The 72,089-nt window shown below is 37.7% G+C and overlaps 1 pseudogene; it reads left to right on the top strand.

Annotated features, from left to right (window-relative positions):
* The first annotated feature begins 18,230 nt into the window (after nt 1-18,230).
* On the top strand, nt 18,231-66,396 carry LOC143435429 (glyceraldehyde-3-phosphate dehydrogenase pseudogene; annotated as a pseudogene).
* Nucleotides 66,397-72,089: the final 5,693 nt, after the last annotated feature.

Below are 72,089 nucleotides of genomic sequence, written 5' to 3'. Positions count from 1 at the left end.
GAATAGGTGTACATAAAATAATATTTATGAGCACAGCCTCAGACAACCAGCTTTGACTCTTACAAACAAATGACAATTTTCCCTGAGAAAATTTTAATTTTCTAATCTATGACAAGGAGACAATGATAATCACCCTCATATTAAATAGTACCATTTATATAGAGTACCTTAGTATGTGAGTCATACTGTTTTAAATAAATGTTAGCAATTATTTTGCTTGAGGCTTTTAATCTTATATGAGTGGTAATTTTTAAAGCAACTCTAAATACAAAGATAAATAGATTAGTGTAGAACATATTTCTCTTTATATTGTAAATGTACACCGACAACGTTTTTTCCATTAGAAAATTCTCATTTCACTTACTGTAGGTGTTAGGATTCTATCTAAACTCCACCTCCACAGTTACCTGGCAACAGCCAGGTATGCTCCTCCCCACAATTACCTGGCAAAAGCCAGGTAGGCCTGGCCCACTGTAAAAGGGGCTGCTTGCCCCCTCCTCTCTTTCTTAATCTCTTGCTCTCTTGCCTCTAGCTTCTCTGTCCCCTCGCCCCTGCCCCCTTCTCTTTCCCCTGTCTCCACATGGTCATGGCTGTCTCTCTCTCTCTCTCTCTCTCTCTCTCTCTCTCTCTCTCTCTCTCTCTCTGCTCTGCTACTACTACCCTCCTGGTTCCCCTCCCCATGCCCTGAATAAACTCTATTCTATACTATACTGGTGGTGTGTGACCGGTCTCTCAGGGGGAAGAGATGCCTCTGCATTGGCCCACTGAGACATCCCCTTCCCCATACCTCTCCACACACCCACAGAACATACTGTCTTTATCTCTTTATCTTTTTATAAACACTTCAGTAGGTAACAGGACTTTATGAGTAAATGCAATCTAACACAGGAACACATTTTCATAGTAAAAATTTTCCAACCATTTTCCATGCATTGCAACTCAAAAACAACATAGGAAAACATTACATTTTAGCCCAATCTTTTCCAAATAAAATTTACTAAATAAATAAATAAATAAATAAGAATATAGAATGTAAATAAATGGGCTGGAAAGATGGCTCTGTGGTTAAGAGCACTGACTGCTCTTCCAGAGGTCCTGAGTTCAATTCCCAGCAAACACATGATGGTTCACAACCAACTGTAATGGGGTCTGATGCCCTCTTCTGATGTGTCTGAAGAGACCGATGGTGTTCTCATATACATAAAATAAATAAATAAATCTTTAAAAAAAAGTAAAATAAAAATCACAAGCACTCAAAATATACTCCTTACTATATTGTGTCCTCAGAACACAACATTTGCAGAGCTGTTACAAAATTATCTAAAAGAAAATACTATTCAAAAACAAAATAAGTTTAGGTAAATCAAAGATATTATTTATACATATGTGTATATACATATGTGTGTGTGCGTGTGTGTTAAATACACTTTGTGCATTTTTATAATATGATGCATACATATGTAAAAATTAGCTAGAGAGAATAAAAATAAAAAACAAAGTTTTGATGTTAAAACAAATTTAGTACATTTTTTGTGGTGCATCTTATGCTTATTATTTGTTTTGTGTTTTTGTTGGTTTTTTTATTTGTTATTTTTGTTTTGTTTGATTTGTTTTTCGCATATGTACTTTAGTCAAGATGTTAAACTTCTTCAATTTGAAGTTTTTTGTTCTGTGTTTTGTTTGTCGGGGGTTTGAGGATTTGGGTGCATGTGCATAGAGGGGGATGATGGTGGGAGTAAGTTATGAACATGAAAGAGGTCCACATGACAAGAATACTTATTCTTTTAATTAAAATAGAATTACATCACTTTCCCCCTTCCTGTCCACGCTCCAGTACCTTCCTGGTACCCTTAACCTTTTCATGTCCTCCCCCCCATCTCAAGTTGATAGCTTCTTTTTCTTTGATTATTATTGATACATATATTTTATACATATTATAATATATAACATATACTATAATATGTGCATGTATATATGCACAAATATATAAAAACATCATGCTGACTCTGATTTTGTTGTTTGCATGTATCTAGTTTCCAGCCTGACAACTCTGCATTGGACAACCAGTAAGAGATCACTAAGTCCCAGGAAAGGAGGAATTTTAAGGAGAAAAGAAAGTAATAAAATTTATTTGACAGAAGGACAAAGGAAAATTGTGGAAACGAGGAGAGAATTAATAAAAGGGAGTAAAGGAACAGAGGGAAGTAGAAGAGAAACATCAAAAATGTCACAGCATATATAAAATACATAAAAAGAAAGAAAGAAAAAAGAAGGAAGGAAGGAAAAAGAAAAATAAAGAAAAAGTTTACTTTGTTTTCAGTCTATTGATAAATCACAGGGATTATTTGGAAAATTTAATTTAGCAAAGTGAATGTTTCAATCCTTTTCAAAGCCCCTTTTTCTGAGAAACGTCTTTCTGTACTCAGGTTTGATTTCTCTAACTGAAACACTGTCTCTACTCCCATCCTGGTCACATTGATATTACATGACTTTAGTCTAACATAGAATATCTAACTTTAATTCAAGCAAATCTTTATCTTGAATTATTGAAAATTATTTTAGCATTTTCTTCTGCCTCTTTCTCCCACGTAGTGCACTGGCCAGTGTGTCTTCGGGCTGTAGTTTCTGGTGAGCCAGCAGCAGAGCTAAGTGAAATTCAGTGTTAGAACTTGGCAAACTGAAAACTGACTGCATTCTTAAAGCATTTTCTTATGCATTCTCATTAAGCGGTATTCATTTCTATGTGTTCTTCTAGAGGACTTTATAGAGAGTTATTCATTTGATCATTGTGGTACTGTCTTATAATGGCAGAAGAAATTTGCATCACAAATGTTAACAGACATTTTATTCTGCATTTACATTACATAAAGCAATAAACATCTGTTGGTCATGTTGCTAACTGAGAGCTGGAAACATGCCATTTCTGCTTACACCAAAAGAAGCTATGGTATCCTGGGGAAGAGAGTGGGTTTGTTTTCTGAATACCTGGGATTTAATCTAGATTGTGTTCTTTATTGCGTTGGAACTCTATGAAACTTCCCTTTTTATGTAAAATGGACAAATTCAGCAAGATGTCTACAGAATTTCTTTCTGCTCTAAAATTCTAATTACACCCCCAATCACATCACTAATTTTCAACTTCTTCCAAACTTTTATGTTATAGTGATTATTTTATTACCTGTAAAATATACTTTACCAGATAGCTTTCTGTATATATGAAGGATTGCACTGGAGAAAGGCTTAAAATCACAAGAAAACCTTGCAGTGGGCTCCTAGCTCTGCCTGGGTAAGGAATGAGTCGAAGTTCAGGTGTCAATTGATCTTCCTCTATAACCTCTACATTAATCACTACTTCTGTTTTTAAATGATGTAAAACATCATTTAAGGGGGAACTTTATGTTTAATATTTATTGTGTGAGAGCTTAAATATATTCAAGATGTTATTAATTTTTGTCTTTATTGATACATCATCTGCAAAACTCAGGCTGCCTTAGTTGTATCTTGATATTATAATATTAAAGTTCTATATCATAGGCAATTGAAGAAAACTATGATTTTTTTATTGTATTCAATTATTTATTTATTTACATCCCAAATGTTGCCCCCTCCTACTTCCACACCCAAGAGTTCTTTACCCCATCACCCCTACATTTCGCCTCAGAGAGTGCCCCACTCTGGGGCATCTCTTTTTTTGTGGGCATCAAGTCTCTACAGGATTTGGTTCATCCTGTCTAACTGAGGCCAGGCAAGACAGACCTCTGCTACATATGTGCCAGGGGTCTCGAACCAGGCCGTGTATGCTCTTTGATTGGTGGTTTAGTTTAATGGGAGCTCCCAGGGGTCCAGGTTAGTTGACACTGTGGGACTCCCACTATTAGGAATCCTATGAAAAGATGAAGCTACACAAGAATAACATATATGAAGAGGGTCTAAGTCAGTCCCATGCAGGCACCTGGCTGTCTGTTCTGTCCCTGTGATTCCTTTCAGCTCCTTCAATTTTCCCCCTAACTCTTCCATAGGGGTTACACCTTCAGTCCAATGGTTAGCTGTAAGTATCTGCATTTGTCTTAAACAGCTGCTGGTAGAGGATCTCAGAGGACAGCCATGCTAGGCTCCTCACTGCAAGCACAACATAGTATCAGGAATAGTTTGATGCCTGCCCATGGCATGGATCCCAAGTTGGACCAGTCACTGGTTGCTTATTTCTAAAGTCTCTGCTCGATTTTTGTCCCTGCATTTCTTTTAGACAGGAACAATTTTAGGTCAAAATTTTGAAGATGGGTTGTTGTCCTCATCACTTCACTGGAGGCCGTTTCACTACTGGAGGTGGTCTCTTCAAGTTCCATTTCCCAATTGTTGGGCATTTTGGCTAAGGTCACCCCCATTGAGTCCTGGGAACCTCTAACATCCCAGGTTTCTGGGACTTTATAGAGGTTGCCCCCATCCCCCACCCCCAGCAGCAGCATGTTTCCATTCATTCTCCTAGCTGTCCGTGCTTCTCTTCATTCTTGCCCCATACCTGATCCTGTCCTCTTTTCCCCTCCTGTCCCCTCTCTCATCCAGGTCCCTCCTTCTCTCTGCCTTTTGTGATTAACTTGTTTCCCCTCCTAACTAGGATCTAAGCATCCTCACTTATTCCTTCTTTCTTGTTTAACTTCTTAGGATCTGTGTGGTGTATCATGGGTGTTCTGTACCTTTTGACTAAAATTTAGTGAATTTTAGTCAAAAAGGACATGCATGTCCTTTTGGAACTAGGTTACCTCACTCAGGATGATAATTTCTAGCACCATCCATTAGCCTGCAAAATTCATGATGTTCTTGTTTTTAATAGCTGAATAGGATTCCTTTTTGTAAATGAACCACATTTTCTGTATCCATTCTTCAGTTGAGGGACATTTGGGTTGTTTCCAGTTTCTGGTTATTAAAAATAAAGCTGCTATGAACATACTGGAGCACATGTCTTTGTGGTATGGTGGAACATATTTGGGGTATAATGCCCATGACCAATATATCTGGGTCTTCAGATAGATATTTTTCCAATTTTCAGAGAAACCACTAGATTGATTTCCGGATTGGCTATACAAGTTAGCAGTCTCTTCAATGGCTGTGATGTGTTACTATTGATTGTCAGCCATCTAGTAGGCAGGACTCTGTGTATGGCCACTATGAGAGATTATTTAGATTAGGTTAACTGAGGTGACAAGAGCTACTTTAACTGAAGGCAGCACCATTCCATGGACTGAGGTCCTGAACAGAATTAAAGGGCAAAACAAGTTGATCTCTAGCATTTGTTACTCTGCTTTTTTATTGTGGTTACTATGTGGCCAGTGGCCTTAAGCCTCTGCTTCCATGACCTCCTTCACATGACACTGTGTACTTTAACTGTGAGTCATCATAAAGTCTTTCAAACTAACACTGCTTTGGTTGGCTTATGTTGTCACAGCAGTCACACACGTAACTAGCATGGGGACCCCATACGAGACTGTTCGATTGGACATCTGAGCTATCATTCAGAATGCTGAAGAAAAAAGGAAAGAATTACTACTGAGGAATTTAGAGTCTTGAGAAGCACAAGATAGCAAGTATTACAGTTAGCAATGGTCAACATCAGGTGATAACACAGGAGTAGATACCAGATTCAGTTGTGGAGAGGAAATTTGGGGGTTTGAGAAAGATTAAATGATAGTACTGAAGATAAGCAGTGTTTGGAAACGAAACTGTCCACTTCTGATCCCAAATCTAACGACACCTAATGCACCTGAGTGTATTCTATAATGCACCTGCAGTAATTTTAAGTTTCTCTTTCTGTGAATGAGAGAAATAGTCTGAGCCACACTGTGGATCAGCCATATCATAGTTCTCATCTTCTTACCAAAGAGATTGTGTCTGAGCCCTCATCTACTATCTACTTACCTATATAGTTTATCTCCCTCTGGAAACTATTATCACTGATTATTCAATGTAAAATGATCTTTGGACTCTGTAAGCTCATAGAAAATACAGTGTTTTTAAATTCCAGTTATAATCTATCCTTTCAAGTTATTCCCTTTAGGCTAAAAATCAGTAGTTTTTTTTTTTTTTTTTTTTTTTTTTTTTTTTTTTTTTTTTTTTTTTTTTTTTTCCATGAATGGTAATCCATTTCAAAAGTTAAAATGGAATGCCTGATACTATATCTTCAGATAACTAAAGTTTTTTTGTCCTTCATGATTTCCCCCAATGGATCAGCTTTTAGAAACGCTTCTCTCTTGAGGACTGCTTTTTACACTGAGGCTTGTTCCAGATAAACAAGTTTTAAAATCACAGCTGGAGGTGAATGTTTGCCTTGGCGGTAAACTCATCGGAAGCATATTGTTTTCATCTTTTTCCTCCTTTGGTTTCAAATTTGTCCTCCACTGAATCCCTTTCTTTTGTTTGTTTTGTGGTTTTATAGGACATATTAATAAAACAGATGCATCAACAGTGTAAAGACATACTCGACACACTAAAGCTTCATTTATAAGCCGTTTGTCCTACAACATTGGAACTGCAGTGTCTCTATGCACTCCAAAGTGAAGGCTCTGATTTCCATAACGGACTTTAATAGTTCTGAGCAACATGTGTGGCAGCCAGGACTGTTTTCCTTACCACAGGACTTTATTTCGGCACCTCTGCAAAGAAAATAGCAGGGAACTATAAATTGTAATATTTTTGATTACGTTTAATTTTTACAGTCCAGTGTTAATCCCTCTTGTTTCACCTTCCCACAGTTCCTCATCCCATTCCTCATCCCCCTGACTCCAAAAGGATGCTGCCACCCCCCCCACCCCCCACCCCCACCCTCCGCGCACCAGGCATCCCTACTCCCTGGGGCCTCAAGTCTCTCCAGGGCTAGTCACATCTTCTCTCACAGAGGCTCGACCGGCAGTCCTCTGCTGTATACATGTCAGGGGCCTTGGATCAGCTAGTGTATGCTGTCTTGTTGGTTCCTCAATGTTTGAGAGATCTCAGAGGTCCAGTTTGAGACTTTCCGTGGGGTCACCCTCCTCCTCAGCTTTTTCCAGTCTTTCCCTAATTCAGTAAGTGTCCCCGACTTCAGTCCATTGTTTGAGTGTAAGTATCTGCATCTGGCTCTTTCAGCTGCTTGTTGAAAGGCTCAGAGGGCAGCCAGGCTAGGCTCCTGTCTGTAAGCACACCGATAGCATCAGTAATAGTGTCAGGCCTTGGAGTCTCCCCTTGAGATTGATCCCAAATTGGGCCAATCACTGGCCCTTCTTCCCCTGAGTCTCTTCTCCATATTTTGTCCCTGGAGTTCTTTTAGACAGGAACAATTCTGAGTCAGAGTTTTTACTGTGGAATGGCAATATTTATGAAGGTATTTTCAGAAAAAAAAATGGCTAAGAATATTTGGGAAACTACTATTCTAATTATCTGTGAAATTTTTAATATTTGAATATATTGCTGAAAGTTGCTTTTTCCCCTTTTAAAACATGTAATATCTATTTCAAATATTTAGATAATGCAAATTTATTTTTCAAATAAACTTAAGAAAGCCACTCATTTTGTTAGTGGGGGGTTATTAAAAATAAAGTTGGAGATTAAAGAGGTTGGTAGAATACTAACCATGTTAAGGACACTTTTACACCTGAGTTGATTATATTAATTCTTGGCCAGATGTCTTTAGAACATGAGTAATAAGACAAAAGTTCTTTATGGGAAGAGCAAATGCTTCAGAAATCCAATACACCCTTAACTTCAGGCATACATGTCTTCTACCCGATTAACTATTCATATCTGCATATGCATTATTTAAGATTTATGAAGGTTCTGTGGCCTATACTGAACCATCAGTTCAGCATGGTGTTTAAAACTGCACATTATAGAGTCCAGTGAATTCTCTTCAAATACTAGCTTTGTTCATCCCTGACCAAGTCACCTTGGGAAAGTAAATTAGTTTCTCCAAGTTTTGGGGTTCATGTATAAGAGATAAAGAATATAATAGGTTTGATATGAAAATTAAATAAGGGTAGTTCCATAGAGCTCATAACAAAGAGTCTTACACGTGGGAAGACATTCATTGTCACTGAAAAATCAGTCTGACATTTTGTTCTCTTGCTGCTTAGAAATCTCAGCAGAATGGCTGTGGTCCTTATTCAGTGAAGCTGCCAACAGTGTATGAACATCTTCAAAATTATTGCCAGAGGCATATTAAAATTGAACAGAAAACATGCTATATTAAAAATTCATAGAAACACATGAAGGCTTTATATGGCTTAAATAGCTAATTAATTTATTGAGTAAATTCAAAGTATAAAATTGTTGAATATGAAATACTATTGATCATTTATTTTTAATATCAAGTTTGATGAGATACCGTTCATTGATTTTGAGCTATAAATTAAGACAAAATAGAGTCAAAGAAAAATGTTTCTATTAAACTATAAAAAGAAGAAATAAGAATACATCTTAATTTTCTACATAGCTCATTGTTGACAGCAAATATTTGTTGAATTGACTTATGATATGAAAGAGAAGTGCTATATCGCTAGAATGGACTGACAAGGGAGTAAAGGACAAGTGACAGAGTGCCCCATTTAAAGGTGAGAGTCTCGGGCCTAAGGGCCTGAGTAAATTTCTAGAACCTACAGAGGAAGGACAGAACTACACTTCCCAAGGTTATTCTCTGATGCCCACACATGCATCATGGCTTATTCCACATAGGGTTATAAATAGTAGAATATGTTTCGGAAACTTCAAAACTAGACACATATCAGTCTCTGTCTTGTCAAGAGATTTTATAAAATTTTAATTAACTTTAGTTAAATCTCATTTTTAAATAAACGTAGCTGTTGCAAAGAAGCCAGTTTAGCTGTTAAACAGTTAAATGTGCTGCCTTCAGTCAATGCAATTTAAACTCTCAGTTCCCAAATGGTTCATGTGTACAAAGATGATAGCAATAATGACCTGGGATGCTATGAACACTCTGAACATACTGGGTTTCTCAAAGCCTCAACAAGACCGCTTCCCATCTCTCATTCAAAAAAATACTGAAAGGCTGGACTATGGGAAACAATAGATTTTAGAATATAGTAACTGACAGATGAAAATGGGAGTTGCTTGTTGGCATAAATCAAGATTAATAAAGGCAATAAAGCCAGAATTTAGAGATGGAATGATTTTGAAACATTGAAATACGCAATGACTTAAGCTTTATTTAAATGGAATAAAAACACAGAGTATGTGATATAGTAGAGTGCATTGTTATTTAGTCCTCAAAGAATTGAGTAAAAACAAACAAGAAATAATGTTTCCTCAAATGATTAACATATCAAAGACATAAAAATCTATGCTTATTCTTCAGGTCTGTCAATTCCAAACATTTATACTTTGTCACAAGGACTTCATTCATAATTTTCAAAAACATAAAATGCACAAAGTTTGTAGCTTGACATTGTAGGCACTTTACATATTTTAATAAAGTTAATAATTATGCAGACATGATACTTTCTTCATATTATATGTTTCCATTCCTAGAACACATAATTAACGGGAAATGTACTTTCTTTACCCAGCATCCCCTTTGAATGTGCACAAATGAGTGAAATTCTGTTTGAATCAATTTTATTTGGCTATTTGTCTGCCTTTTAGAATAAAATTGAAATGGCTCTCTCTCACACACACGCACACAAATATCTATTATATAGAAAAAGAAGCCAAAGATATGAGAGAAAAGTAATTGAGAAAAGAATTCATTTCAAAACACAGTTTCTAGACGTTTTAAAAATGTCAAGCCAGATTAACATTCTGGAATTTTCAATAGTAAATTGTATAAATAATAAGTACCCAAATATATCTCGATTTTTTTCTGTGCAGACCAGAACATGTTATTGTTGCTGGTTCAGCTCCTAATATGGTAAGTAAGAATTCATTTAGCCAAGGCCATGAATAGTTCCCAATAGTACTGCACAGTTTTTATTGAGTCTTACTACTTTTGAGCAAAGCACACTGGGGAAGGGACTTGAAAATAGAAAAACGACACATCACAAGATTATATGAGATAGATAAACAGGAACATTTACTGCTTTTGGAGGACCTCAATTCCATTCTTGCACTCATATTGGGCAGCTCACAACTGCCTGTAGCTTCAGCTCCTGGAGATCTAATATCTATTCTGGCCTTCTACACTCACAGACATATACATGCCTGTGAACAAAAAAAAAGTGTAAAATAAATATTTTAACATTTACATTAAAGTGTTGAATTAAGCAAGATTTTTTTTTTTCTAGTGGTAACTATAGTGTTTCAAAAGAGAAATGGTTTATTTTTAGAACGTTAATGTATGCACCTGTTTAACAAAGAAACACTTGTTGTAACTTCCTTTTGATGTTGAAATGGACTCAACAACAAGTTAGAGCCTGAAGAGGAGCCTTTCCTGAGTTTTTGTTTCATTAGTGTTTGTGCCAATTCTACTTCCCAAAATCCTGCTCAGTTTATGAGTCTTGGGTTGAAATCCGCTTTGTTCCTCAGTTTATAAACTAGTTGTAAGCATAGTTATATGCTCCTATGTCAGGAAGTGAAACAAAAAACCAAAACAACTGAATTCTCAGTACACCAAACGTTGTAGGCCTAATTTTATCTAAAATAAAGTTCTGGTCAAGTTCACGTTAGAAGACATCTAATTCTAGTGTAGATTTTCTTCCTACCACTAGTCTCACATATAACTGTGACCATGTATTCATGCTTATGTCCATCCATTACAGTTCATCACTTCATGCAAAAATAGCACCATTTGGGCAGAGGAAGAATGTTTCTAAAGACTAGTCTGTGTTCTTTACGTGGAACCTCTGAAGCACTCCATACAGGCAACTGATTTCCTGAATCATACTCCCTTAGAGTTGCATTTGTTTATTCTCTGAATTCTTGGAGAACTTCATGCAATGTATTTTGATCATAAAAATTCCATCTCCCAAATCATCCCAGAATCACTTTCCCTTCCATACCCACCCAACCCTATATCCTCTTAGCATTTTTTTAACTCACCAAGTTTTATTTATTCCATCCATATATGCTGGATATGTGACCTTCCACTAGAGCTTACCAAGGACTATATTTTTAACTTACCAAGGACTATATTTTTTAATATATATATATATATTCTACTTCTCCCAACAGCAATTGCTACTGGTTCCTTAGCTAGTGATAGATCTCCCTGAATATTTCCTCTCTGTAATAAGATTTTGTCTGCCTTGAATGTTCATAGGTTAGATGAATGCTGCCACAACCGCTCTGAGTTCATTTGTGCAACTGCCTTTCTATGTTTGGAAAATATTTTTTCCTTGTAGTCACCGACCACCTCTGGCTCTTACAATCTTACTGCCCCATTTTCTATGGATTATTTGTGATAATTCACATCATTTAACTATGCAAACAATTTTATGTTATTCTGTGGGATGAAAGGCAGTAAAACGTTATCAGTGTCCAAAAGTTTCAAACCTTCATGCCTATAGGCAATGGTAAAATTATTAAGTCTAAACTTGCTATAAGCTATGTTCCTCAGCAGATATTTAATGAATGTGCAAATTTGTCTTTTTTCCTTGTGAAATCAATTACAAAATTTAATCCAATAAAGTGTAAGTATGCAAAAAAAAAAAAAAAAAAAAAAAACCATCTGTGCATACCTGTTCAGAAATACAACAAACTTTGTTCTGTGACTTAGGATCTGGATGAATGATCAATTTTGAGAAATTCTCTTTTTTTGAGTATTTCTTTAATTTTAAGATTATAATATAATTATATTATGTTACCCTTTTCTTTCCCCCAAATCATCCCATATATCCTAACTTGTTTTATTGCCAATTAATGGTCTCCTTTTTCATTGTATGCATATATGTTTATGTAGATAAATAATGTATTAAATAGGATTTCACTGTTGTGAAGAGACACTATGACCAAGGCAACTCTTATAAATGTTATATAAACATTTAGTTGGGGCTGGCTTACAGTTTCAGAGGTTCAGTTCATTGTTATCATAATGGGAAGCATGGCAACATTCAGGCAGACATGGTGCTGGAGGAGCCTAAAGTTCTACATCTTCACCCAATGGCAGTCAGGAGGAGGCTCTCTACTGCACTGGGTACAGCTTGAACTTACATGTGAGACCTCAAAGCTCACCTCCACAGTGACATACTTACTCCAACAAGGCCACACCTCTTAATAGTGCCATTCCCCGAGGTCCAAGCATTCAAACACATGAATCTATGGGGGCCATACCTACCAACCACCACACATTTATTTTCATAAATACATAAATACAACATGATCAGTCTGTATAAAGTTACTTATATTATGTCAGGGCAAACTATTTCTCGTGCTTTTAATATTACTCAGTTACCTGTAGTTCTTTATGTAGCAGTGTTCAGACCTCATGGGATTCCTGACTTGCCCCACCCACCATATTGTTTAGCCTATTTTTTGTTCTTATTCTGCTCATGTTAGGCAGTCATGTTAGTGAGACTTTGAGGGTGTAGCTTCTGACATTTAATATTAATAAACATATTCTAACAACCCACTGATTCTATGGCTTTTAGAAACTTAAAAACTGATCCCTCTCCTGCAATGACTCCTGAGCCTTGGTAAAAGAGTTGTACTGTATATGCATCCTTTGGGACTGGCATCTACAATTCTGCATTTTGAATGCTTGTGGTTTTCTGTAATGGTCTTCATCGATTAAAAGAGTTTCTTTGATAAGTGAGAATTCTACTTATTTGTGGGTATAAATACAAATATTTATAATTCAGTTAGTTACTATGTAGACTTAATAAAGTGGTGGTTGCGGGTTTTCCTTCAAGATCAGGAATTCACTAAGACTGAGTAGTGAAGTGGAAATTTTTTAGTTCTTTGGAAACTCAGTTGTGTCATGTGATGTGTTTTTCTGGAAGATGTCTTATGAGAAGGTATTTTGCTGAAGTGGACACTTGAAAGAATGTTTTGCTGAATCAGATGGTTGAGAGTGTACGTGATGTTTGGAAAGAGTATAAGATGACCCCAGAGACAGTGAAAGAACACTCTTGAATTGCTATGTCTTGCAACGCTTTTCTGGTCTTTGCTGGTTGTCACTTAGTAGATAAAAATGCACCAAAGAACTTCTCATGGTGTTTGGACTGATTTGTGCCAATTTGGTGAAACATTACAATTTCTGCTGGATCAAGCTGGGGCAACTGATTAGTGTTTAGTGTTTGCTGTTGGACTGGATTGCTGGTAGACTTATAATACCAGTTATGATTTTTATGTTAAGCAGGTTTTCAATCCAATTAGAGAACAATTTGACAGTATCTCTAAGTTCATTCTAATTTAGTGATTTCTTTGAAGACAGAACATAAGCTGCTGAGAGGACTGGGCATGGTCACTTTTTATTTTTCTCCTTTTATGAATCTTTAATGTAATTATCAGCAATTCCCTTTCTCCATTAGGCTATTGATAAATTTTTTAAAGACTTCACACAAACACATTTCTTGGTGTCATGATTCTGAAAATGAGAAATCCACTTGGCCAAAAGTTTGGTATTTTTTTCTCACTTCTTTCTTGATATCTTTATAAATACAGACCAGATTATAAGAAATTATAGACTAATTCAAAATTTAAACAACTTTATAAGATAAATAATTTGAACTGAATCTGGCAAAATGTTACACTTGAGTTAGTAAGCAAAAGAAAGTTTATTTTTAGTCTAGTTTATATATTGAATTCAAATATTCAATGTTCATGTAGTAATAACAAACTTGCATTAGATAATTACTTCCAGTGTCTTCTTTAACAATTATTGCTCAGTCATTTTAAAAATAAAATCATGATGCTGCCCATTACTCTATAACTTATTAATAGAAACTTAAATACACAGCATCATGTGCTATAATTACTTCAATATTCTCTTTTTACTACTCCCTTGTGGTCTATACATAACTACAGCAACCAAAAATTTTCATTGATAAGGAGAATATAGCCTGTCTTGAAGATACTTCTTCTCTAGTTCCATTAGTAAGTCAGAGTCATAGAGTATGTTAGGAAAATCTTGAGCAGGTAAAGCCACATCCTTACTAGAGGGTCTAGAGACTGTTTGACCTTGGCTAGGGTGACTGAAAAAATTTTCAGAGTTATCTTTGTCCTTCTTATAGTCACTAACCTCTATGATGACTTAATAGCTTAATGTCAATTAGGGAAAACTCTCAAATATATTTTGAAGCTTACTGGGCCCCTATTATTATTATTATTATTCATTCTTGAAATTAAGAATGGGATAAGGTAACATCTGAAACATTTGCCAAAAATATAACATGACTACCTAAACATGAGCTGAACAAGGACAACAACAATAGATGTGTCAGATAGGTGCAGGAAAGACTATGAGGCCTCAACCTGACACAAAGAACTATAGGCAACTAAGAGATGCTGAGAGTGGGAGAAGTATTCTTTCCCAGGAAAAACAAACCGATTGGCTATCCAATACCAAATGGTCAGTCCTGAAAATATACATAGTAGTAGTAGTAGTAGTAGTGTGTGTGTGTGTGTGTGTGTGCGTGTGCGTGTGTGTGTGTGTGTGTGTGTAATCTAAGCAAATTCTCCAAATAATGTGGGAGACAGGGCCCTAACTGGCTACCTCTTGTCACCAAATACAGCTTCTAGTACTAGAACTGGGTTAAATCTAATTAGAGTTATTAGGCAAAGGGATTCCATGGTTGCCTTCAAATAAACCAGGCTGTTTCCAAGGATATAGAGAGGTCGCTCTTTACAAAGCCCTGCTGATGAAGACAGTGCCGAAACAATTCACAAAGCATGGAGAATTTGAGCCCTAGGACCTTCATGGTGGAAAGAGAGAACCAAGACCTGCAAGCTATCCTCTTCCCTCCATACCTCCCCACCACCCAAATTGAAGCCCTTCACACTAGGTGTGATGACACATACCTACCTGTACAGTCATTTATTCACTCAGAAGGAGACATATGATTTTCAAGAAGTCAAGAACACCCTATGCTACAAAGTAAATTTCAGATTAGACTGAGCTACAAAAAAACTTTTCTAAAAGTGATGAGAAAAACTAATCAAAATTCTCACCTTCTTTTACATATGAATTGTAGTTTATGTTAAAACTTTTTAGTTTAAATAAACTTCCAAAGATCACACAAATATTTCTATGGTGTTATATTGTAAAAATGTACTAATTTGTTTTTTAAGAAATATTTTTACCAAGGGCTGCAAAGTCAGTTCTACAGCATTTTATGAATTTTGTCTTTTATGGTCAACTTGATTAGATTGATAGGAAAAAACACTCTCATAAGCCCACTGGCAGTGGTTATAGATTTGATATGCTATATTTGTCAAATATTCTAATATCTCACACGACTTATTAATATTAGCTCAGGATGTAATACCCCCAGAGAACTGCTTCAGTGACTTTTTTTCACATAAAGATTTTATGAACTTCAAAGTAAGACTGATATATTTTGGCACTTCCTCCACATTTACATATGAATTTATTGGGGGAGATTATTAGCAATCTAGAATATATTATGTTAGATGACTTTGTAAGAGGTGACATCTCTAAATATGAATAGTTGTAATTATTTTTTATTGTCTAAATAATGTTACCTTTAAAATTATGTTGATTTTTTCCATATTACTTATCTACCACCCCTTCATTATTGCTAGGGATCTAAATTGTGAAGTGATTTTCCAAGGTTATGTTTTAACATTCAAGTTAATATTCAAATTAAACAACTGCTGTTTTTTCCAAGCACACCCCTCAGTGTGACTGTAATAAGCACAAATACATTTCCATAGTACATCTAGCACACACAATTTGGCCATCTCTCCAGAGTGTTTTTCTCTGCTAACAAGAAAAGTGAGTGATAATTTCAGTTGTAACATTAATAGCATGCCCCTTAGGGGTTCTTTTTGCCATAGCAGCTCTTAAAATATTATGAGGGAAGACTACAATATCTCAGTTACTGCCTATAGATATTTTATGACATTCTAGGTGAGTGTAAGAAGATCTTAGATAACATTTTGTGCACAAAGTATTTCTTAACAGCTAATGGTCAAGATAGATTTTTAAAACACTAGGATGCATACATTTGCTCTGCTTCTCAAAAAGTTTTATGTTTCACTTTGGTGTAAAATATGTATTTTAAGCTCATAATTGCTGTTCTTATTCATGCAATAATTTCACACTTGAGTAATCAAAATGCAAGTGCTATAACATCTATGAGTGCTCACTATAGTATTTTAAATCATGTGAGAATACTTTAACAAAATCTATCACACAGAATGGTAAAGTGAACTGAAACCATCTAAGCATGGAATTTTATTGTGCAAATACAAATTACTTCACCAGAGGACTGTGATCACCTTCCACTGGGATGACTACCCCTAACTCACTGTTACCACAGCCTCTGACACAAGAGGTAGAGAGAAGTAAGACAGAAACTAGAAATAATCATGGTAGAATGAGAAATGAAAAAAATCAAAAATCACTGAAATGAAGATTTAGTTGTTTGAAAAGATTAACACTGTTGGTAAACTTTTATTCAAATTGAATGAAAAATTAAAAGATAAAACCAAAATTAATAAAATAAGAGTTAGAAAGGGGAATATTATAACAAATACCAATAAAATCCAATACATACTTTCAAAGCCATATTTTTCATGAAATTGGAACATCTAAAAGAGATGGATGAAATTTTTAATGCATATGCCATATACCAATGTTTAACCAAGAAAGATAAACAGATTCAGCTCAAGCAATAAGTCTGAAAGAGCAATAAAGAAATTCCCTAACAATAACAAATAAAATGGTTAGTTCCAATTAGGTTTACTTAAGGATTCTATCAGATATCCATGAAAGACCTAAAATAAATGCTTCTTAAAGTATTCTGTAGAGGAGGAGAGACTGATTCCAAGTTTTTTATATGAAGCCAGCATTATACTTGGTATCTAAACTGGATAAAACATAACAAAAGTGAAAATTGTAGTCCAGTCTCCCTGATAAGCATAGATTCAAATATTCTCAATTAAATAGTTAAAACTGTATTCAAAATCACAAGAAAAAGATCAGCCACCACGGGAGCTCTAAAATAGCTTCAAGTTTAAGAGAATTAGTTGCTCTTGCAGAGGATCCAGGTTCAAATGTCAGCACCAGTATGGTGGGATACAATTACCTGAAACTCCAATCCTAGAAGAATTACTGTCTCCCTCTGACCTGTGCCATCACCTGGAAAACACACACACACACACACACACACACACACACACACAGGCAAAACATTCATACATAAAATTTTAAAAAGTCATCCAACATGATCACATCAGCCTCATTCCAGAGATACAGAGATACTTCAACATATATGTCAATAAATATAATGCATAAGTATGATAAAGGGCAGAATCACCATAATCATTTCACTAGGTGAAGTAAAGGTCTTTGACAAAATACAATACCTCTTTATGGTAAAAGTTCCAGAAGAATGAGGAATTCAGGAGACATATCACAATGAAATAAAAGCAATATACTAGTCCATGCTGAACACGGATGTGATGGATGAAAAAGTCCCACCCTAACTGAGGAGCTATTGACAATTAATACTTATGAGAAAGAAATAGCAAATTTTCATGGACATACAACCACTCTGAGGCTTCCATTCCAACAGTAGATGGTCCTATATCCATGAACATACCGAGAGCTCCAAGTGCATTGAAGAGTGCTTCGTTTTGCAAAACTGGAGTTCATTACCCCAAACCACAACTAATCAAAGTGCATATAGGTGGGGCACAGTCCTAAAGAATACATTTACAATACTTCTCCAGGACCTGGAGAAAAAGATAATTTTGAAAGTGAAAGCAAAGAGATGGAGGTGGGGTGGGGAGGAGAAGAAGGAAAGACTGTGGTCCAGCTGTACTGTATGAAAGAAAAATAAAGAAAAAGGAAAAAATTAAAAATAGGCAGAGAGATTGTCAAAGCCAGAGGATCAAGGAAATTGTGTGTATAGTAATCCCAGAAATTATCTTCATATCTCCACATCACTGCCTAAACAGAAGCTGAACAAGGACAATAGACATCCCAAAGTGAGGGGAGAGAACTGTGGATCCCCAATCCCACACAAAGGACTGCAGACAAGTAAGGAATGACGTGAGCAGAAGAAATAGTCTTCCCCTGTAAAGAGCCCACCAACAGTTTATCCAATCCACAATGGTCAGCTATAAATATGTATGTTCTCTGCTCCTCCCTGTTCCAGAGATCACCGCATCTTCTTGTGGAGTGCCAGCATTGTCCCATAGACAAAATTCTGAAGGTCGGTGTGAATGGATTTGGCCGTATTGGGTGCCTGGTTACCAGGGCTGCCTTCTCCTCTGCATCTGGCAAAGTGGAGACTGTTGCCATCAGTGACCCCTTCATTGACCTCAACTACATGGTGGCACACACCTTTAATCCCAGCACTTGGGAGGCAGGCAGAGGCAGGCAGATTTCTGAGTTCGAGGCCAGCCTGGGCTACAGAGTGAGTTCCAGGACAGCCAGCCCTACACAGAGAAACCCTGTTTTGAAAAACCAAAGAGAGAGAGAGAGAGAGAGAGAGAGAGAGAGAGAGAGAGAGAGAGAGAGAGAGAGAATGGAATTGGAAATAATTTCCTCAGAGACAGAGAGAATGATCTAAATCTAGAAATGCAAAAGAATATTTGGCCAAACTACCATTGGTAATTATATTGGTCAGCTTTCTACAATTTTGACAAGAAATAAACATAAAGGTAGAAAGTTTCATTTTATTTTGGCTCATGTTTTCAGATGTTTTAGCTTTTGGATATTTCTTTAGACCTGTGGTAAGCCAGTGACATTATAGATCCTTATCACAGAAAAGTAGCTCACCTTACACTGCCTAAAGAATAAAACAAGAGAAAAATATGTTGCAATCCAATAAGCTCATGGTGGCTTGAATGAAAAGTGTCCTTCATAGGCTCAAGTATTTGCACATTTAGTTCTCAGTAGGTGCTGTTTGGAGGGTGCTGTAGTACATTTTGAAGGTACAGCCTTGATAGAGGAAGTATGTCATGGGTGGTAAGTACTGAGAGTTCATAATAAGGCCCCACTTTCAGTTTGCTCTGTTTTATATTTATGATTTATCAGGTTCCTGCTTCTGTTGTCCACTACCATTTATTTACTGTCATTATTGACTCTTCTGTTAGATCCATTAATTAAAATAAACTATTCTACAAGCTGTCTTGGTAATCATGTTTTATCATAGCAACATAAAAGTAACCAATGCAATGTTCTACAAGGAGATGCTCCCAATGACCCACTTCTTTGAACTGTTACATACTAAAATAATCACTACCTCCAATAGTACCATCACCTGGAAGCAAGCTTGTAATACATAAGGTTTGAAGAGATGTTTAAGACCCAAACTACAATGAGACTCACATGTATCTGTTTGCCTAATCTTTTGTTCTAGTAAAGATTAATAATATACTGCTAAAAATTTGGAGAGATGATCACTACTTATGAAAGCTGCTTAGAATCTACAAAGCATATTGCACAGTAACTTTGGTCTTGGTGAAAATATCAAAAATGAGGTTATAGATCACAGCTATTAGCACTTAAAACATTATACATTCTTAGGAGCAAACCTGTGTACCCAGAAACTAGGTGCAGGATAGCACCGCATTTGCTATGTTTCATTGTTTGTTAGAACTACTCACACTGATACTGCGTTCTGCTTTTACCTCATTGCCTAGAGTACTAGATTATATAAAATTGGCTTAATGAGCATGAAGTTGGAGCAAAGAGATGACTTCACTGACACCTGATGATGAAGAACACGAAACAGCTGTTGAGATTTGCTCTGTTGCTATGTATTGTTATGCTAAATTCTACATCCCAAGTCTAGTTGCCTCAAGATGAGTGAACCTTATATGTGCCAGCTTTTGTTGGGCAAATATTGCTCCTTAATTTAAAATTATTGGTTGAATAAAGATTCCTTGTGACTTATGCTTGGGTGGAGGAGATGTTGGTTCAGTTCCCAGGCATGGGATCTGAGGCAGAGACCAGGAGTAGAGATAAAAAGATGCCATGGGGTAGGTGGATCATGAGTGTATGGCCATGAGGGCTGGCCATGCAAAACATGACAAGTGATATCTTGAGATTATTCCTGATAGAGAAGTAGACAAAATAGCACATAGAGTTGATATCTGCCCAGCTCTAATGATTTAAGACTTCTTATAAATATAAAGGTTCTGTGTCTTCTGTTTGGGAACTAAATGATCTAATGTGGGGTAGAAATCCCCAAATAATATTTACCAGAAGAAATAGCCTTGACAAGAGGTATACCTTTGCCATGTACAGAGGTGTCAGTTAAATTTAGGGGTGGACCCTCCTCATTTGAGCAGGGTGGCTGTGTTCAGCCACCAAGCCTCTCCATTTCATATCTTTTCAGTTTTCCTAACTTGTTCACTCACTTTCTGAATGACATGTTTCTTTTTTTCTTCAGACTCATTTTGACCTGAGATCCATTATGCAACACTAAGTTACATAATGTCTTTGAATATCTCAGCTTTATTCCATTATGAGAAGATTCATAATTAATTCCCATATGGCAATCTTAATTTTCCTCTTCTCTCTGTTCTTGGAATATAGATTGCCAAACCATTGCAGTCTTATCTCTGCTGTAATAAAATTAGTTTATCATGGAGATAGTTCATTACCATAGTTAAATTTAGAAATGTCATAATTTCTTGGTTTTCTCTGGTTTTATAACAATTTGTTAATTTCAGTTTGCAACCAATTAGTGAGAAGAAAGGTAGTAAGGCTAATTTTTTTTTAAATCTATAGACATATGAAGATGAAGGCAATGGTTTTCTTTAACTTTTATAAGCAACTTATGTAGCAATACTTGCAAGTAACTTGTTAATTAGTACATTTTGTACGAAGTAAATACACAGTACTTTTGACTGTAGTAAAAATCCTGTCCTTCTAATTACCCTGCTTTATAAGAAATAAGCACACACTACTTCTAGCTAGGAGTAATAATACCTTTGAAAAGAAACACAACTGCTTAGACAACCTTGGAGTGTTTCAGTTTCCCCAATTGTAAGGCTTAAATGCTGAGTAAAGTGAAACTGTTCTTTTCTCAGTTTATCATACTACATCATACCAAAATATTATCAGAAACCTATTTTTAACAAATTTAATTTCCATAGAAACTTATTGCTCTTTTCTTTAAGTCACCGATTTTACCAGACAACATGTATTTTTAAAGTTATTTTCTGCAAAGATTTGAAGGAATTTTCTATTTCTTGTAGGTTTAATCTTTTTCTGATCCTTTAAATCTATTCAGATCTTCTTATGCATCGATGATTTCTCTCCTGGATACATAATAAAATACTGTCAAGCAGGAATAATCCTTTGACTGTATTCATGTAAAGGTCACCAAGAAGCCTTATTTCTGATCTTCAACAAGAACATCATTTCCAGCCATGACACAGATCAGTTCTGGACCCATGTATCACCAACATTTCTTGCTCATCTCATTTAATTCTTTTAACCTCTCAGAAATACAGTTGCATGGCAGACCCCATGCTGGCCAAAGGCTTGTTAGTGTAACTAGGGACTCCTCTGTTAATTTTCATTTTCTGCCTCCAGATCTAGGGATGCTTAAATCTTTTTGAACAAGACTTTGTTATCCTGGGGAGGGTAATAAGAAATGACCATCCCACACAATCTTAACTATATGTCTTGCATTAAATAATTATAGGAAAATGGATGTAAAACACTTAGGAAAGGATTGTTAGAATATTTCAAGTAATACTATTTTTAAAATACCATGGTCATGTGTGTGAGAAATTTTATTCACAAGGAAGCAGTTAGACTTCTTGCAGTTCGGATGTCATTTCCCTTCTTTATTTTATGATCAACCATAGATATGAATCTCCTCACAGTTAACTACCTCCATTTTGTCCCCTTCCTTACCCTGGGGTGAACTGCCTCTCTGTGCCCTATATACTTTCTTATCTGCCACTAAGGTTTGGATATCTTTGCATGTTCTCCAAAGGTGGGTGATATTATGGATCAGGTAGTGGTGTTGGAAGATGTGAACTTTGGGGAGGTAAAACCTAGTGGGGACTTTAGGTCATTGATATGATTAAGGCAGTTCCTGTGAAATTCCTCAATCATTCTCTTGACAAGGTTGTAATGAAAGCAGGAGGCTGGCCCCCACCCACCTCTCTGATGCTTTCTGTTTAGAGATGTGACTTGTTCCACATACATATTCACTAAATTGGAAATATTACAACCCAGGGGACTCTCAGAAGAGGTAAGCTTACTCTTATGTAAATGTCACTGAATCACCAAACTTCTGAGCTAAATAAATGTGTTTTCTCTAGGAATTCTGAGTGCATATTTGATAATAGCAAAAAAATAGTGTGCATCTTCATCATATTGATTTTCATATGGATCTTCTAAATGAGAAAATCTTACTTCATTTACTCAAATATTTTGTCTTTTTAGGTCTTTCTATTAGTCTAAGCATATATGCATAGATAGGCTACAAATTATTACTAATCCCCAAGGAAAAAAATTAAAGACGGGCAACATGGTGAACAAAGTTGCAGTGGTACCAAGCATTTAAAATGCACCTGTGTGAGAAGAGGAGGAGGAAGGATTGTAGGAACCAGAGGTGCCAAAGACACCAGGAGAATACAACCATTAGACTCAACTAAGCAAAACTTATATGGGGTTTACAGAGACTGAAGCAGCAACCAAGAAGCTGCTTGGGTCTACACTAGGTCCTCTGCATATAAGTTATGGGTATTTAGTTTGGGGTTTTGGTGGCACTCCTAAGGGTTGGAGTGGGAGTGTCTATGAATCTTTTGATTGCTCTTATGACCCTTTTGCTCCTACTGGATGGCCTTGTCCAGCCTTGATACAAATGTGTGCGCCTAGTTTTATTATGCCATGTTAAGCCATGTTCAGTTAATATCCCTGGGACGCCTGCTCTTTTCTGAAGGAAAATGAAAATGGAGGAGTGATAGACCTGGGGGAGAAGAGAGGTATGTGTGGGGGGGACTGGGAGTAGAGGAGAGAAGGGAGGCTGTGATCAGGATGTACAGAGAGAATAATACAAAATAATAATAATAAAATAAATGCTACACTTTATGTGTTTTTGTGGCCCCAAATGCAACCCATTCTCTCTTTAGTAAGAGATTACCCTAAGTAACCTATCAGACACCAAAGGGATGCTTTTAACTAGAAGCAGTAGCTTTTGTCCAGGGGAAACTTTTGCCTCCAAGGCTCACTTAGGAATTCCTAGAAGGGTTTTTATTGTATCCATGGGTGGAAGACCCATCAGAAAATAAGATTTTGCTGAACAAACTACAATGGAAAAAAGTAGAAAATATTTAATCTGAAATATCAATAATAATGAAGTTAAGAAACTCTGCATTAAAGATTGTTATAGTCTCTGAAATAAGTTACTGTGAATATTTGAAGGAGGAAGTGTTGCTCCTCTGTCCTTGAATACTGATCTTTCTCAAGGGATGACTTGATCCATATTTAAAAGTATCTTTATGTCTAAATATTTGTTTCTTTAACCTTGTGGTATGCAAAAATCATAAGTGACTGAGGTAAACAATTATTTGACAATTCCAAAAGACAATTAGACCAGGAATACTTAAGCTTAACACAACATAAACACAGTACAATCTAATACATACTAATTGGTACTTGGATTTTGTATATACAGAAAAATAAACCAAACCAAAAAAAAAATCTTGTATTCACAATCTATAATAGTCTCAAATATCAGTCAGATAAACAGTTTCAAGTTGTTTTGGTTGATGTTGCACGTGTGGTGTCCAGCAAAGGGCAAAGGGTGCATGTTATATGTCCAGAATCAAGGCTTCCTTGAAGTCATATGACTCATGGGAATGCTACCAGAAACAACTCAGACTCATTATGTGTTGACTATACATTAATTTAGGTTGTTAAGCACTCAAAAATTTCACCTTTTATTGTTGGCAAATGTTTCATAACCACTTCTCAAAATATGATCCTCTTGGGGCTGCGACCCTCCTTAGAACTTGGTACTTAGACTATATCCAGAGGGGAAAAGAGAATCATAATTCAACCCATTTTTTTTTTATTTGAAGTCTAAGGTTCTTTCTCTGTTAAAGGCAATTCACTACAATACAATGAAAATAAAGGAAATTAAAATATATTTCTGTATATAAATAAAAATATTCAGAGACAATAAATGGAAAAACAAACCTGCTTGCATATGAAGACAATTCTCAAAAGTAAAAAATAAGCTGAGATTAAGAAGGATGGTAAAAGTCTTTACTTATTCCCAAGAACATCAACAACAAAAAAACCAACAATGTAATAGAAATAAGCAAGGGATCTGAACAAATATTTCTCTAAAGAAACTGAAAATAAGCACATGAAAAGATATTTAACATTGCTAGTAAATAGGAAAATTCTATCAAATGATTATGAAATGTCCCTCACATCCATTAGCGTAGTTATTATGGAATAAAACAAAACAAAACCTAGCCAACCAAACAAATATTAACAAATGTTGTCAAATGATGCTGAGAAATCAGAACACTTGTGTGTTACTAGTGAGAAAATAAAAGGCTTATCCACTGTAAAACATGATGTTGGCTTCTAGAGGAAAAGTAAATACAGAGCTACTGAGTGATTTCTCTGGATATTCAAATGATAGAATTGAGAGCAATGATTCACGTAACTCTATGTTCATGTTTATAGCAGTGCTATTTATTATACTCAAACATGGATGTAACCGAGGTGTCTATCTGCTAATGTATGCACAAAAACTGTGTTGTTTTACCTTTTTTAAAAGGAAATATGAATATTCACTAGAACATGAATTAACTTTAAAAACACTATGCAAGCTGGGTAAGAATGTTTTAAGATGTTAAATAAGGTGAGCTTACCTCTGTAAGTATCAAAAGTGGTCAAATTCATACAGACAGAGATGAATCCTGGTTGACAAGGCATAGGAGAGTAACAGAGTATATTTTTTTCTTAATAATGTAGTGCTTTAGTTTGAAAACATGGAAAATTTCTGGAGAAGAGTGACTGATTCCACTGCAAAATGACTAATAATGCCACTGAGATATACACTCATAAACAAGTGGCTCGGTATGCCGGCACATGACTAATTTTAGCCCTGAGGAAGCAGACTGGCTTACAAAGTGAAACACTGTCTCATAGAACCAAAACAAGAGGAGGACCAAATAGTATATTTTAAGTTATTTATATTTTACCACAAAAAGTCTCCAGTCCAAATTTGGAAATGAACAAAATAACTTATCAACAGCCAATAATTAAATGTGATACATATGCACACAGGAATACCACATGGCCTCAGTACAACAGCATGAGTAGATTTTATAGAAATAATATTGAGTAGCTAGAGAGCCCATGTTGTAAAATTGCACATAAATCATTGAGGTCAAATGAAACAATATATTGCTCCAGCCTGCAGGGCGGTGAACAGGAGACTGGGGGACTACCTGGAAGAGAATGAGGGCACAAGGGACATGAAGACCAGGCAGCCTGAAAAGGTATCAAATCACATATACATGTTTTAATTTTCTGAAATCAGAAGTGAGTAACATCCACTTGCCATAATTGATTAGGTATAAGTTCTCAAGTATTAACACCATTATGAAAAAGTTGAGGACACTGAAAACAAGTTTATGTAATTTGACTTGTAAATTCTCTAAAAATACCAAATTATTATCTCAAGCTATTATTATTAAACATATGTAACAATCACTAAGCAATAGCACACCCCTTTGGAGCAGATCTCTGTAGATCCACGAAGATGCACTTGTGATAATGCTATAAAGACAAATAGATGATTTCTTAAGTCTTAATGATGATCCTATAAAAATCCTAAAATTATATCAGTGATTATTAAACTCTTTTATAATGGGACTGCTATTAGGCCCTTCTCTGATAGTCAAACCTGCAATGAGAACTCTGCCAATCTTCCAAGTGTCATCAGTTAATTGCTCTTAGATAGTAACCAGACTTTTTTCTACTCAGAGCACATTCTAAGAGGTTGTAAAACAATTAGCCAAAAGTCATTAAAAGGGAACCAAAGATTAACTATAGGTTCTAGAACAGAAGATAAAATATTGCTTGGGCTTATCTACACAAAACTTCACTAATAACTTAGTTATAGTTTTAAAACTGTGGAGCCAGACAGATGGATGTTTAGCCAGATAATTAATTACTCCTAATGGAATCTCTCACAAGACAAAATCCTACCCCCTGCCAATGCTCTTCCCCCTCCACTGCCTCAAGAAGAACAGACAAGAAGAAAGAAGAAAACTCCCCCCACAAGTTGGGGCTGACCCCTGGCAATGTAAAGAGTAAGACTGTATGGCCAATTGTTTCTGTAAGGCCTATAATCTGCTTGGTATATAAATATGCTATGGCATTTTCCTGGGGTCCAGGCAATTCAGTATGAGTGCTTAATGTTTGATAAAGTTAAGGAAAGGTACATGTTTCTTAAATTAAGCTGTATTTGTAAAATTTGAGAATTAGCAATACCTAAATAAGGAACAATTTTAAGTAATTATAAACCATGAGCTATATACTGGCTATGAGTATATAAATTGAAAGCTTGATTTTTCAGCATCTCAAACAATGGCTACAGCATGTAATTCAATTATTTTTGCTGAATCAAGGGAAACTCAAGAGAATGAACATATGATCTATTTACATATACTGTCTTCCCATTAGATGAACTGTCTATAAATACAATAAACACATTTTCTATGGGCTGCATGCGTAAATTTACAAGAAATACAAAAGCATGCATAAAGGAAAACTGTAAAGACTTGTCTTTTGTGTAATGATTATCAAATTTTGTGGGTAGGGTGGCTGGAAATGCTGGAAGTTCCTCCAGGTGGGAAGGTAGGCACAGCAGCGGTGGCTACAGTGGCTCATTAAAGTCCTTCTCCAGTGTTCCCCAATGACACCAGAAAGTACTTGGGTTTCCAAAATGGGCTTTATTGGCATGATGGATGATGGTTGACTCTGGATGTGCACCCCCCCCCCCCCCCCCCCCCGTGAAACTCAAAGCAGACCTGAGTTAAATAGGGAGGGAGAGAGGGGGGAAGGGCTGGGGAAGAATGCTTAATTGTCTCTGTTCTCTGGCCCTCTGGCATCTCATTAGTATGTAAATCTAGGGCCTGAGGCCTGTAGTCATGCCCTCTACCTGTGCTCTTTGGGTGGGGCTGCACTGCCCTGAACATGACTAAACAGTGTAGGTCAATGGAGTTCCATGCCACTTGTTAGGGGCCTGGATTCTGGGGGCCGAATAGATGCCCGTCCCACACAGGCAATGGATACCTGTTGAGTCTCTAGGCTATTTCCAGCCAGCGCTTTGACCAAAACCAAGACCCCTTTTACAGCCCTACAAAATTTGTCTAAAAAGTTGGTCATGTAATAGGCCAAATATCTTTTTTTAATAACCAATTTAATTGTTGTTTGGAATAAGGAATCTTTCATTAAGTTCTTTCTCAAAATACTTTTGTAATCCTGACCTACAATTCTGTATTAACACAGCAACAGTTCAGAACAGGGTGTTAAAACTTTCTTTGGAGATAAATAAATATGAATCCACATTAATGTTCCCTTTTGCCAAAGGACTGCTGTGAAACAGCCAACAACTGACCAGTTAATTGATCCCACACAGTATACATACTCATAGAAGCAGGATATGGGGAAGGGGGTGTCATAGGGTCACTTTGTCTCTGAGGAGCACAGGTGTTCTCAAGAATAGGATGTTGGCTAGGTGAAGAGTTCAGCAGAAAGTACAGAACAAGATGGGTTGCTAGGCACCTGTCCACAAGATCTATAGCTACTTGTTCTCAACTGGGCTACCTGTCCATAAGATCTAAAGCTATTTGTTTTCAACCAGGCTAGCACTTTCCCACAGGGGCCGAGACTTTGTGCCAGTAAGCACGTATGACTGACTAGACAGTTAATGTTTAAGCAAGGTCGCTCCCAACAAACTATTATTATAGTTAAAACCAAAATAATATACACATCAGTAAAATAACGGTAAGGAAGAACCCTTAAGGGGGCTTAAAGGGCCAGATATATGATATATCTCAATCAAAGTATCTATCTACACATATGAAAATTCATAACGATATATCCTTAAATTTCACTATTTTATTGTGTACATTCTATGTAAATTTAAATAGAAAACAAGTCCCCACATGCAAATCTCAGGCCAGTCTAACAAAAACTGATTGTATTCTTTCTTAATATTGGCCAAGTTCTGGCAGAGCCTCTCAGGAGACAGCTATATCAGGCTCCTGTCAGCAAGCACTTATTAGCATCAGAAATAGTGTCTGGGTTTGGTGTCTACATATGGGATGGATTTCTAGGTGGGTAGTCTCTGGATGGCCTTTCCTTCTGTCTCTGTTCCACTCTTTGTCCCTGTTATTTCCTTTAGAAAGGAGCAATTCTGGCTTAAAATCTTGGAGATGGGTGGGTGGCCCCATCCCTGAACCAGATGCTGTGCTTAACCTTTGAATATGGTCTCTAGGTTCTCTCTTCCCTTTGTTGGGTACTTCAACTAATGTCATCCTTACTGGGACTCAGAAGCCTTGTTTTCCTGGCATCTGGGACTTTCTGGTGGCTACCTCCAGTTCCCCATCCCCCATTGCTAAAAATCTCTATTCAATTTCCTGACCCTCTCTATATATCCCTTGTCTCATCTTTTCCCACACATGATCCTGCCGCCTTTTTTCCTTCCCCTTTCTTCTCTTTCTTTAAAGTCCCTCCAATCCTCTACCTCCTGTGATTATTTTCCTCCCCTTCTAAGTAGGATTGAAGCATCCATAAATTGGTCTTCTTCTTCTTGAGCTTCCTATGGTTTGTGAGTTGTATCATGAGTATTCAGAGTTTTTTTTTTTTGTTTGTTTTTTGTTTTTTTTAATCATTGAGTATATATCATGGGTGTTCTTTTGTGACTTGGTTACGTCACTCAGGATGATATTTTCTAGTTCCATCCTTTTGCCTAATTCTGACTGGGTATACCTATATTACTCTCTTCATTCATTTTGGGGCACAGAACGCATAAGTAATTTCTTCTAAGTCACTCAACTATTAAGAGGTAGTTGAGATTCAGTCTTCAGAACTAATAAAACTGCTTTGGGACAGACAGATTCTCTGTTCTCAATGCCAGTGTTCAACCCTGGGTCAAGCAGCCCTACACTTGCTTTACCTCTAGGCATGCAAATTAAGATGCATTCAACATTGATCATTATCAAAGTAACCTGGATCCTGCATTTCTGTCAGTCTTTGTGTCTGTGTGTCTGTCTGTGTGTCTGTCTGTCTGTGTGTCTGTCTGTCTATGTGTCTGTCTGTCTATGTGTCTGTCTGTCTGTCTGAGTAGTACTCCATTGTGTAAATGTACTACATTTTCTGTATCCATTCCTCTGTTGAGGAAAATCTGGATTGTTTCCAGCTCCTAGTTATTATAAATAAGGTTGCTATAAAAATAGTAGAGCAGGTGTCCTTGTTATATTTTGGAGCATCTTTTGGGTTATGCCCAGGAGTGGTATAGCTGGGTTCTCAGGTAGTACTATGTCTAATTTTCTGAAGAACTGCTGGACTGATTTCCAGAGTGGATGTACTAGTTTGCAATCCCACCAACAATGGAGGAGTGTTTCTCTTTCTCCACATCCTCACCAGCATCTACTGTCACCTGAATTTTTGATCCTGGTCATTCTAATTGGTGTGAAGTGGAATATCAGGGTCATTTTGATTTGCATTTTCCTGATGACTAAGGATGTCGAACATTTCTTTAGGTGCTTCTCAGCCATTCAAGATTCCTCGTTGAGAATTCTTTGTTTAGCTCTGTACCCTATTTTTAATAGGATTATTTGGCTTTTTGGAGTCTAACTTCTTGAGTTCTTTGTATATATTGGAAAGATCTTTTCCACATATGTAGGTTGCATTTTTGTCCTGAAGGCAGTGGCCTTTGCCTTACAGAGCTTTTCAATTTCATTTAATCTCATTTGTCTAAAGTTATCTTAGAGCCTGGGCCATTGGTTCAGGAAATTTTTTTCTGTGCCAATGTGTTCGAGGCTCTTTCCCATTTTCTCCTCTGTTAGATTCAGTGTATCTGGTTTTATGGGAAGGTACTTGATCCACTTTGTCTTGAGCTTTGTATAAGGAGATAAAAATAGATCGATTTGCCTTCTTCTACACTCTGACTGCCATTTGAGCCAACACTATTTGTTGAATATGCTTTTTTCACTGGATGGTTTTGGCTTCTTTGTCAAATATTAGGTAACCATAGGTGTGTGGATATAATTCATGGTCTTCAATTCTATTTCATTGATCTAACTGCCTGTCTCTCTACCAATATCATGTGCTTTTTATCACTATTGCTTTGTAGTATACTCTTGAAAAGGTGCCAACGCAATACCTGAAACTGACTTTTCTTACTCTTACCATCTAAAGGGAACTTCCAACTTGAGGAGGCCAATATAAAGCTAGAAGTAGGCTCTGCCTGAGGCTGCCACTAGGCAAAAATTATCCTACCAACTCAGTTATATGTTGGCAATATCCTTAAAGTCACTTCTGGATAGTTACCCTATACCTGCAATATAGGATGTATGTAGTACAACCTTTATATAAAAAGCTAAATGTGCCTTTTGCCTTTATGAGTAATGCAATCTACCATAGGGATACTTTTTGGAAGATGGGGAAGAGTGAGTGTAGGAGGGGATTAGAATTTGTCATGGAGGATTACCCCAAGGAAGCACTAATAGCTTCTACACCTCAGTTATCTTATAGAGCAGAACATCAGCCTTGCAGGCCAGCTTATTATCTGAGAAAGAATATTCTGAATTGTTTGCTTCTTATATATCCCAATTTTCATCAAGTGCGATCCATGAGAGGAGATGAAGGAGCAAGTGAATTACATAATGTAAAGGGAACACGAGGACAATGCAGGATAGTATCACCAGAACAGCAACAAAGCAATGCCATCTTTTCCTCTAAAAGTTTTAGGACTTTGTGCAAGTGTGCATGCATGCGTGCACACACACACACACACACACACACACACACACACTACTACAAAATAAATCATGCCAACAGCACTTGAACAGGTATTGATTTTCCTTAAGAATGTAGATTTAGGCAGGGAATATCTGAGTTAGTTACTGAAAGAGGTCGCTATGGCGTCTTCAGGGTTTGTTTATTTATGCACTTATTTTTTTCCATGGTGGCCTATGTATAAGTGAGTTTGTTATAGGCAGCTGATATTGTACACAGCAAGTGTCCTTTGGCAAACAAACTGCTTGGTTTTCCACTATCCTCTAGCAGCAAGTCTTCTATCTGCATTGTTCCCTTCTATTTCTCAAGATACAAAGACAGAGCCAGGCTTAAGTAAAGAATAGTTTTCTTGAGTATTTTAAGACCACTGCATAGTATAATTGTGATTAGGAGGATATCTGCAAAGAGAACAAAGTGGAACAAACCAAAAAATATGGGTATTTGATCCCATGGAGAATGAACAGTGTGCCCTAAAAGACTGGTCATAGTGTTCTTACAAAATAAAGTATAACTCAATTTGACGATTAATGATTTTTTTTGTCCTGATCCCTATTCCTAATTACCCTGTGTTACTGCGAGTGGGGAAAAAGAACTAAGTAAGACTAAGTTATTAAACACCAAGTTTTAAAAATTATAACTTGAATAAGAGCTTACTGTGCACATAGTAAGAAATAGTATTTTATTAAGCCAGGTTGATTTAGTACCAGGTTGTGAACTTTTCCATCTGTTAGAAAATTAGCATTTCTAATAAAATACTTTATAAGCTTTAATGAACTTAATAGCCCTTTCTGGGAACCACATTTATATTAGGAGTTACAGAGATCTGTTATAGGCAGACTGGTTGAGAGACATGAATAGATAATAAAGATGATTAATTTCTGTTTTCTTCCTCATGTCTCTGACCAGAGACAAAGTCACAAAGGCCTGGAAAGCCTTTTCTCAAGCCAAAAGAGAACCTGCCTGTGGAATTGCCAGATAAGTTTATGGTTGGATCAGGATATGTTTACCCCCAAAGTTATGGGCCAATCAGTATCCTTGTTTTTATTCAAATTGATCAAAAATAAGCTAAGGCATGAAAACTCTTTAAAGACACTTAACACTTCCATCCCTCAAGAAGAAGCCTGTATTTAACCTCCTGATTTCCACTTCTGCGTTGGAATGGATCATTCCATGTGTGACTTGCTGTATGTGTTTATTCATCCCAGCAATAGCTCTTCTTTACCAGCTGACTTTGTTTGAAGTGTGTGAAATTTTCCCTGCTGCTACCTGTTTCAGTTCAGATCTTTTCTTTCCTACCTTTTAATTCTTGAACTGTCAGAGAAAACAACCTAGTCAAGACTCCTAGAATAATATAACTGTCAATCTGTCTATAACTATTCAAGGCCTTGAACTGTCATTCTTGTTCTTATTTGAAGCAGTCTCATAATGGTTATTATTTTACCAATTTTTTAACATGCAAAATGTCTTTCCTGTGTGAACACTATACATTGGTCTTTAATCAAGGGTTGAAATTTATTTATGATCTATGATATTTAAAATTCACTGTTAGTCATAATGATTTTCAAATAACGATTTTATAAGTGTATTATTTAATCACATTGTAAATATTAAACCCAATCTCTCTTCCTTCTGCCTGGTGAGATGGGGAACTCTTAGGTACCTCTATAGCACCATGAATGTTTGTATGCAACCATGCTTCCCACCATGATGATAAGGGACTAACTCAATGAATTTATACTGTAACATAAGTAATTTTAAGACCAACAGTAAATCTTAGAAAGGGACAAAGATACTACTAAAATTAATGAACAAAAGTTTCCTGTTCTTTGCCTTTGTGACATGATTAGTATAATTGGAGTGAAGTAATTCCTTACCATGGCTTTGATTTTCTCTTTCCCGATGATTAGTGATAGTAAATATTCTTTAGATGTTTGTTGACCATCTGTATGTAGTTCTTTTGGGAATGTTCATTGATATTTCCTGTTTATCTGAGATCATGTAAGCATATGGGCTTTTGGCTATTGGTTTGTTTGGCTAGTAACTTCTTATCAAATTTATAGTTTGCAAGTATTCTCTTCTAGTCATTAAGTTATTGTGATCGCTATACTTAACCACCACCTTGACATTGACCTAAAATCACCTGAGAAAATAATTTCTATGAGAGATTATGTATATTTCATTGGCATGGTAGTTTGAATGAGAATGGCCACCAAAGGCTCATAAGTTTGCATGTATGACCCAGAGTTATTGGAAACTTTTGGGAAGGCTTAAGAGGTATGGGCTTATTGGAAGAAATGTGTCACTGGACGTAGACTTTGAGGTTTCAAACGGCTTATCATTAAATTAGCTCTCTCTGGATCCTGCTTCAAGTCAAATATAAGCTCTCAACTAGCTGTTTCTGCCACCATATCTTTGTTTCCCCCGTTATGAACTCTACCCTTCTGAAACCACATTAAATGCTTTTTCTGATAAGTTGCCTTGGTCATAGTCATGGCCAAGAATAGAAAAGTACCTAAGACATTTGCTTTGTAGAGAAGTAACTTGATTACATTAATCAAGGTTGGAAGAACCAACCCCTTTAAGTGGCACCATTTTCTGCACAAGAGATTTTTGGTTTATAAAAGAATAGAGAAACCAAAGTGAGGACCAGCACATATGTGTTGATTTTCCTCTGCTCTTGACTGTGTATGCAAAGTGATCAACAGCTACACATTTTGCACACTTGACTTCCCTGCAGAGATAGACTGAAATATAGAAGTGTGCTACAAATAATTTTATGTTGCTTTTGTTGGAGTGTTTTGTCACAGCAACAGGCAAGGACATTTGGACAGTTGTCTTTTCATATTATTATTTGTTGTTGGTAGGTACCTTGAATGACAATGTCCTTCATAGAGTCTGGTATCTGAATACTTGGTCCCCAGTTGGTGGCATTGTTTGTATCTATTTAGGAGGTATGGCCTTGCCAGTGGAGGTATTTTACTGGGAGATGCATTGGAGGATCAAAGACTAGTACTATTCCAAGTTTTCTCTTTTTGACTATTGTATAATATGCAAGCTCTCGGCTTTGTGATCCAACTTCCATACCTGCCTGCTGCCACATGTCCCTGCTGTGACAGTAATTGACTCATCTCTCTAAAACCTTACTGTTTATATCTTTCCTTGGTCATGGCAGTTTACCACAGCAATATCAACATAACTGATACAATGGTAATGTAAATTAGCATAGATAGTATGGAAAACACTATGGCTATAGAAAAAAATAAAACAAGAACTTCTCTGTGACTCAGTAATCCCACTCCAAGATATATCTCCAAAGGAAATGGAATCAATGTTGAGATAGCTTTATGCCCTTCTTTATCGTAGTGATGAACACAGTAGCCAAAATACAAAATAAAACAAATGGCCTTTGGTGGATATTAGCCCCTAAACTCACAATGCCCATGATACAATCCACAGACTGTATGGAGCTTAGGAGGAAGGAAGACCAGGGTGTGGATGATTCAGTCCTGCATTGAGGGGGGGGAACAAGATGATTGCAGGAGCTGGAGGGAGAGGGAACCTGGAAGGGAAGAGGAGGAGGAAGAGGAAGAGGAAGAGAAAGAGGAAATAAGGGGAGCAGTATCAGGTACTGGGAGGGACAAGTGAGAAGTACAGAGGGTGATGAAATCGAATAAAAATATGTAGCAGCGGGGGGAGGGGGTGATGAAGAACCACGGATAGCCCCTGGAGGGTCACAGATGCCAGGGAAGCGAGGGGCTCCCAGGACCAAATGGATATGATTTTACCAGATAAAGGGAGATAAAACCTCTAGGGACCACCTCAAGTAGATCGGCATGGCCCCCTGTGGTAGGATGGGACCACATACCCCAATCAAAGTTTTTAACCCAGAAACATTCTTGTCCAAAGGAAGAACAGGGACAAAAAAACTGGAGCAGAAACTGAAGGAAGGGCCTTCTGAGGACTGCCCACCTAGGTATCCATCCTGTCTGCAGACACCAAACCCTGACACTGTTGCCTTTGTCAAGGGGCACTTGCTGACAGGAACGTGGTGTGACTGTTCTTTGGGAGGCTCAGCCAGCAACTGACCAATACAGATGTGGATGCTTGGAGCCAACCATCAGACTGAGCTAAGGGACCATGGCTAGAGAGCTGGCAGAAGGACTGAAGGAGCTGAGGGAAATTGTAACTCCATAGGAAGAACAACATCAGCTGGTCAGCTCCCAGGGACTAGACCACCAACCAAGAAGTGTACAGGGAGGGATCCATGGCTCCAGAGACATAGGTAGCAGAGAACGGCCTTGTCTGACAGCAATGGGAGGGGAGACCTTTGGTCCTGTGAAGGTTTGATGCCCCAGTGTAGGGGGATGTTAGAGGGGTGGGAGAGCACCCTCATAGAGGCAAAGAGGAGGGAGGAGAGGGAGGTTGTGGGATGGAGGGCTTGTAAAGGTGTAACTGGGAAGTGCAATATCATTTGAGATGTAAACTAATGGAACGATTGATTAAAAAAAAAAAAAAGAAACTTTTTCCAAGAGTTGTAAATTTCCATTAGTTGTTTAATGGAAGTTACTAAATGTGGCAACAGGAAAGAGTATCTTTAATATTAATATCAAGTAAAAAATAATGTTGTGTTTGTAGAATTCAAAACAGGAAGTAACATTTTTTCATGAGTAATATAGCTTAACAATGTTTTAAGGGGTATACACACATATACATATGTAATATATATGTGAAATCCAGTTTAAAATACACACACACACACACACACACACACACACACACACACACACACAGAGAGAGAGAGAGAGAGACATGAAAATCCAGCTTAAAATCTACCTAGTCCAATCAGGTCACAGATCTTCAGATTTCCCAGGACAGTCTACATTCTACTCTGAATTTGTTTGTAAATTGGGGGTACCTCTTTTTGTGCAAGGCCTTTGCACCAAGTTTTACTAATACTAACTCTATCCTCTGGATGTTATAATCTACAAAATGAACTGAAAAGAAATAAAGTTATTTGGGATTTGAAAACCAAGCTAAAGAGTCATCATTTACTGACTTTCTTAAGCACAGTAATGTCTGCCTGAAATTCATCATGCCTTATGCTCCAGTTAGCGAAACAGAGTTTGTAAGATATCAGTCCATTTACAGCATACTCTAGGAGGTGCTTTTGGAGAAATGCTAGGATCTCTTATTTAATTGCAACAAATTATATCTAATAGGTATCCATAAATGATCTGATACCTCACACTTTCAGGTTTGTACATTCTGATCCTTAACATCTCTCTTTCTCTTGGGCATCAGGATGCAGTTACATCATCCCAAAGTTTTCCACCTTTGATGAAAGTGTATTGCTGTGTAAATCACAAGTAATAAGAATTGCTACTTCTCATCCCATTATTGTTAAGCAGAAAATAAACTGCGAAGCTAAACACTTGCCCCAGGATTACTTACATCTTCATTTTCCTACCTCTGAGAATTCAGGTGCATTTTCAACAAGTTTATAGCCTTATAAGACATTAACATAGCCCTTTGGTTATAATAATGTTCTGCCAAGTGCGGTGTACTCAGACCCACACTATGTGTAGCACTAATAGCACATTAAATCTCCCCCGGGTCCTGCCAGCCACTAGATCAAGGCTGTTTCCAGGGAGCTGTTTGAAAAGGTTGCTGATGCTCTGTGTTGATGAAAGTCAAGGGTGGGAGCTCCATTCAGTATTGAGTTACACTGAAGCTGTGTCTTGTTTGCAACAGAAATCTCTCATTTTGCTTACCTTATTACAGAAGGATCTTCTACAGGGGCAACTGCTCCGATTAGAATATAAGAAATGCATCATGCAGACTTCAGCAACACAAAGTAAAAGGCCAATAGAATCAGTGATGTTTTTGCTTGCCCTGACTTCTCTGCTCTGTTCTTTAACTTGCTAAGCTATAACATGTAGTGGCATGCTAAACAAACATCTAACAATTAAATTAAGTACAAGAAAAAATGATGCAGAATGAACAAACACAAGCTTTGTGAAGCTGCGGCAGTTTTAACATGGCATGTGGTTTTATAGTATGTTTACTTTAAAAGGTAGAAGGAATTCATCTTAAATGATAATATATTACAGTGACTAAGAGAGTAGTAATTATTTATAATCACTGGCAAATATTCTATACTGTATGTATTTGTATTACTAAAATTTTCTATGACTAGTAGCACAACTGGTTAATTTATACCTTCATGACCACTAATTATTGAGTTGCTCAACAATCTTAAAATGCCCACATTGTCACAAAGTGGCAAGTTCAGAGCTCCCTTATCATCTGTTAACCTCCCAAACAAATCTGACCCATCATTGCTAAATACATGTTATGCAATGCATAGAAAAGCAGAGGAGGGATACCGGTGGCTCGAGCAGTCTTTCAGCTGATCTGCTCCCCTCTGGAAACTGAGTCCGCAGGCACCCTAGGGAGGGCACGGATTGCAGAGCAGAAGGTAGGAGAACCCGCCCACAGCCCTAGGCCTTAGAATCACAAAAGGCAGTAGAGAGCCCCCCAGAGGGCACCTGACAGCCAAACCCTGCCCCTGCGGAGAACCACGCCCCTTCCGCCTCTGGCCCAGATACCTGTGGCTCCAGCAGTCTTCCAGCTGATCTGCTCCCCCATGGAAACTGAGTCTGGAGGCACCCTAGGGAAGGCACAGACCTCAGAGCTGCAGAGGCACCCAAGAGAGGTCAAGGACCCTAGAGCTGCAGGCATCCTAGAGAGGACACAGTTCACAGAGCAGCAGAGCAGGGGACACCATATCCCGAAGTATCCTAGAGGAGCAACTACATTCAGAACAGCAAACACGTAGCTGGTCTACCACTGTGGAGACTCCATATCCTGAAATATCCTAGAGGAGCCACTGAACCCAGAGCAGCTGGAACTCAGGATCATAGAGTCATCCATACCCTGAGGAGGAGTTCTGATACAACCAAGATAACGGGAAAGGCAGACTCCAGTCAGAACCAATGAGTGCAAGTAGAACTACAGCTAACCAAATGGTGAAAGGCAAGTGCAGGAATGTAAACAACAGAAACCAAACTTACTTGGCATCACCAGAACCCAGTTCCCCCACCATAACAAGTCCTGAACACCACATCACACCAGAAAAGCAGGACTCAGAATTAAAATCACTTCTCATGATGATGTTATAGGACTTTAAGAAGGTCATAAATAACACTCTCAAAGAATTTGAGGAGAACGCAGGTAAGCAGGTAGAAGCCCTTAAAGAAATGCAAGAAGACACAACCAAACAGATGAAGGAATTAAACAAAACTGTCCAGGATCTAAAAATGGAAGTAAAAGCAATAAAGAAATCTCAAAAGGAGACTCTCTAGAGATAGAAAACCTAAGAAAAAGACCAGAGGTCATAGATGCAAGCATTACCAACAGAATACAAGAGATAGAAGAGAGAATCTCATGTGCAGAAGATACCATGGAAAACATTGACACAACTGTCAAAGAAAATGCAAAATGTAAAAAGCTCCTAACACAAAACATCCAGGAAATCCAGGACATAATGAGAAGACCAAACCTAAGGATAATAGGTATCGATGAGGGTGAAGACTCCCAACTTAAAGGGCCAGTAAATATCTTTAACAAAATTATAGAGGAAAACTTCCCTAACCTAAAGAAAGAGATGTCCTTAAATATAGAAGAAGCCTATAGAACCCCAAATAGACTAGACCAGAAAAGAAATACCTCTAGTCACATAATAATCAAAACAGCAAATATACAAAACAAAGAAAAAATACTAAAAGCAGTAAGGGAAAAAGGTAAAGTAACATATAAAGGCAGACCTATAAGAATTACACCAGACTTCTCACCAGAGACTATAAAAGCCAGAAGATGCTAGACTGATATCATACAGGCCCTAAGAGAGCACAAATGCCAGCCCAGACTACTTTAGCCAGCAAAACTCTCAATCAATATTGATGGAGAAACCAAAATATTCCATGACAAATCCAAATTTACACAATATTTTACCACAAATCCAGCCCTTCAAAGGATAATTGGTGGAAAACTCCAACACAAGGAGGGAAACTACAACCTAGAAAAAGCAAGAAAGTAATCTTCCAACAACCCTAAAAGAAGGTAGCTATACAAACATAACACCACCGCCAATAACAAAAATATCAGGAAACAACATTCATTTTCCTTAATATCTCTTAATATCAATAGACTCAATTCTCCAATAAAAAGACATAGACTATCAGATTGGATATATAAATAGGACCCAACATTTTGCTGCATACAGGAAATGCACCTTTGTGAAAAAGACAAACACTACCTCAGAGTAAAAGGTTGGAAAACAATCTAGCTGGAGTAGCAACTCTAGTATTAAATAATATCGTTTTTCAACCAAAAGTGATCAAAAAAAGATAAAGAAGGACACTTCATATTCATCAAAGGAAAAATGTACCAAGAGGAACTTGCAATTCTGAACATCTATGCTCCAAATGCAAGGGCACCCACATACATAAAAGAAACTTTCCTAAAGCTTAAAGCATACATTGCACCTCACACAATAATAGTGGGAGATTTCAACACCCCACTCTTAGCTATGGACAGATCATGGAAACAGAAACTAAACCAAGACACAATGAAACTAACAGAAGTTGTGAACCAATTGGACTGACATCTATAGAACATTCCATCCTAAAACAAAAGAATATACCTTTTTCTCATCACCTCATGGTACCTTCTTCAAAATAGACCATATAATTGATCACAAAACAGGCCTCAACAGATACAAAAAGATTGAAATAATCCCTTGTACCCTATCAGACCACCATGGACTAAGACTTGTCTTTGACTTGGACAAAAACAACAGAAAGCCCACATACACGTGGAAACTCAACAATGCTCTACTCAATGATAACTTTGTCAAGGAAGAAATAAAGAAAGAAATTAAAGACTTTTTAGATTTAAATGAAAATGAGGACACATCATATCAAAATTTGTGGGACTCCATGAAAGCAGTACTAAGAGGAAAAATCATAGCTCTAAGTGCCCACAGAAGGAAAATGAAAAGAACGTACATTAATAAATTGACAGCACACCTGAAAGAGTTAGAACAAAAAGAAGCTAATATACCCAAGAGGAGTAGACGGCAGGAAATAATAAAACTCAGGGCTGAAATCAACCAAGTTACAAAAAGAACTATACAAAATATCAACAAAACCAGGAGCTGGTTCTTTGAGAAAATCAACAAAATAGACAAACCCTTAGCCAGACTAACCAAAGGGCACAGAGACAGTACTCAAATTAATAAAATCATAACTGAAAAGGGAGACATAAAAAAGAAACAGAGGAAATTAAAAAAATCATCATATCCTACTACAAAGGCCTATACTCAACAAAATTGGAAAATCTGGATGAAATGGACAATTTTCTAGATAGATACCAGGTACCAAAGTTAAACGAGGAGCAGATAAACCATCTAAACAGTCACATACCCCCTAAAGAAATAGAAGCAGTCATTAAAAATCTCCCCACCAAAAAAAGTCCAGGGCCAGATGGTTTTAGTGCAGAATTCTATCAGACCTTCCAGGAAGACCTAATACCAATTCTCTTCAAACTATTCCACAGAATAGAAACAGAAGGAACAATACCTAATTTGTTCTATGAAGCTACAATTACACTCATACCTAAGCCTCACAAAGACCCAACAAAGAAGGAGAACTACAGACCAATCTCTCTTATGAATATGGATACAAAAATACTCGATAAAATTCTCGCAAACCGAATCCAACAACACATCAAAGCAATCATCCATCATGATCAAGTAGGCTTTATCCCAGGAATGCAGGGATGGTTCAATATTTGGAAATCCATCAATGTAATCCACTACATAAATAAACTCAAAAAAAAAAAAAAAAACCACATGATCATCTCACTAGATGCTGAGAAAGCATTTGACAAAATACAACAACCCTTCATGTTAAAAGTCTTGGAAAGATTATGAATTCAAGGTCCATACCTAAACATAGTAAAAAACAAGCCAGTAGCCAACATCAAATTAAATGGAGAGAAACTTGAAGCAATCCCACTAAGGTCAGGGACCAGACAAGGCTGCCCACTCTCACCCTACCTATTCAATATAGTACTGGAAGTCCTAGCTAGAGCGATTAGACAACTAAAGGAAGTCAAAGGGATACAAATAGGAAAGGAAGAAGTCAATATTTCACCATTTGCAGATGATATGATAGTATACTTAAGTGACCCTAAAACTTCCACCAGAGAACTCCTAAACCTGATAAACAACTTCAGTAAAGTGGCTGGATATAAAATCAATTCAAACAAATCCGTAGCCTTCCTATACTCAAAAGATAAACAGGCTGAGAACGAAATTCTGGAAATGACACCCTTCACAATAGTTACAAATAATATAAAATATCTTGGAGTGAATCTAACCAAGCAAGTGAAAGATCTGTATGACAAGAACTTCAAGTCTCTGAAGAAAGAAATCAAAGAAGATCTCAGAAGATGGAAAGATCTCCCACGCTCCTGGATTGGCAGGATTAATATAGTAAAAATGGCCATCTTGCCAAAAGCAATCTATAGATTCAATGCAATCCCCATCAAAATTCCATCTCAGTTTTTCATAAAGATAGAAACAGCAATTTGCAAATTTATTTGCAATAACAAAAAACCCAGGATAGCGAGAACTATTCTCAACAACAAAAGAACTTCTGGGGGAATCACCATCCCTGACCTCAACTTATACTACAGGGCAATAGTAATAAAAACTAAATGGTATTGGTACAGAGACAGGCAGGAAGATCAATGGAATAGAACTGAAGATCCAGAAATGAGCCCACATACCTATGGTCACTTGATCTTCGACAAAGGAGCTAAAACCATCCAGTGGAAAAAAGACAGCATTTTCAGCAAATGGTGCTGGTTCAACTGGAGGTCAACATGTAGAAGGATGCAAATCGATCCATTCATATCTCCTTGTACAAAGCTCAAATCCAAGTGGATAAAAGACTTTAACTTAAAACCAGATACACTGATACTAATAGAAAAGAAGGTGGGAAAGACCCTCAAATACCTAGGCACAGAGGAAAAGTTCCTGAACAGAACACCAATGGCTTATGCTCTAAGATCAAGAATTGACAAATGGGGCCTCATCAAATTGCAAAGCTTCTGTAAGGCAAAGGACATTGTCAATAAGACAAATCAGCAACCAACAGATTGGGAAAAGATCCTGACCAATCCTACATCCAATAGAGGGCTAATATCCAATATATACAAAGAACTCAAGAAATTATACTCCAGACAACCATATAACCCTATTAAAAATGGGGTACAGAGCTAAACAAAGAATTCTCAACAGAGGAAACTTGAATGGCTGAGAAGCACCTTAAGAAATGCTCCACATCCTTAGTCATCAGGGAAATGCAAATCAAAACAACCCTGAGATACCACCTCACACCAGTCAGAATGGCTAAGATCAAAAACTCAGGTGATAATAGATGCTGTCGAGGATGCGGAGAAAGAGGAACACTCCTCCATTGTTGGTGGGATTGCAAGCTGGTACAACCACTCTGGAAATCAGTCTGATGGTTCCTTAGAAAACTGGACATAGCATTATGGACCTGAGGATCCAGCTATAACACTCCTGGGCATATACCCAGAAGATGCTCTAACATATAATAAAGACATATGCTCCACTATGTTCATAGGAGCCTTATTTATAATAGCCAGAAGCTGGAAAGAACCAAGATGTCCCTCAACAGAGGAATGGATACAAAAAAGGTGGTACATTTACACAATGGAGTATTACTCAGCAATTAAAAATAATGAATTTGAGAAATTTTTAGGTAAATGGATGGATCTAGAAATTATCATCTTGAGTGAGTTAACCCAATCCCAAAAGAACACACAAGGTATTTACTCACTGTTAAGTGGATGTTAGCCCAAAAGCTTGGATTAGTGAAGACTCAACCTGCAGACCACATGAAGCTTATGAAGAAGAAAGACCAAGAGTGGATGCCTCAGCTCTATTTAGAACGAGTAACAAAAATGCTCAAGGGAGAAAATATGGAAACAAAACATAGGACAGAAACTGAAGGAGGGGCCATCAGGAGACTATTCCATTTGGGTATTCATCCCATGTACAGCCACCTAAGGTAAACACTGTTGTGGATGGCTGGAAGTGCATAATGTGAGGAATATGATATAGCTGTCTCCTTAGAGGTCTGCCAATGACTAACACACTCAGAGGACGATGCTCACAGTTAACCACTGATATGATCAGGGGTTTCCCAATGGAGAACTTAGTGAGAGGACTGAAGGATCAGAAAGGGTTTGTGACCCCAGGAGGAAAGCAACAATACCAAACAACCAGAGCCCCCCAGGGTCTAAACCACCAGCCTGGGAACACATAGGGAGGGACCCAAGACTCCAGTGGTATATGTAGGGGAGGATGGCCTTGTCGGGCATAGGTGGGAGAGGAATTTCTTGGTCCCATAAAAAAATAAACACAGAGTGGGGGGGGGATGTGAGGGTGGGGAGGGGATAGTGGGGGGGTGGGTGCGGTCACTGCCTCATAGAAGCACGAGGAGGGGGATGGGATAGGAGGTTTCTGGGTGGTGGGAGGAAGTGGGGTAAGAGGATAAAATCTGAAATGTAAATACTACAACCAATTTTAACAAGCGGAAAAAAAAAAAAGAAAAGTTGTTAGAACCAACATCTTTAAAAAAATGTCAGCCCCCTAGGGGGGAAAATTTTTTTTCTTGATACTAAAACTTGTTCTGAGAATTGTATATTGCAGAATACACAGCCTTGGTGTATCTACTCATCAAGCATACTGAGCAGACCTGCCCAAACCTCTGATGTCCTGGAATTCCATCTGGATGCAGTGAAGACACAGCATCAAAGGCTTACCAACTTACTCTTCCCCCCCACCCCTCTTCTAATATCTCAATGCCCTTAATCAGCGTGAAGAAGTTAAAGAAGAGTCAGCACCCCTATTCCCTGGGCTTGGGGACTAATGTGGTTAATAATGGTCTGTCTTTCTAGGGAAAAGTAGTGGTTTTGTTGGAACAGGGGGGATTAGCTAGGACTTATTGCATAGCCATAACCTACTGGTAGAAATCTGTATAATTATTATCAAGATGAAGTTATAATTTCTTAAATGGTACAAAATTTACTTTGATTTCAAATCTAAGGTTTTCATTGGTACGAGCCTCTTATTAATATAAAAGTGAGATGAATATTGATACTCTCATGGGCATTGTGCCTGTATAACACATTTAGGAATACAAGGCCTAGACCCAGTCCTTCTTTAACTTTTTTAACTGATTTGGGACGGTTAACCTATGAGTTAAGGGACTATAGCAAATTCATGGCTTTGAGTTTATTGTTAGGAGGTTTCCCATATTTTATTTAGAAATAGCTGAAAAGAGTGAACAGACAACAGTCCAGGTTACCTTACATGGATAGTGGGTTTTCAAAACATCAGAAGTCCATAGAATTGATGCTACAAATATTTATATATTACTGTTTATTCTGATTAGAGACCTGTCTGCTCCTGACAGCTTCCTGTCGTGGATTCTAAGAAGAAATTGAGCATCCTTGGAGTTACTCCAGTTGTGTGGTGACAGCCACTAGGCAAGAATTGCCTCTCTCCATCTACAGACAAATTACTGTCCAGAAAAAGGCACACATGCAGAATAGTTGACTGATTATATCTGCCTAGACAGAGTAATCAGCCCTTAATAATTCTGCATCACTAAGGTCTTTCAGATGACTCTGGGCCAGAAGGCTGAAGATTTGATGCTCCAACGTTCGGTAGTATAGGGGCTTTTCAGGTGTTCAGTGGTCTCTAAAAATTGGCTAAGTTTTAAAAGCTATGCTTAGTGGTTCCCATAACTTCAGTTAACTCAGTCATTCTGGATTTCTGACGGGGTTGAAGACCTATAGTCTCATAGCCAATCCTGGGTATTTACTTTGAGAGAAAAGATCTGAGTAGATGGTTTTCAGCTGACATTCATTCTAAAGCAAAAAAAAAAAAGCAAGCCAGGATCAAAAGTAAGTGTTTTAGTTAGAAGAAGTTAGAAGAGATGACAGAGGTTCTGGTTAGTCAACAAAATGATGGACTGGGTATTAGGACTATTGTACCTCACTGTTACAATTAGGAACAAGTATGCACTAATTGTATTTTGTGAGAAAAGTTTTACTTTAACAGGAAGAGTGATATGTAGGAGGAGCTAAGTGGGAAGGAGTACTGAGAGGAAGAGATAGAACAAGGGGAGAAGATGAAGGAGAGGAGAAGCTAGGTGATGAGAGAGAGAAAGAGAAAGGGGGCATGGAGGCAGATGTTCACATGTCTCCACCAGTCAAAGATTGTTTTTATATCTAGGTTGGGTATTGGGTTACACTTCTGATTGAGCATTACCAAACTTATAAAGCCTTTGATTAACATTTTAAAAAATTATATAAAAGCAAAAAGGAAAGGGGGCATGGGACAGGGGTTTTCTAGGGAGGGGAAATGGGGAAAGGGGATGGCATCTTAAATGTAAATAAAATATAAAATAAAAAAAAAAAACAAAAGCAGAGGAGACAAAATTGCCACAATGGCTTGTAATGGATTTCATGGATTTAAATGTACATGTGATCATTTTGTTATATGCACAGAATTATGAAATCACCACAGCAGAGAATGTTTACTATTCTCTCTAAAATATATCAATAGTTCTTCAGGTTTAAAACTTGGAATATATATATATATATACACATATACATATATATACATATATATACATGAATATATGTGTGTGTGTTGTATGTGTGTGTGCAATGTCTCTTCACATACTAGCTTCTGAGTCTTGCTTTGTTTTGTCTTATTTTACATTTTAATTTAAATTTAAGTTTTATGTCTATTATATTTGCATTACTTTCCCCCTCTTTTCTATCCCTCCAGTCTCTCTCGTGTCTCCTCTCAAATTCATAGACCTTCATTTTTTAGATTGTTGCTACACATATAAATAAGTGAATAACTGTATAAACACAACCTGCTGAATCCTTTTAGTATGGCATGCACGTACATATGTTTTAGGGCTGCCCACTTGGCTTGGATGACTAATAATCGGGCTTATCTTTGGGGAAGAACAATTCTTCCTCTCACAGTATCGACTGAGTACCTAAAGCTCTGAGTCTAAGGATGGAGCCCTGTGGGATTTCTCCCTTCCACATTAATATATCAACTAGTGTCATTGTTTATATCATTTTTAAAGAAGCTACACTGTTGAGATCTCATTGTTATGGCTTCCCTGTCATATGTAGTAGTCAGAATCATACAGGAGGCTTCCTAATCCCCTGGCTCTTCCAATTTTTTCATTCCATCTTCTGGGAAGTCTCCTGAGCATTAGGTGTAAAAGTTGTGTTGTAAAATTATAGATCGAGGCTGGACACTCCACAGTTAGTTGTTCTCTGCATTTTGACTAGCTGTGGCTTTCTATAATGGTCTCTGCCTGCTTCTAAAAGAAGTGTGCTTGATGACAGGTAAGAGTTATCCTTGTCTGTGGGCTAGGAATGCATGTTTAGAATGTAGTTAGGAATTATATTGTTTTGGAACACGGTGGTATTAGGTTCTACTCTGAGGTCTATGACCTCACTTGGCATGGATAGTTAGTTGGTTTCCAGTACCAGACATAATTGCTCTGCTGTTCAGAGACCCTTATTACAATTGAAGAGCGATTGGTTACTTGCAAAACATAAATGCCACTAGTGCACCTTTAAAAATATTGTGCAGAGCTTGCCATGGCTGTGGTTCCTAGGTGTCAAAGTTGCGTGGGACTATTGACTGTTTTCCTCCCTTGTCACCTTGCTTACTACCCACCAGTACATTGACAGCTAGCATTCAAGGAGGAGGTTCCCAGTTCATATCCAACTAAATTACCTAAGTCCTATGTCTCAAATGTCTTTTCAATGATAGGAACTTGTCTTCAACTTCTGGGAAGCAACTAAGGGCAACATCAATAACCTATATTGTTTGGGGAAAAAACTGAAAAGAAAGTTTTTTATATCTGGTACTGGGGTGGGGGGTGTTAGACAGTCTGTGGCTCTTGGAAGCTTATTATCATTGTTTTCAAAGAATATTAAATTTCTATGCTATAAGATCATCATCAAAGTCCATTGGCAGGTTAATCTATTTTCTTTTAGTGTAAAACTCTTTCTTTGTTGGATTTTTGTCACTACTAAGCTGGTCTCTAAGCATTTCCACTTTCCCAGCTCCATCCCTACTTAGGAGATAACTACTAAGACTTTAGAATTCAGAGTAGAAGGAAATGATATCATTTTTTGCCAACATCTCTAAACAATGGCATACTCCCCTCCCTCCACACCTGGTTCTATTTTCAGATTCTTTTCCAGGATTCTACACTAGCCTCAGAGTTACTATCACTAGAAATTCTCTGTCTCTGCATGCTAAGTCCAGTCAAACTCTGTCACTAGCTTTTAGATTCTGATAACTAAATTCTTCCTCTTACTACTTCCGGTCCTGGAGGTACCAGCCTAGTCTTGCCTTTACAATTCATTTTTTCCTTTCCTTTCACAGTTGGAGTGGAACCTATAGAACTTGTGTACATTACTACTGAGTTATTGCCAAGCCTCAGGTTTAGTGGATAGAATTAGACTGAAAATGCTTCTTATCTTCTGCCACAGCCTTCCAGATCTCAGAACAGGCACACACACACACACACACACACACACACACACACATTCTTATTATTACATTGCAGTTCTCATCTAATACTTTCTTATTAACCAAAGTCACTCCTTAATAAAGTTATGGTAGTTTAGATTTTATTGACTTGAGTCTGATTTCATGTCAGATTAATGTTCCCAGACATACCTACTCTACCTTCCAGAAGGTACAGCCTGCATCAAGAAGAAGGGACTGTGTGGGAAGTTCATGCTATTTGAAAGTTTAATGTGCTAGTGAGATGATCCAGTAGTTAAGAATGTGTTCTAATTTTCTGGAGAACCCAAATTCAGTTTCCAGCTCCCACAGTGTACCTCCCAAACATTCATAAGTAATTTCAAGACAAGGAGATCTAATACCTGCTTCTGGTATCCAAAAGTACTAGACTTACATGCATAAACTCACTCTTGCCCACAGATATAAATATTTTTTAAATGTAGGGTATTGCTTATTAAAAAGGGGTTGGTTTTAATATAGCTGATTTTAGGTCATATTCTGCTACATACACCAATGTCTACTAGTCAACAGGAGCAAAACTACACTTGTAATCAACTCTTGAACTCAATGAAATTCTATTCTGTGTCTGTTTGGGAATTATAGACACATTAGTATTCCTAATACTATAATAGTTCAATATTTTAAACTGACATTCACAATTTAAGTAAAAAACAAGACAACAACTACAAAACCAAAAAGCCTGAAAAATAAACAAAAACTGCTTTACATGAGGTGAATGAATTCACCTTTTACATTTTGAAACAGACAGGAAATGTTTATTCTGTATAGAGGGAAAAAAAGGGCTGGGCAGCAACAGGAGTCCAGCTTTTAGTATAAGATAATGAACTATGGAGAGACATTGTTTTGGAAATGTCCTTCTTTAGCTACAATGAGCTATTTTTTTTCTGGATTTTTTGGCATGTAAATAACATTAGTCCATATCTGCCAGTGCTCAATTCTGGAAGGTTAGCTTGAGCAGCTGTGCATGTAACTTCATCATTCAGTCCCTGCCATGTATAGTAGGGTCATGTCAACAAGGGCACCTTTAAGCAGAAGCTTAGATTACAATATAAAAGCTCAAAAAGATGACTAGTTAAAGTACTCCTTGTCCTCAAAATTTGGCCAGTGACCAGGTTTTCTCTTTGGGGTATTTCTAGATTAATCTTGTGGAAATTCCCTGATGGGGATCTGTCCTTATCAACAGTTTCTTAATAACTGCCTATACTCCACAGGGTTCAGCTAATTTTATGCTCCATCAAGGTTGTGGATATGTGACAAATAATCTAACACATATTTTAGCTGTAAAATTGAACTAGCTTGGATCCCACAAACTGTAGTCTATGAAGCCCAGCTCACCAGGACTTTTCCTATATGTGATTTATTTTCATCTAAGAGATTTTCGCAGGATGCCAAGCATATAAATAAATACACTAAATATAAAACAATTACTGATAAAAATCATACAATTATTTTAAAGAAAATTTTGGTATATCTGTAATCTTACCATTCATTAAACATACAAAAAAGTATTTTCAGACTAATGAGATGTATGAGGCTTTTTAAAATAAGCATAAAATACACTACATTATGAAAGACAATGATTCTTTAAGACTGCACCTTGTCCTAATAGATCCCGTTTGCAAAGTGATTTTTGGCTTTGAGTATGGAAGATGATAGTGCAGCTGAGCAGACGTATCAACTGTACCATCTGTCTGGCACTGCCCATATGACATGCAAAAATAAATCACTTATTCCTGGGAGTAGAAATGGTGCCACTCATAAATATATAAGGGTATACTGGCATTGTAGGAGCAGATAGGCATGTTATATCAGAAAAAAAAAAAAAAAAAAAAAAAAACAGGCTCAAGACTTTATGGGGTTTACCATATCTCATGAGAAAGACTGTAACTTCTTGACATGGATTCCATACAAAGGTGTACACTTAATTCTCTGATGGTGATGGCTGCCACCAATCTGTCATCTGACCACCTGGTATGTGCATCAAGAACTAATGGGCAGAGAACTCCACAGCATCTCGGGGGCTTCACCTTGGCTCATATACACTGTTAACGCTGCCTACTCTGCCTGTTTTCCTGTTTGCCCACCTGGACCTATTATCCATCTGTATCTTTGTACCATCATCTGTACTTGGTGCCTCCCTTTTGTGCTGGATTCAGCTCTTTTGATTCAGTCTTAAAGGTGTGATCTACAATGGCTTGACTTACAACAGCAGCTCCACTTATGTTTCTATCTATCGACTTTCTTGCTTCTTAGGCTGCTAAAGCCTCTTGAGCTTTCTGAAACCTCTTAACCCTTTACACTGTTCTGTAAATTGTAGACATATTTACTGGGTGATGTGTGATCTGAGAAGTAATCAGTAAACATTAGAATAGAAAGACCTGTGTTTGCCTCAGCCAAAACTCTCAAGGAAAATCTGGCAAATTACTGCTATTGGAACTTCTGAGTTTATTCCCATTTAATAAATTGTGACATTGAGGAAAGACACAAATATGCTCATTCCTGACATGAATATAGTGTGTACAGCATCTTCAGCAGTTTTCAGCATTGACTGATTGTTTGATTTTATAATAATCAATTCTGGAACTATTGTTTTATATTAAACCATAACTGGATAGTCCAGTCTAGCCTTCAGTCAAAATTCACTTAATTCTTTTTAAAAAATGAAACTCACTTAACAACTAATAAAAAAAAAGTCAAACATTCCAACATAATACAATCCAAAGATGCATTAATTTGATGGGAAAACATGGCAAGTTTTCATTTTCTCTATTTAAATCATTGTTTTTCTAATAGTGGAAAATTTTATACAAACAGTTTCTTACTGTATGCTCTCACTGCAATTCATACCATACTACAGTCTCAAATCTGAACTGAAGTATTTCAGGCACTGCTAGTCTGTTCTGTGCAAATAATGGCACATACAATGTAAAATGTAAAATGCTCCCTTCCAGTGTTCAGAGCCAACTCTGCAGTGAAAGCATGCAAAGAAACACAGCATCTCTGGCTTTCTGAAATGTTTGCATTTGATTTTGGATAAAATTTAGGCAATATGCTTATGCTTTCAGAAATTGTTTCATTTGTTGTTGCATTTTTCATAACCCTGAGATGCAATGATGTAAACCCATATGGGCTTAAAACCACAGTAAAACGTTGGGCATTAGATACCAATCCCCCTTCCATAACAGGGTAGAAAGGCCAATCCATGTGATTGGCAAAAGAAAACAGCTGCAGTGCCCTTACAAATGGGACCTCTGAAATCGTGGAACCTTTGCAAATTCAACACTAAAATATCAATGCCCAAATTAGTGTATTTCAAATAATCAACAATCCCTTTGAGAATAAGGAAAAACTATAATACCAAGTCTGGCTCATTCTCTGGAACTAACTCAGGACTCCCTTTGTCTAAATAATATATTATTATAAGAATAATAATATATCTCAAAATAAATGTTTTTCAAAATATAAATATTTATGCATTGGCTAGTAAAAATTAACCTTATAGAATTAATGAGGAAGATTAAAATTGTATATGTGATTGAAGTCTTCATATAAAGCCCTCCCTCAGGATATTATTGTCTTATTTCTGTTTTTTATACCACCAGCTCAACACATCTCCTTTACAGCAGGGATCAAGTTGGACAATATAGTCATTTATAATCCCAATCAATCAAGTAATAAAACGAGCCACAATGTTTACTTCTATTGTCAATACACTGAGCTGGTTGGCTGGACACATAAAGTGTTTTAGAGTCAAAACATACTCTCTGGTAAGGCTAAAATTTATATTAAGTATTTATTTTAGGACTACATTACATATGATTACCTTCCCAATAATCTACTTCATACATGTGTGAGTTATATATAATAGTATAAATTATTGACTATTTGTATATTGAGATAACGTGCCCTGTAATTAAAATTAGTACTTAATGAAGAAAAACTCTTATTTCTAGCAAATGGAGTGAAATGATTACATTTTCAAGCAAGAAATAGAAAATGGCTAGAATGACTTCGTTTAACTCATTTCATTTGTACTAATATAAAATAAATAACCATCTCAACTTACAAACTTGCAAATCCAATACATTGGCATTAGTAACTAAATGCATTAGTAACTAAAAGTTGTGACTTTCAACCCAACCAATCAAAGGCATGTGAAAACTACCAAAATATAAAAGGGAAATGAGAGCAAAAGGAAATATTTATACCAGGAAACCTTTACAATTTCAAATAACTTACAAAGAAGACATTTCTGAGGAACGGCCCCTTTGAAACTGCAGTAATTAGATGAGAGTTAACAGCTCACCAAAAGTGAAGCAGCGGAACGAAAGAGACAAAATTGCTGCATCTGATTTACATGAGGGAAATCAGATGGATGCAAAGGTTTTGAAAGGATGTTTTTCTCTGACTTTACATACAGAGAGAATAGAACTCCTTGTTATGCTGTGTTTGCTTAGATATATAAAGCTATTGAGTTTAGGAAAAATGCTTAAGAAAAAAAGTGCTTTGAAGGAACCCAGAAAAGGATATCAAAAATACTCTTGCAGATAAAGTCCAGTGTGCTTGGATACAATGGGAGAACATGTGTCTTAAATCCAGGCCTGATATTAATGGGTCTACAGCATGAAGTGCAGTACAACATTCTTACCCACTTCCTGCACTATTTTTACAAAGTAGAAAAGGATAGTAAAGGGTTAGCCTGCCCTACTCCTGCTGTCACTCTGTCACAAGGTACCTGCTTGCTGGCCAGCTCACCTTCAAGGGCATGGCTTTGTCTAGTTTCCCACTCCTGGCTAGCAGTTTCATGAAACATCACTTGTAACAAAAGTTTGATATTCTTTACTTCAGAACTGTTAACTGTGTTAGTTGAAATTTAAAGAGATTTATTTTTTTCTAATGTTAATAGGATAGAACCTAGAGAAGTAATGTAATTTTATTCCTGTCTATTCAATAGTGATAATTTTTATTTCTGTTAACCATCAGGGGGGAAGCTATAGCCCTATGAAGCAAGAAGATAAGCATGTGGTAGACACTGCAAATTTTTAAATTTTGATTTCACAATAAAATGCATTCATCAGTGGTCTGACTCTTTAAAGAAGTTGAAATAAGGGTTAGCCAAGTGCCATTTTCCTGGGAAGACTAAAGAGCTGTCTCTCTTGCATCAGAGCAAAGAGGAGTTAGAGCAATGCTAATTTTTATAAATACATATTTTTATTGGATAATTTATTTACATTTCAGATGTTATCCCTTTTCCCATTCCACCCCCACCCAGGAACCCCATATCCAATCTCCCCTCCTCCCGCTTCTAATGATGGTGTGCCCCCACCCAACCATCCACCCACACACTCCCACATCCCCTCCCTCGAATTCCCACATACTGAGGCATCCTGGCTTCACGAAAACAAGGACCACCTCTCCCACCTATGCCAGACAAGGCCATCTTCCCCTACAAATACAACTGGAGCAATGAGTCCCTCCCTATGTGCTCCCAGGCTGGTGGTTTAGACCCTGGGAGCTCTGGTTGGTTGGTATTGTTGCTCTTCTCATGGGGCTGCAAACCCTTTCAGCTCCTTCAGTCTTTTCTCTAACTCCTCCATTAGGAATCCTATGATCTGATCAATGGTTTGCTGTGAGCATCCACCTCTGTATATGTCAGGGTCTGGCGGACCTCTAAGGAGACAGCTATATCAAGTTCCTGTCAGCATGTACTTCCTGACATCCACATCAGTGTCTACCTTTGGTGACTGCACATGGAATGAATAACCATGTGGAACAGTCTTCAGATGACTCCTTCTTCAGTTTCTGTCCCACACTTTGTCTCCATATTTGCTCCCATGGGTATTTTGTTATTCCTCCTGAGAAAGACTGAAACACCCACACTTTGGTATTCCTTCTTCATGAGATTAAAGTGCTCTCTGAGTTGTATCTTGGGTATTGCGAGCTTTTGGGCTAATATCCAATTATAAGTGAGTGAATACCATGTGTGTTCTTTTGTGATTGGGTTACCTCACTCAGGATATTTTCTAGTTTTTTGCCTAAGAATTTCACAAGATCATTGTTTTTAATAGCTGAGTAATGCTCCATTGGGTAAATGTACCACATTTTCTGTATCCATTCCTCTGTTGAAGGACATCTGGATTCTTTCCAACTTCTGGCTATTATAAATAAGGCTGCTATGAACATAGTGGAGCATATGTCCTTATTATATGCTGGAACATCTTCTGGGTATATGTCCAGGAGTGGTATAGCTGGGTCCTCAGGTAATGCTATGTCCAATTTTCTGAGGAATCGCCAAACTGATTTCCAGAGTGGTTGTACCAGCTTGAAATTCCACAAACAATGGAGGAGTATTTCTCTTTTCCACATTCTTGCAGCATCTGCTATCACCTGAGTTTTTATCTTAGCCATTCTCACTGTTATGAGGTGGAATCTCAGGGTTGTTTTGATTTGCATTTCCCTGATTACTAAGGATGTTGAACATATCACAGGTGCTTCTCGGCCATTCAAATTTCCTCACTTGAGAATTCTTTTATTAGCTCTCCCCCATTTTTAATAGAGTTATTTGTCCGGAGTCTAGGAGTCTAATTTCTTGAGTTCTTTGAATATATTGGATATTAACCGTCTATTGGATGTAGGATTGATAAAGATCTTTTCCCAATCTGTTGGTTGCCATTTTATCCTATTAACAGTGTCCTTTGCCTTACAGAAGCTTTGCAATTTGATGAGGTCCCATTTGTCAATTCTTGATCTTAGAGCATAAGCCATTGGTGTTTTCTTCAGGAACTTTTCCCCTTGTGCCTATGTATTCGAGGGTCTTCCCCACCTTCTCTTCTATTAGTTTCAGTGCATCTGGTTTTATGTGAAGGTTCTTTATCCACTTGGACTTGAGCTTTGTACAAGGAGATAAGAATGGATCCATTTGCATTCTTCTACATGCTGACCTCCAGTTGTACCAGCACCATTTTTTGAAAATGCTGTCCTTTTTTCCACTGGACAGTTTTAGCTCTTTTGTCAAAAATTAAGTGACCATAGGTGTGGAGGTTCATTTCTGGGTCTTCAATTCTATTCCATTGATCTTTTTGCCTGTCTCTGTACCAATACCATGCAGGTTTTCTTTCTTTTTTTTTTTAAATCACTATTACTCTGTAGTACAGTTTGAGGTCAGGGATGGTGATCCCCAGAAGTTCTGTTGTTGATGATAATAGTTCTTGCTATCCTGGCTTTTTTGTTATTCCAAATAAATTTGCAAATTGCTCTTTCTGTCTTTATGAAAAACTGAGATGGAATTTTGATGGGGATTGTATTGAATCTGTAGATTGCTTTTGGCAAGATGGCCATTTTTACTAAATTAATCCTGCCAATCCAGGAGCATGGGAGATCTTTCCATCTTCTGAGATCTTCTTCTATTTCTTTCTTCAGAGACTTGAAGTTCTTGTCATACAGATCTTTCACTTGCTTGGTTAGATTCACACCAAGGTATTTTATATTGTTTGTAACTATTGTGAAGGGTGTCATTTCCAGAATTTCTTTCTCAGCCTGTTTATCCTTTGAATAGAGGAAGGCTACTGATTTGTTTGAGTTGATTTTATATCCAGCCACTTTGCTGAAGTTGTTTATCAGGTTTAGGAGTTCTCTGGTGGCGGTTTTGGAGTCACTTAAGTATACTATCATATCATCTGCAAATAGTGATATTTTGACTTCTTCCTTTCCTATTTGTATCCCTTTGACTTCCTTTTGTTGTCTAATTCCTCTGGCTAGGACTTCCTGTACTATATTGAATAGGTATGGTGAGAGTGGGCAGCCTTCTCTAGTCCCTGATCTTAGTGGAATTGCTTTAAGTTTCTCTCCATTTAGTTTGATGTTGGCTACTGTCTTGCTGTATATTGCTTTTACTATGTTTAGGTATGGTCCTTGAATTCCTGATCTTTCCAAGACTTTTACCATGAAGGGGTGTTGAATTTTGTCAAATGCTTTCTCAGCCTCTAGTGACATGATCATGTTTTTTTTTTCTTTGAGTTAGTTTATATCATGGATTATGTTGATGGATTTCCTAATATTCAACTATCCCTGCATTCCTGGGATAAAGACCACTTGATCATGATGGATGATTGTTTGATTTGTTCTTGGATTTGGTTTGCTAGAATTTTATTGAGTATTTTTGCATCGATATTCATAAGGGAGGTTGTTCTGAAGTTCTCTTTCTTTGTTGGGTCTTTGTGAGGTTTAGGTATGAGTGTAATTGTAGCTTCATAGAACGAATTAGGTAGTGTTCCTTCTATTTCTATGTTGTGGAATATTTGAAGAGAATTGGTAGTAGGTCTTTCTTGAAGGTCTGATTGAAATCTTTACTAGAACCATCTTGTGCTGTTTTTGTGTGTGTGTGTGTGTGTGTGTGTGTGTGTGTGTGTGTGTGTGAAGACTTTTAATGTATGCTGCTATTTCTTTAGGGGTTATGGGTATGTCTACTCCTGATTTAACTTTGGTACCCAGTATCTGTCGGGAAAATTGTCCATTTCATCCAGATTTTCCAGTTTTGTTGAGTATAGGCTTTTGTAAAGGATGTTGTTGGGGGCCAACTTTTAGCAGAAAGCAGCTATCAGCTTTGCAGCCATCTTGAGCCATATACCCTAACATGAGACTTGGATTACAATAGCCTACAACAGCTGAGCACACTCTGATAACATCTTGCTTTAGATACCCAGGACTTTCCTTGGGTGTGTGAGATTAAAGGTGTGTGAGATTAAAGGTGTGTGACTTAAAGGTGTGACTTAGAGATCAGATTTAGAGACAAGACCTAAGGGCATGACTTAAAGACTCGACTTAAAGGCATGGCCTAGAAGTGAGACAAATAAAGGCGAGAGGCAGACAGAAGAGAGATCAGAGAATCAGACGCTTCAGAGAGTACAACTTGGAGTACAACTTGGAGTAGGAATTAGGCATTAGGTAGCAGGCACTTGGAAGAGAACTTGGAAGAAGTAACGTGGAACTTGGAGGCACTAGGGACTAGGAACTAGGGACTAGGAACTTAGGACTTGGGACTTGGAGAGAAGAAGAGAGACTGAAGAATTAACGGAATTGAATCACACTCTGTCTGGTCTCCCTCCATTCTTCGAGTCTGTCCTCACTCTCTCTCTCTTGCTGAACCCTGACCTGCAGACCAGAACAGCAGCTTGGGCCAGGAAACAGTGGCCGCCAAGCATGGAGTGGAGAAGGCCTCAACATTTTTGGCTGCCCAAAGTGGTCCAGCCTAGGCCCCAACATTTTTGGCGCCCGAACAGGGACTAGTTCGGGTCTCAACAGGATCTGATGATCTTTTGAAACTCCTTAGTTTCTGTTGTTATGTCTCCCTTTTCTGATTTTATTAATTTGGATACTGTTTCTGTGCCCTCTGGTTAGTCTGGCTAAGGATTTTTTCTATCTTGTTGATTTTCTCAAAGAACCAGCTCCTGGTTTTGTTAATATTTTCATAGTTCTTTTTGTTTTGACTTGGTTGATTTTAGCCCTGAGTTTGATTATTCCCTGCCCTTTACTTCTCTTGGGTGTATTTGCTTCTTTTTTGTTTTAGAGCTTTCAGGTGTGCTGTCAAGTTGGTAGTGTATGCTCTCTCCAGTTTTTATTTGTAAGCACTTAGAGCTATGAGTTTTCCTCTTAGCACTGCTTTCCCTGTGTCTGATAAGTTTTGGTATGGCAAGCCTTCATTTTCTGTCGGTCCCCTGTTCCAGAGGGTGTCCCATGACAATCTCTGGCCTGGCTGGGACACGGCATGAACAGAGAGGGTCTACTACTGTCTCCACCACTGCCTCCACCTATGTCTCAGCTGTCTGTTGGTCTCTAGCCAAACTTAGTTTGAGAGGTCTGGGCCAAGGGGACAGAGTGGGAGCAGGGAGGGTCACTGCTGCCTCTGCCACTGCCTATGCCTGAATCTCCGCTATTGCTGCCTGGTTACTCCCAGGTGCTGCACTGGTCTCTCTGAGCTGAGCAGGTCTGGTGCCAGTGAGGCACTGGCTAGCTAGTAGGGAGGGGAAGGTCCTGAAGACTCTTCCCAAGTGTTATAGCTCTAGTGTTAAAGCTCTTTCAACAGAAACTCTCGGACAATGGGATGATTCTCGCACACCTTTACTTATCCCGAATAGAGCCCTTATATACAGTTTTGGGGTAGATTAGGGTCTGGTGCAGATAACACTGATTGCCTTGGTTTGAGAGTTTGGAGATACCTCATCTACATGTGGGAGAGCCTGAGGCACTGTTTCTTTTGACTGATGGCCATAGACCTCTCTATGGGAGGGACTGTGGAGGGCTAAAGCTGAGCAGGGTTTGAGGCCTATGCTGGACCAGGCACCCAGCTGCTTCTCACAGCCCAACGCCCACAATTTTCATTAAATTCTAAAAAGTCTATAAATTTCTTTCTTTATTTCTTCCTTGACCAAGTCATCATTGCATAGCACATTGTTCAATTTCCATGTGTATGTGAGAATTACATTGTTTTTGTTATTATTGAAGACCAGCCTTAGTTTATGGTGATCTGATAGGATGCAAGGAATTATTTCAAATCATTTTGTATCTGTTCAGGTCTGTTTTGTGACCAATTATATGGTCTATTTTGGAGAAGGTACCATGAGGTGCTGAGAAAAAGGTATATTCTTTTGCTTTAGGATGAAATGTTCTATAGATATCTTTTAAAACTATTTGGCTCATAACTTCTGTTCATAACTTCTTTCATTGTGCCTCTGTTTAGTTTCTGTTTCCATGTTCTGTCCATTGCTGAGAGTGAGGTATTGAAATCCCCTACTATTATTTTGTGAGGTGCAATGTGTGCTTTGAGCTTTAGTAAAGTTTCTTTTATGAATGTGAGTACCTTTGCATTTGGAGCATAGATGTTCAGAACTGAGAGTTCATCTTGGTAGATTTTTCCTTTGGTGAGTATGAAGTATCCTTCTTTATCTTTTTGGATAACTTCTGGTTGAAAGTTGATTTCACTCGATATTAGAATGCCTACTGCAGCTTGTTTCATGATACCATTTGCTTGGAAAATTGTTTTCCATCTGTTTACTCTGAGATAGTGTCTATCTTTGTCATTGAGGTGCATTTCCTGTATGCAGGAAAATTCTGGGTCCAGTTTACATATGCAGTCTGTTAGTCTATGTCTTTTTATTGGGGAATTGAGTCCATTGATGTTAAGAGACATGAAGGAAACATGGTTGTTGCTTCCTGCTGTTTTTGTTATTAGAGCTGGAATTATCTTTTTTTGGGTTTGTTGGAAGATTACTTTCTTGCCTTTTCTAGGTTGTAGTCCCTCCTTGTGTTGGAGTTTTCCATCTATTATCCTTTGTAGGGCTGAATTTATGGGAAGATAGTGAGTAAATTTGGTGTTGTTGTGGAATATCTTGGTTTCTCCATCTATAGTGATTGAGAGTTTTGCTGGGTATAGTAGTCTGGGCTGGCATTTGTGTTCCCTTAGGGTCTGTATGATATCAGTCCAGGATCTTTTGGCTTTTATAATCTCTGGTGAGAAATCTGGTGTAATTCTTACAGGTCTGCCTTTATATGTTACTTTACCTTTTTCCCTTACTGCTTTTAGTATTTTTTCTTTGTTTTGTGCATTTGATGTTTTGATTATTATGTGACAGGAGGAATTTCTGTTCTGTCTAGTCTATTTGGAGTTCTGTAGGCTCTTGTATGTTCATGGGCATCTCTTTCTTTAAGTTAGGAAAGTTTTCCTCTATAATTTTGTTGAAGATATTTATTGACCCTTTAAGTTGGGACTCTTCACCCTCATCTATACCTATTATCCTTAGGTCTGGTCTTCTCATTGTGTCCTGGATTTCCTGGATGTTTTGTGTTAGGAGCTTTTTGCATTTTTCATTTTCTTTGACAGTTATGTCAATGTTTTCCATGGTATCTTCTGCACATAATATTCTCTCTTCTATCTCTTGTATTCTGTTAGTGATGCTAGTGTCTATGACTCTTGATCTCTTTCCTAGGTTTTCAATTTCCAGTGTAGTCTCCCTTTGAAATTTCTTTATTGTTTCTACTTTCAATTTTAGATCCTGGATGGTTTTGTTTAATTCCGTCACCTGTTTGGTTGTGTTTTCTTGTAATTCTTTAAGGGATTTTTGTGTTTCCTCTTTAAAGGCTTCTACCTGTTTACCTGTGTTCTTTTGTATTTCTTTAAGGAATTTATTTATGTTCTTCTTAAAGTCCTCTATTATCATCATGAGAAATGATTTTAATTCTGAATCCTGCTTTTTTAGCATGATGGGGTGTCCAGGACTTGCCATGGTGGGAAAACTGGATTCTGAATTTGCCAAGTAACTTTAGTTTCTGTTGCTTATGTTCTTGTGCTTACCTTTTGCCATCTGGTTATCTCTATTGCTACCTGCACTCACTGTCTCTGACTGCAGCATGTCTTTCCAGTTATCTTGCTTGTGTCAGAACTTCTCAGGGTCCAGATGTCTCTGTGATCGTGCGATTCTGAGCTCCTGGGTGGAAGAGCTCCTGGGACTCTTGCCTCTGGGATCCTGAAATCCTGCTGCTCTGAGTGCAGTGGTTCTTCTAGGGTGGCTCAGCATATGGTGTCTTCACAGGAGCAGACCAGCTAGATGTCTGCCCCAGCCAAAATTACTAAGTGAGATGTGGAAGGGGAGTGGTATTCCAGGGGACGAGGTTTGAGTGGGTGATGGGTCCTGAGTGACCCAGGCTCCCAGTTGCTTCTCTGGGGCATAGGGATGTTCAGAGGGTTCTTACCCACTGCTCTGAGTGCAGTGGTTCCTCTAGGATGGCTCAGAATATGGTGTCTTCAAAGGAGCAGACCAGCTAGGTGTCTGTCCCAGCCAAAAGGACCAAGCGAAGGGCATAAGGGCAGCAATGCTAATCTTATGACACTGAATATGTGATTGATCTATCTATCTGTCTATCTGTCTATCTATCTATCTATCTATCTATCTATCTATCTATCTATCTATCATCTATCATTTGTCTACCATCTATTTATCTGTCTATCATTATGTATCCCTGTATATAGCCAAATTATCTATGTATGTATGTATGTATGTATGTATGTATGTATGTATGTATGTATCTATCTATCTATCTATCTAATCTACCTAATCTACCTAATCTATCTATCTCAATCATCTATCATCTGTCATTATCCATATGTCTATGTATCTATTTATCAATTATCTATCCTCTCAGCTATTATTTATAGCACATCATAGTTACTGTGAGTCTTTCTAGGATCCTACATCATTCTAAGCACTCACTTGAAGCTTTATATAAACTTGAATATTTAAATTAAAATTTATGTGCTTAAAACAGAACAGCTATATATGTGTAAGTTAAAATGTGGATATGTGATATAACTTGATTGGACCATTTTTCAGTGTGTGTATATATAAATTTTAGCTAACTGAAGAGGTAGTTCTCAAGAGAAGTACAAATTATATTAAAATTATTGATTTGTATATATTGAATCAAACATGTATTCCTCATGAGGAATTTAACTTTGTGTGTTATTGTCTTATGTAAATTTTAATTTATTTTTCTTCAGTTAAAAATAATTACATAATTTCCCTTATTCTCTCCCATCTTCCAAACACTCATGCCTTCTTTAATTCCCTCTCACATTCATGGACAGTTTTTATTTTGTTATTAATGTATTCATGAATTTGTTTTGTAAGTATTTTGTTTAAAATTTTGCATCTATTTTTACTTGCTATATCTGTCTGTAGGTTTCTCCAAACCACCTCCAGTAGATAGGCACAGCCCACGGTTGTGGGGTGGGGTCACACATATATATCAAAATTTTAACCCAGAAATGTTCTTGTCCAAAGGAAAAACAGGAACAAAAAATGAAGCAGAGACTGAAGGAAGGGCCATCCGAGGACTGCCCCACCTGGGGATCCATCCTGTCTGCAGACACCAAACCCTGACACTGTTGCCATTGCACTTGCTGACAGGGATCCTTGAGAAGTTCAAGCAGCAACTGGCCAATACAGATGTGGATGCTTAGATCCAACCATCAGACTTAGCTCAGGGACCCTGTTGGGGGAGCTGGCAGAAGAACTAGAGAAGCTGAGGGGGATTGCAACCCCATAGAACCATAGAAAGAACAACATCAGTTGGCCTGACCACCCAGTGCTCCCAGAAACTAGACTACCAACCAAGGAGTGTAGAGGGAGGGATCCATGGCTCCAAAGGCAAAGGTAACAGAGAATGGCCTTGTCTGACATCAATGTGAGTGGAGGCCCTTGGTGTTGTGGAGGTTTGGTGCCCCGGTGTAGGGAAATGCCTGAGTGGTGGGGTGAGAGAGCATGGGTGGGTGGGAGAACACCCTCATAAAGACAAAAGGGAGGGAGGCAGGGATGTTGTGGGATGGGGGCTTGTGAAGGGCAACCAGGAGTGGAATATCATTTGAGATGTAAATGAATAGAATGATTAATTTAAAGCAGAAAAACTTTAGCCATTCTGTTTCTCTATCTCTCTGTCTCTTTGTCTGTGTGTTTGAGTCTCTCTGTCTCTCTCTTTCTTTCTCTCTCTCCCTTTCTCCCTCCCTCCCTCCCTCTCTGCGTCCCTCCCTCCCTCCCTCTTTCTGCGCACTAGAATGTACCATGATGCACATGTGGAGGTCAGAGAACTACTTTGCTGTTTTCTCTCCTTGAACCTTGTATCCCAGGATCAGACTAAGGTTGTGAAGCCTCTTTGGCTTCACCACTGGGTCATCCTGCTGGTCACTTCACAGCTTTTTGATGTGTTGTCCCTATTCCTTTAATATAAACACATATATTGTTTAATCTATGAAAGATATGTCCATTTTATTTTTATCAAGAATAAATTAAGACTATGTAAATAGTAATTTTTCCCAAATTTACTATTTTAAAGAAAATTCTACTTCTCATCATAAAAACAAAAGCATTAAAGAAGAGCTGATTCTTTGAGTACAGTAGCTGCAAAAGGTAACAAAAAAAAAAACCCCAATCATGCACATTAGAGAATAGCAGAGAGGAAAGACATATAATGAAATTATTGTTTAAAACTAGAATATGGCATCCAAGTAAATGATATCTAACTTTTTAAAGCCTTCGGTGTCCCACACTTGGTCTCCATGTGATACTACTTGTATTCCTGCAAGTTTAGAGTTCTGTGGCTTGACAGAAACTAATAAGAAGTCTTTTGACACCAATGATGGTTAATGTGGCCATTAAACAGAGTTATCTTCCCCTGCTTGGTAGTCTTTGCATATTGATTGAGTGCTTGGCAAATTAATTGCGTTTTGCTTATCAAGTCTCATATGTAACATTTAATTCCATTGGTGACAATTTTTTTCAGTTATAAGTGCAAAATTGTGGTGAACCCCAGCTTCTAAAATTCAGTTCAATTGTTGAATTACAGGAACATTACAATAACTACACTAGCCATTGTTCAAGCATACATAGTTATTGAAGATTATCAGAGGGGAAAATGAATTTGTATTTTGTTATAAATGACAGTATCTTCTTTCAGTATATTACAATAACTACACTAGCCATTGTTCAAGCATACATAGTTATTGAAGATTATCAGAGGGGAAAATGAATTTGTATTTTGTTATAAATGACAGTATCTTCTTTCAGTATAGTCAATAAATGGTGATATTTATAAATACTTCATTTTTATAAAGAACAGAAATGCCAGAATAAAATTGTCACTGTTTCTATTATTAAATAAAATTGTCATCATTTCAATTTTTAAATAAAATTGTCACTGTTTCTATTGTTAAATAAAATTGTCACTTTTCACATCATTATCCAATATTCATTTGGAGATATTGGTGTCTAATTCTATGTCTGTACCACACTCAGTAACTGCATATATTTCTATCCATAACTTTTATGTGAATATAAATCCTATGGTTCCATTATTACTCATTTTATGAAGCTGAGTTTAATATATATATATATATATATATATATATATATATATATATATATATTTTTTTTTTTTTTTAAGCACATAAGTATATTATAAGTGAATATTTGAAACTTACCGTTTTCTGCTTGAATATATTTTGGAAAAATAAAATGGTGAGATACTGATTATTAGAAATCATAACTTTCATATATGTTCTCTGTGTTAGAAATCTTAGATGTAGGATTCTTTGGGAACTGTGATAGCTGACTGTTCTGAACAAACTTCTCTAGCCAGCTCCAATATTAGAAACACACATCTGGAATTGTCACCAGAATACAGTAAGTGCTTCTTATGTGATGTCTTTTTCTTTGATATGATAGTTGTACTTTTACTTTTCTAATTTAAATATGTTTAAGAGATCATTCCACATCCGCTATAGAACTCCGGAGCGTTATGGAATGTGGTTTTAAATTAGTTAAGGTGCAACATTAATGGTTTTCACATTTAAAATCATTAGGGCCCACTTCATAAGTTATACTCTCTGTGTGTATGTTGTTTGTGTATATATATAAAATAATTTAATTGGAGTTATTCTACACAGGGGGTAATGCTCATCTCAGATGCCATATATTGTCAAACAAAAAGACCAGTGCCAAGTATAAGGATATGTCCTCTTGAGTCGTTTAGCAGGAGTGGCCTGAAATTTCTACCTCAAAATCCCAGGTATTACCATTGCTTCTGGTTGCTCACCAGAACTTGATGGTAAGACACTATTATTAAAGATATCGAAGACCTTGGACACAGGTTATGATAAAATTACCAGATGGTGTTATGAAGGCTATGAGAGGTGACTGTCTTACCCAGCTGTAATTTCTTTAAGCTGTAGTAATAACTGACCGCCGAGGTGCATGGCATAATATGTCCATGGCTGTTGTAATGCCACAAATATTATTGGGGTAACCAAACAGTTTCAGGGGAAGAAAATCATGCTTGGTACTGTCAATCTGGCCAAAAATTTATAGCCAGTGAGCTCACAGCCTCTAGAGGTAAACCTACTATTATTTTCTAAATGGACATATTATGAAATGTTCTTCTAATTTCCTTCCTATGTACATATAGATTAACACAGCTGTCATAATCCCATCAGAGAGGTTTCCTTGTGTAGTGAATGCAAAAAATTATAATTGTACAGACTAAGTGCCTGTGTAGTACTCAGCCACACTTAGGATTTTCAATATCCTACCTCTAGACCAAAGTGTAGGGGTCATTGCTGTTTTTGTATGCAGAAGACCTGCATACAATCAAGCCAGTCAACATTGTAGCATGAAGAGGAAAAGACCTCATGTAAGGTTAATGGACCTTTAACTGAGCAGCTAGTGATAGCTGAAGCGTTTTGGAGGAGGGACAGTTAGTTTTCTTCCCCAGAGTGGTTAGAACCATATCTATAAGTATATGCACAGTACAAATTGGAGTTAGTGGGCTATAAAAATGATATAACATTGGGAGAAGGAGGGTATATGTGGTAGACCTGGGAGGAATTCGGGGAGGAGTGGAGTTTGAATAATCAAAATATAGGCTCTCTGTTACTCCATGTTCCAGAAACAGCCGCATCTTGTGCAATGCCAGCCTTGTCCAGAAGACAAGATGATGAAGCAGTCCTGGTAACCAGGTGCCCGGCTCTGCACTTGGTAAAGTGAAAATTGTTGCCATCAACAACCTCTTCATTGACCTCAACTACATGGTCTACATGTTCCAATATGACTCAACCCATGACAAATTCAGTGACAGTCAAGTCTGCGAATGGGAAGCTTGTCATCAACAGAAAGGCCATCACCATCTTCCAGGAGCGAGATCCCGCTAACATCAAATGGAGTGATGCTGGTGCTGAGTATGTCATAGAGTCTACTGGTGTCTTCACCACCATGGAGAAGGCCGGGGCCCACTTGAAGGATGGGTCCAAAAGGGTCATCATTTCCACCCCTTCTGCCAATGCCCCTATGTTTGTGATGGGTGTGAACCGTAAGAAATATGACAACTCACTCGAGATTGTCAGCCATGCATCCTGCACCACCAGTGGCTTAGTTACCCTGGCCAAGGTCATCCATGACAACTTTGGCATCATGGAAGGGCTTATAACCACAGTACACACTATCACTGCCACTCAGAAGACTGTGGATGGCCCCTCTGGAAAGTTGTGGAATGATGGCCATGGGGCTGCCTAGAACATCATTCCTGCATCCACTGGTGTTGCCAAGGCTGTGGGCAAGGTCATACCAGAGCTGAATGGAAAACTCAGTGGCATAACCTTCTGTGTCTCTACCCTCAAAGTATCCATTGTGGATCTGACATGTCACCTGGAGAAACCTGCCAAGTATGATGATATCAAGAAGGTGGTGAAGCAGGCATCTGAGGGCCCACAAAGGGCATCCTGGGCTACACTGAGAACCAGGTTGTCTCCTGCGTCTTCAACAGCAACTCTCACTCTTCCACCTTTGATGCTGAGGCTGGCATTGCTCTCAACGACAACTTTGTAAAGCTCATTTCCTGGTATGACAGTGAATATGGCTACAGCAACAGGGTCATGGAACTCATGGCCTACATGGCCTCCAAGGAGTAAAAAACCCTGGATGACCCAACCCAGCAAGGACACTGAGAGCAAGAGAGAGACTTGTAGTTGCTGAGGAGTCCCTGTCCCAATTCGGCCCCAACACTGGGCATCTTCCTCCCAGACACCACCCCCATAAGGGTCTAGGGAGTCCTCCCTACTCTCTTGAATACCATTAATAAAGTTCGCTATACCTACAAAAGAGAATAATCAAAATATATCATATGCATATATGAAATTCTCAAAAAGATAATAAAATATGTTTAAGGAACACTACTTATTGTGAGTATCTATGTCTACACTTGGGACTATGTTTTCATCTACTATGTATTTTAAATGTGACTTTACTGTCTCACCTATTAGCATACATAAAGTCATTATGTCTCAGTTTTGAGAGAGATAATCAAAAGATCACATTAAGCCAACATGGCTACCAAGTTGTTATGGCTTTAGACCTTTTACATAATTAGCACTTACAGGCAACAAACTTGTTCTGTAGCTATAAGGGCCCCATCTATAAAAAGAAAACAACAATATTAACAAAAAAGGCAATAATTGCTCCCTTTCAAAGCCAGGAGAAACCAATTGATTATTATACTTAATGTATGGAATTCAAATGTAGATTTTTCTGCCACTTAGCCTTCCTGGCAGTCCTCGGCTTGCTAGATATGTGATCTGTCTGTGCTTTTTCTGTGGAGTGTTGCAGTTTCTAATGCTTTATTATCTAAAGTGTACTTGTCTAACTGGATCAATTTCTCTTATGTGAAAGAAACTCTGAATTTCCAAATGAAAGACAGAGAGGTTAAATCTACTCTATGGAGGCAAAAAGGGAAATGGGGATAATAGAGAGTTGATGGATTTGGTCTTTTAAACTGAATTACTACTAGAAATAAATACTGGAAAAGATATACATGCTATTTCCTCTGACTTAGCTCCTTTCTGGCTGGCAATATCTGACCCAAATGTAATCTGCAGATTAAAAATAAAATTCTCTATGAATTTCCCTGACATCTACTGAGCAAACTTAGGCACTTTCTGATTTTGCTTTTATAGGAATTCAGGCTGGGGCAAAATGCAGACACATCTGATATAACTGATAACATTTTATTAGGTCTAAGAAGAAGACTGGAATATCTGACTCATTTAAACATTTCAGACAGCATTTCTTAAGGTTACCTTTAACAATAAGCTGCAAACTGGGAAGCTTAGAGAAACAGAAACATATTTTCTGTCTTGAATGCATGAACCGAACTCCAACTCCAAAACTAAAACTGTCATCAGCCAGTATCTGAAGTCTGCAGCAGAATTTTCTTCATTTTGCTATAACCCACCAATATGATGATCACAATAATGTACTAACGTTTCACGCTGTTCCAGATGAATTCATCCAATCAGTTATCTCTACAGTTATCCTCCTTCTAATGAAGTAATCTTCTGCAATGCTGGGGATTACTACTTTAACATAAGTATTTGGGAGCTGTTCAGTTATGCACAAAACAGCAAAATAAGGAAAGAGAAAGATTAGTTGGTAAGGCTGAGACAAAATCTCAGACAGGAGAGCTGCTGTTATCAGTGTCAAATATCAAGCCCACAGCTTAGCTTTTGGATTTGATGCTGAGCTGTGAAAGGATGCTTGCAGACAGTTATGCAAGAGCAATCATGTGAGGAGAGAGGATATGTCTGTGGGACCTGCGAGATATGGAATGGATGGAGAGCTAGGGAGACAAGCTGGAGTTCTCAAATACCAGAAAGGAGGCATGAATGGAATCTACAGACTCTCTTAAGTTTTATCAGAGATTAATCATCCAGGTTTTGAGAAAGCAGTCTAATACTACAAAAGGATCCACTTGACAATGTGACAGATAATAGTGCTTTTACAAATCGGTGTTAAAGTTCAGGCCTCAAGCAAAGATAAAATCACAAGGCCTGGAAACATATAGCTTAATGCAAAGGAATAAAGAACTCTGGTCATAGAAACTATATGAACAAATATACAATACTAAGTGTTTTATTTATATATCTTTGAAAGTTATGTTATTGAAAGGACAACAAGACATAGTAGCTTCTGCTACAAAACATTATTAATGATCTTTTACTTTTGAAAACAGATGCTCCAAGGAGCTGGAAAACTTATGAACAAATAATAATAACAGTAATAACTTGATAGCTCTTAACCTAGAGAGCTCTCTGTAGACTTACCAATTGTAACTCTTTGTAGATATTCTCCCTATATTAAAAGACCATAAGATTAGCTGAACTTTCAAAGCAGAGCAGTTCCTTCCTAATTTGGAGCAAGCATAAAGTACTTAGGACATATATGAGCAAATAAAACAGATCTGTGTAAAATAGCTGTTAGCTGATATTCTAAAGGTTCTAGAAAGATACTGGGTAAGCACATTCCCTAGATTCCTTAGAAGACATTGAATTCAGTTACCTTTGTTAGGTTTTCTACTCCAACAATGAAATACCATGACCAAAAAGCAAGTTGGGGAGAAAAAGATTTATTAAGTTTGCGTGTTCATATTGCTGTTCATTTTTTAAGAAAGCCAGGGCAGGAGCTCAAATAAGGTAGGATTCCAGAGTCGGGGGCTGATATAGAGGGCATAAAGGAGTGCTGCTCACTGGATTGATCGATATGGCTTGCTCAGCCTGTTTTCTTATAGAACTAAGGATCACCAGCCCAGGGTTTGCACCACCCACTACAGTCTGGGCCCTCCCCAATAATCACTAATTGAGAAAATGCCCTATAGCTGGAGCAGATGGGAACATTTCCTCAATTGAGTCTCCTTCCTCTCTGGGTACTCTGGCCTGTGTTAAGTTGACAAACAACACCAGCCAGAACATCAGTACTATACATGCTCATTAGGAGTCCAGTAAGAAAACAAAAACTAGCATCTCAAACCTACTTGAATTGTTGATCACTGATAGAAACATAATAAACATGATGATATATATTTCCTCAAACAGACAGTTTTAAAGATCACTGTTAAGTTAAAAAAAAATCTTACTTAAATGAAGCAGGGAGGAGAGATAGAAAGATGTGAAAAAGGAAAGCTGAACAAAGAGAAAAGAATAGGAACAGTGAAAAGCAGAGGAAAAGGAGGGAAAGAAAGAGGAAGAGAAAGCAGGAGTCAAAAATAAAACTACAAAGTAAGGATTCTGGAGAGTGCTATGAAGAAGGCTTCTTCACTTCTTTGCCAAGGCAATTTTTGTAAAGTAACAGGAATGCCTGTCATGTGGCTTTAGTCATGTATTTAATTTATCACATTGACTTTTCATCAGAAGCCTACACTGTGGGGAATTTAACTGTTTTCATTTCTTCCCTTAACACATCTCATTTCTCACTCCTACTTCAACTTGAAAGCACAAGGATCAGATATAGTGACTCGGGCTGTCTGCATCCAGACTGTTCTTTTAAGATGGTAACTTAAAGGGAATAAGTTCCATCAGCACCTGACTAAGACAGATGCAGACACTCACAGCCAACTATTGGACTAAGCACGGAGAACCCAATGGAAGAGATAGGGAAGGACTGAAGGAGCAAAAGGGGATTGCAACCCTGTAGGAAGAACAATAATATTAACTGTCTGGACCCCTCAGAGCTCCCAGGGACTAGACCACCAAAGAGTATGGCTGGGTCCATGGCTCCAGCTACATATGTAGCAGAGGATGGCCTTGTCTGGCATCAGTGGGAGGGAGGCCCTTGGTCCTGTGAGGCTTGTTGTCCCAGCAAAGGAGGATTCTAGAGGAGTGAGCCATGAGTGGGTGAGTGGGTGAGTGGGTGAGTGGGTGAGTGGGTGAGTGGGTGAGTGGGTGAGTGGGTGAGTGGGTGAGTGGGTGAGTGGGTGAGTGGGTGGGGAAGTACCCTTTTAGAGGCAAAGAAGAGGGAGGATGGTATGGGAGGGTTGCAAAGGGGAGACCGGGAGACCGGGAAAGAGGACAACATTTGAAATGTAAATAAATAAATAAATAAATAAATAACCAATTAATAAAAATAAGAGGAATAAGTTTTATCTTGTTCTATCTGTGAGATGATTGCGGTAAGATTCCACATTGTTGTGTTGCTTCCCACTTCTACAGCCATCTTAGGCTGAACTGAAGTTTTCAGTTTATCAGCTTCAGTTTCTAGACAGCCAGAGTAGGATGGTTCCTGGTAGATGTAGAATGTGTGCACAGTAGGTGACAGCTGGGTCAGAGAACGCACATGTCACTCACAGTCTGAAATTAGATGGCTCGTGGGTATCAGCTTGTCAAATAGCCTGGAAATGAAAGAAAAACATATATTTCAATTTTTTATGTCTTGATTTTCTTTCAAACCTGACATAAAGAGATGTTACAAGTAAAAAGTTAACATTAGAAACAGCATTGTTGTGCTTCAGAGTACTGGGTTTAGAGCAGATCAAGGAGGTTAAAGTGCACTGGAGTTTGGGAGCTCAGAAACGGCTATTGGGGCAGCCGCTCAGCTCCCTTAACTTTCTATAACATTTTTGAGAGTAACAGTTAGAAGTTTTAGCTATCAGACTTAGGATAATGAACAGGGGTCTAAATACATTTCTACATCATAAAGTAAAAATATTAGTGCCTTCCCTTGCTTCAAAAGGCAGTGTGGATTAAGAGATTTGGTACCGAAGTGGCTTGTAAATTATAAAAGTACCATTCAATCGATTTTAAAAAAAAAAAAAAAAAGGAAGGGAAGAATATCAGTACTAGCCAGGATAAAATAAAATTTAAAAAGTGAAGAATGATAATGAATCCTCGGATGTAGGGGAAACCTTCTCTTTTTCCTGTCAGGTTTCAGCATCACCACAGTAGCTTTTGCTGCCTTACTCCCTGCAAGTGTCACTCCAAAGCCTGAAGTGCTCAAGTACCACCCATGGGCTCCTGTCTTCTTTCCAGTCTGGTCAGTTGCACTTGACCACTTCTGTAACCCTTAGTTCTTCCTCCTCTGCCTGATGCTCTTCTTTGGGATGAACTCTTAAGTTCACCTTGTCTTTCTATGTTTGATTAAAACACTAATCTCATTGTAAAAAAGTAAATATAAACAATAACAAATCACAATACTAAATTGCATCCATTAAATCACTGTCTAAAATTCAAACAGCTGAAGTTTTTGCTTCTATCGGGTCCTTTAAAGTGGCTTTCCCTAAAATTTCAAGCTGGTTCAAAGTCAGTAAAAATTTAATTTTATGCCTACTCATACTACAAGTGGCTCAAACCTGCAAAAGTTGTAAAGTCCAAAAATGAATTCTCTTTAATAGATTAGGCCATAATTTTTAGGGTACAAGTTAAAATCAGAGACTATAAAATAATGGTTTTAGGATAAAATCTCTCAAGTTCTCTGAAGTTTTATCATTCAATCAATTCTAAAGTCACCTTGGAAGATACTGTTAAGGGAAACAATGGGTCTTCAGAACCACAAGACTTACCCTGGCTTCAAGGTACCTACTTTAGAGACACATCTACATGTGCACATTCCATTCTTTTAGCTAAGATTTCCTTCCCAAACAAGCCATGATTTCCCACAGTGTCATGTTCTCATATGGTAGTTTTCTTCCTCAGATTGCATATTGACCTACTCTTATTCAGTCCTTATCTCAGGTATTTCTACCTGAGTAGTGGTTTTATTAGACATGAAAAGGTGGACCTTCTTTGGATTCTTGTACATAATATACCTACCATAGCACCTGACCTTACCTAACCTACTT

The sequence above is a fragment of the Arvicanthis niloticus genome, chromosome 21, assembly GCF_011762505.2.
Source record: "Arvicanthis niloticus isolate mArvNil1 chromosome 21, mArvNil1.pat.X, whole genome shotgun sequence".
Lineage (NCBI taxonomy): Eukaryota > Metazoa > Chordata > Mammalia > Rodentia > Muridae > Arvicanthis > Arvicanthis niloticus.
This window is presented reverse-complemented; position numbering and strand designations above follow the sequence as displayed.